Below are 72,089 nucleotides of genomic sequence, written 5' to 3'. Positions count from 1 at the left end.
TCACTTTTGAAATTTCAAAAATTTAATGACTTAAGAGATCACTTTCTGGTCCAAGCACCATGGCGCATACAGCACAAGCCAGGACGCGTGGCACAATGAAAATAATTCTCACCATGCATACTTGGTTTAGCTCAAAATGCTATTCTTCCACTCGTACTTGTTAACACAACATCCCAAAGACACAAATCATCAATTAACTATCTAAATTTCTAATCCCATACTGATTACCACTTATCTTGATTAATAACTAATTAAGGGATTAATAAATTCAGGATGTTATAATTTTTTCTTTGAGACAAAACTTTATGCATTCCACATAGTTCCTTGAGGGAGCCTATAATTTAGGAAGCTCATGATGGAGGACTAGCTGGTCATTTTGATAAAGAAAAAATAGTTGATCTAGTTAAAGATAATTTCTATTAGTCAAGGCTTGAAAGAGATGTTAAATGGCGTATACAGAGATGGCAATTAGAGTATACAGAGATGGAAAATATGTCATTTGGCTAAGGCTAAGAGTCAAAAGACAAGATTTTACATGCCGATATTGGTTCTAGAAGCACCATGGAAAGATGAGGGGATAGATTTTGTCCTTAGTTTAGTATGGACTTAGGGACATAAAAATTCCATTATGGTAGTTGTGGATCGATTCTCGAAGATGGCCCACTTTATTCCATGCGAGAAGATAAATGATGCCGTTTAAGTAGCAGATTTGTACTTTAAAGAGATTGTTCATCTTCATGGCATTCCCAAGACTATCAGTTATGATCGTGATGTTAAGTTTCTCAACCACTTTTGGCACACCTTATAGAAAAAGATAAGAACTAAGCTCTAATTTAACAATGCTAGTCATCCCTAGACTGATGGTCAAACTAAAGCTATAAATAAAGTTCTTGGTAATCTTCTACAAAGTTTCGTGGGGAAGAATTTGAAGCAGTGGGACCTCATTTTTTCTCAAGTTGAATTTGCCTACCACAATTTTATCAACTAAGAACTAGAAAGTGTCCATTTAAAGTTGTTTATGGCACTCGTCCCTTAGTCCACTAAACTTAGCCCCTTCACTTAATAAGCAGTAGTATAGTTTTAATGTAAATTAAAGGGCTTAGGAAATTAATAAGTTGCATGAACAAGTTCGTGACAAAATTCCAAACTCAAGACATAGCGGGACAAGTATCAAAAGCAGCAAATCTTTAATGTGGGAAATTTAGTGTGGATACATTTGAGGAAAGAGCATTTTCCTAAAAACTAAATGCCAAGTTGTCTCCTAGAGTCGATTATCCCTTTAAAATTGTGCAAAAGATCAAAAATAATACTTATAAGGTTGAATTACTTGATGCTTAAGGAGTTTCTGCTACCTTCAATGTTGCTAACTTGTCACCCTATCTTGACAATGATGCCAACTTTAACTTGAGGGTGAGTTTTGTCTAACTCTAAGAGGATGAAATGAATAATATTGTGAAATTGAAGGGGTTATATTTATTGTAACATTTTCCTTAATGCACATTAAAACTCATTTGCAACCTGCCATTTATTTTCTCATTGTCAGTTTAAGATTCACAATAGTATAAATAGGACTCCCTTATATCCTTATAAGGCATCTCAAATTGAAGTAAAAAGCAAAATATTTCTTTCCATTTAGTTTTTATACTAATCAAAAGCTTAAGAAAGGAAGAGGAGAAATCATAAAGAAAGATATCAAGGATATAAAAGATCACCAAAGCCATAACACAAGAGTTTAGGTATTAAGGTATCAATATTGAAAGAACAAAGTTAGAAAGTTTGTGTTTATGATGCCATGGCATAGTAGCTATGGTGTCATGGCACTGATGCAGTTAAATTGGATACCTCTGTTGAACTAAGTATTTTGATGATAACAAAATCAAGAGAAAGGTGTGTGTTACTTGTGTAGATTAAATTTCAAGAATCAAGCAACAAAACAAGAAGAAGGAAGAGTGAGCATGAAGGAGACTTAAGTAAAATCATCATAGATATGCTACACTCAAAGACAAGAAAGCATGAGGAAAAAAGGAGAATTAAGAATCAAGAGTAAACAATAATATTTATAGGTTGTAATTGATTTATTCTTCTAGATAAATTTTGTGAAAAACAAATTAAGAGCATACATTTAATCTAAAGTAAGAATGTATTATGTAGAAAGTTGTAGGCTCATTGGTCCTTAAGGTCAAAAGGTTCCATTCATGCTTGGACATAGAACGTCCATGCTTGATTAACACACATATACATAAACCTATTGATAGAGTATGGGTCCCACATGTCCAACAAGCCCAATAAGGCCATGAGGCTTATAATGCAAAAGTAGTGAAACAAGGCCAAGAGGCCAATAATCAACTAGTAGCTCAAAAGATAAGAGGATCACATGGATGATGACATATCGTTGTTCTAAATTTATTAGCTTAATAATTTATATATTAGTTTAATATTTAGATATTAGTTTAATATTTTATTTAAGTTTGGTTTTCTATTTCTAGATTAGGATTTTATTTAATAATGTACTCCCATAATTTTAGGAGTTACAATCCTTATGTTATGTGGCTAAATTTTATTATTTTATTAGCACTTTCATCTAAACTAAGATTTCTGAATTAGGGTTTTTGAGTCTTGAGTAAGCCAATACATAGGCATGTACTTCTTTATTGTATGCAAAGTTTGATTTGAATAATAAGAGTATTTCTTATTTTTAAGGTTTATAACTATTATGAGCTCAGTGCTTGTGGTCGCATCCCACGGTGAATACAAATATGATTAAGAGTTTGATCAACTCTTATGATGTATTTGAAGGTTAAGATTGTTAGGGGGCAAGTGCTTTAGAGGAATTTTTCCTTCATCTCTGTCTTTCCTTTGCTACTTTGTTTCCTTCTTTTATTCTTCTTCCTCTATATTTTTTTTCCTTTCCTTTAGGTTTCTTGTATTTGATTTGTACATCAAGATTCTATTCCTAACTAGCATGACTTCACTTTCACGTCCCCTATCACTTGGTATCAAAGCCTGATTGCTAGTTTATTGGTTTCCCTTCATCTTTCTTTTTCCTTATCCATTGCTCTTCACTTTAGTTTTATCTTTTATGACCATATCTACATCTTCAATCTACTTCTTCTTATTTTATGTTTGTGACTTTTTTCCCCTTCTTGCAAAAACAAAAAAAATTAGAAATTAGCGCAAAAAAGGAAAGAAAAAAAGAGTATAGTTATGCTAAAAAATGTGTTAGTGTTCCAAGAAAGGCAAAAAAATCAAAAAATTCAAAAAAAAAATCAAGTTGCAAGATTAGTGAAAAGGTTTTTGATATGTCAAATTTGTTACACACTTTTCTTACTCATTTAGGACCACATTTTATGATAAGAAACCCTAAAATGTGCATTCTTGGTGTTAAATTAGGGTTTTGGGCCCTAGCGAGAAAGTGTGCATATTAGAGGTATTTTGATCATTTTGCACTTTGTTGGGAATTCAAGGAAAAATTTAGAATTTAGTGTGTGCATTATTTTTGGGTCCATTAGACGCTTTTCTTAGCTAATTAGGACTATTTCTATATGTTAAGAGTCTCAATATGTATTGATATCACATTCTTAGTACAATTTTGCCTAAGTGTTCAAATACATGCATTAAGGATAATTTTGTCATAAAATGCACTTTTTCACCAAATTAAGGTTAAGCTAGAGATTTTTGTCTTTTAATGAGCTAAGATGATTGGTCTAATTAGTTTTTATTGATTCATCCTAGGTTAAGAGTTATTAGAAAAATACAACATTTTAAGGTTGTCTCCCTTTAATTTTGGTTAAAGTATGTACTTGTGTATACTTGTGTCTTGTGAGGCTCATTTCCTTTAGTCATTTTAATACCTTGGATGAATTAAATATTTTATATCTTAGTCAAATTAAATAAATGTCATACTATGGTTATTTGATTATTTGATTTAATTGTGATTTAGGTGAATTAATGTGATAAATAAAGACATAACTCAAAGTGACACTTTGCATGGAAGAGGCTTTAGCTCAAGACTTGGTTTGGCACATAGGGGAGCTAAGAAGCACAAAATTTTAGACCTGAATGGGCTTTAAAATAGTGTGACTTATCAAGGCTAATGAGACACACAAGAGGTTTACCATGCACATGCACATAAGGGATCAAGTTAATTTGTCAAAGTTCAAGATAATTGCAATGTGTTTGAGAAGCTTGAAAGCAAATTTCAGATCTGAATTTGAATAGAATTAGGAGTGAATTCTAAGGCAATTAAGGGAATATAATAGCTTATCATGTCCATGCACATATGGAATTAGAAGAGCAACATACTAAGTTGACTAGCAACCTAGACTACTATTAACTTCACTTGACCTAATGACTTGTTTTGAGGTTTTTTGGAAACTTGTTTAGCAAGTAGACCATCATAATTTTGTCCCAAAAACTTCTTAGCTAGCTTAGGATTGAAGTTTTAGATCATTAAGCTTATTTTTAGATTTCAAACTTCAAGTTCATCAAATCCTCTCACTTCTCTCTCTATACTTCCTCTGTCTCTCCTCCATATCTCTCAATCTAACCATCTAAATTTTACCAAACCACCACCATTCTCTTTTCTTCCTCTACATAACCTAATAGCTTTCTCATGGATTAAAACTTTTTATTTAAGGCAAAATTAAGGTGAAGAATGGCTAAGATTTTAGAGCTTCATCTTGTTCATCACTTAAAGATACAAGGCTAGGTTCTTGAAGGAACTACTATGAGAAGGAGAAAACCTTAAATTTGTATTATTTTTTAGTTGGATTTGAATTTCTTCTCTCTACTTTTCTCCCTCTAGAATTACAAATTTGTATGACTTTTTGATCTTGTAATTTCAAGTGATGATTCATATGATTGAGAGATCCTTGTTGCAACTTAAGTTTTGTTGGTTTGGGCTCTAGATTTTTGGCCTCTTCAAGTTGATTCATAATTTTAGTTAGCTTGATGAGTTTTACATATTTTCTTGCTTGTCATTACCTTGCCAACTTGAATGCATGTGAATATCTTCATGAATCATAATGTTGAGCATGTTAATTCCTTCATATGTGCTTGACCTAATTAACTCATGTTTGTAATACTTTAGTTAGGCTTAATGCTAGCTTTGCTTTAGCTCATTCTAAGACCATAATCATGGATTGGGGTTAGTCAAGGTATTAGCTAAGTCTTGGTTAATATAACTCAGTAACTAAAACCAAAGAAAAGAGAGAAGAATCCAAATTAGCTAGGTTGTAATCAAACAAGGGAGGTGACCAAATCCACATAGGAGTTCCTACTTTCAATAGGTTTTCACACACCCACTCCATTCCCCTTAGAATTAGGTTAATTAGCTTAATTATTTTTGAGCCTAAATCTGTCCCAAATCACCTTTAACTTGTAGCACACTTCAAACCTAAATTTTTCAACTAAGCCTCTTCGTAGAGATTGACCTAGGTTCACACTAATACTACACTAGTGTAGCTTAGCATTATTTTGCTAGTGTAGCGACAACCTTATTTAGTTTTCTAATTTGAGAGCTTCCATCATAAGTCATAAAGTTTCCTATTTTATTAAATTTGGGTGGTAAGACTTTCCTACTCCTCTTACTTTTCCTTTTCTATTTTTTATCTCCATTGATTACATTCCCATCTTTGTGATTTCCTATCTTCCTTCTAGTTTTTTTTTTGGTTTCTTTTTTGAGTATCTTTCTTAATTTGGTCGTTGACTTGCATTGCATGGTACTCTTCCCTTAACTTTTGAATAATCCCTTCACTTTCCTATTTTCATCTAGTTTCTTATTTTTGTCTTTTGATTATTTGACTCATTTGATTTTTCTTTCCTTTTTTGTTTTTCACACCCTTCTTTACTTTCTTTTAAGCTTAATTTTATTTGAAAATGTTGCTTTCTTTTAAGGAAATTCTAAAAAAAAAAATCCTCTTTACAAATTTGTGCTTGTTCTCTAGTATATTTTAATTTAGAAGATTTTCACATCATAGTTTGAGTTCTTTAATTGTTGTTTGTTTTATCATTAGATTTTAATCACAACTTAGAGAGTAGTAAAAGGCAAGAGATTTTACATTATTGAAAAAAAAGCCAAATTGTGTGAAACTCGAGTGATTAATTATCTCATTTGAGTGTAAACACGTGAGGTTTGCAGTGAGATTCCCTTTCTTATTCTCTTATTCTATGAATTCTTGTTGGCTTTTGATATAGACAAATTGATTATTAAATCATTCAATAATAATGTTGATAAGTTCCACACTCATTGCTTCATTAAAGAGAAAGTTTGTCATATGATTACTAATGGTTATGAAAGTTAAAATATTGCCAGTACCCTGATGGTTGAGAAATTAGACTTGCCCACCTTTGCCATCCTAAACCTTATAAATTATTTTGTGAAGATGGTGGTGAGTTTACAATATCTAAACAAGTTATAGTTTTTTGAAAATTGAGTATTTATGAAGATAAAGTTCTATGTGATGTTGCCCCTATATAAACCTTTCATATCTTATTAGGTTATCCATGGAAACATTCAAGAAGATTCAAGCATGATAGGCATAAAAATTGTTATTTTGTTGTATTCAATAGGAAAACTATTGTATTTAAACCTCTTAAGCCTATACAGGTTTATGAGGATCAAGTTAGAATTTTAGAAGCATATAAAGTGACAGAAAAAGATTGAGAAAACGACAATATTAAAAAAGAATAACAAAATGAGATTGAAAATATTGAGAATAAAAATGAGATGTTAAGTTGAGTGTGTAAAAAGAAAAGAGAGAAAAGAATGATCAAAAGATATTTGTGAGAAAAGTGATGTTGAGAGTGATGGTAAGGATCTTTGTTTGCTTACTAATCATCCTAATCATTCCTTGCCTTGTGTTTCTAGTAAGTTTTAGGTCTTTCGAGAATCCTACCCTAAGGGGCTATCAATTGAATTCTTGTCTTCAAGAATCATTGGGCATTTACCTTCTTCAAGTGGTGTTGAGAAATATTTTGATGGCATAGACTTTATCATTCCTCGTGATTTGTCAACTTTAAAAAGCTTAAAATTCCACACATTAACTTTTCAAATTTACGTGAATTGTCTTGTTCATAGGAATTATTTTCATATGAATGTCATGGTTAAAAAGTCTTCTTATTATTTTGACTTTATTGTTACTATTGGATTTGTTACATGTACTCAAAGGATTAAATTTGTTATTTATATTTGGGTACATGCAAGAAGGATAAGATTTTTGATTCAAAACACATTGAAAAATATTCCTAAAGTGAAGATTCAAGGACGAATCTTTTCAAAGAGGGAGGGAATGATAGAATATGGGTCTCGCATATCTAATATAATGCCCTTAATGACATTACCATACAACCCTCCAAGCAAACTACTAATGAAAATAATTAACTTGAAAAATTTGGGATCCCAATATAAAAACACTTCTAAAATTATTTAATAATATAAGTACAAGTTGTAAAATATTGCACAATGGAAGCATTACACAATATGTAATATCTAGGAAATTTTAACCTTGATTTATTAACCTCATGAGGGTAGTTATTGAGTTAATGAGGTGTGTGGCCAAAAGGGTTTAACTTGGCATAATTGATGTGATTTCAGCCCTAAAAGTGGGTCAGGATCGATGGCAGGCCACTCAGGCAAGGAAATAGGAGGAAAAAGTAAAGAATTATTTTCTGTGCCACACGCCGCGGTGCGTGGTTGGTTTGCTGCGACACACGGAGACAATTTAAACATAATAGGCTCCTCTATGCCATGCACAATAGCGAAAGGCATCATGCACCACAGCGCATGGCCAAAAAATTAGATAAATCAGTTCGTGAGCTGCATGAAAACAAAAGAGAAAAAGAGAAAGAAAATGAAGAGCTCAGTTTTGGCTCTACTGGGGACGACATTTGATCCCATTATTGATAGATTGAAGCTTCCAAACACCCAAGGTAAGATTATAGTGCCTTCTTCTTCCTTTCTCTCCCTCATTTATAATGATTTATGGTAGTGTTTGAGTTGGAAGATGGATTTTCGGTCTATAGGAGTATGGGTCTGATACCGTTGGTTAAAATAACTATAATGGGAGTTGTTTAATGTATTGAAACACTACATTGATAATTTTAAAAGTGGTTGGTCTATGGGAGCATTTATTATCCAAAAATTATCATAAATATGGTAGCTGGGAGAGGTTAATGTGCATTAATGATGGTTTGAAGTGTTGTTAATGATAATGTGCATTTATGGAATTTAATGAGCCCATTTGGTATGAATGGATAGTGATTATGAGTTGATAAAATAGAGTGTATGGAGTTTTATATTAATAAAGCTTCAAGAGTTAGATAATGATGAAATTCTTATGGAAAGGTTGTAGAGAGGTCTGTTTTGACACCATTCAAGCTTGTTGAAGTTTTGAAAAGTGGTGTAGTGAGGAGTAAACCTTTAACCTCTCAAAGGTTTGAGGTAATTGAGGGAAACTTAATTTTTATAGTTGTATGTTAATTGTGTTTGTGAAATGTGATTTGTGAGTTAAATTGATGATGCATATTGGCAAGTGCTTGATTGTGAAATGGTTTTGGGAGAGAAAACCTTAATCCTATCACCCTTGATATTTTATGAAATTACTTGTGATTTATTACTATGGGTGGAGAATTGCAATGAATTATGTGTTAAATTAAGGAGCATACGTGTTATGTGAGTTCATGTATTAAGAAATAATTGTTAAAATGCATATTATGTGTGAAATGTGCATAGCATGATCATTGGCGGGAGTTCACCTAGGGAAAGGAGTAGATTGGTTGAAAATTCATGTGGTATTGATAGTGATTGTTGGAATCAAGAACTAGCCTTAGCACCAACTATTGGAATCTGGAGGTAGCCCTTGTCCTATGGTTGATTCGAGATTGTCCCACTTGTTCTATGAGGGACTCAAACCTAACTAGTTTCTACCAGTTTATAAATGCTAGATTAAGGATAAGACACCCTATAGTTGCTAGTATTAGGGGAAATCGGATTACATAAATGAGTGAGTTCACCCTAGCTTGGTAGCTCCTCACAAGTAGAAGGCTGGGTTAGTTTGTGAAGAACATAGCCACATGATAGCCACTGGTTTTGTGTTGGAGGTAACAAGAGGATATAAGGTTGGCATCTAATTATACATATAAGTCCGGCCACATGGTTGTTAATTTTGTGGTCCGGCATGTGTTAAGGGTGCATGGTTATTATTGTTGCGGCCCTATGTTATGTTTTCACTAAATAACATGATGAAATGTTTTATGGCAAACCCTGTCACATAATTGTTAGTTTTATGAACCGTGGCTGAGTGTTATTGGATGTGTTAAATTGCTTAATTGCATCTATTTTCAATTGATATGCAACTGTATGGGTTAAGTTAAACTTGGTTACTGAGTAGTTGTACTCACCCCTCAATTCTCAATATTTTCAAGACCTAGCTCATCGGATCCGAGTCTAGGAAAACATATAGAGGCTTAGGATTGGTGGAGTAATCCTCTATATGCCTCTCTTTTGCTATTTACATGTGTATTTGTTAATGTATTTGCCAACTAAGACTGATTGACATGATTTATGCACTACTTGCATAATTTTATGTATAACTAGTGTATTTTGTGCCCTGGGTCAGTGAGTTTTTATTGTGAACTCATGAATAGGGCTAAAATACCTGCGTAAGTAGAAACATATGTAATTTGAGAAATTTAGAATGAAATGGGTGAGTTTGTGTAAGTAGCTGGACTGATTAGAGCACCATAATATAGCAAGTATGGGAGACATCATATTAGGGAGTACTGGACATGTTTAAGTACCACAAGGTTGGGCACATCGCTCGGTATTGCCCAGAGAATGCTCCTCACATAGATAAGAGGTCTGCTATTCCTAGTCGTGTGTTTGCTATGATGAGGGAAGATGTTGAAACTTCCCTGAAGCTTATCCGAGGTATGATTTTTTAAGCAATCAACAAATTTTTGCTTTGTTTGATTTTGGTGCTACTCACTCATTTGTTTTCGATGAGTGTGCAAAAAGATTGAGTTTGCATGTTGTTGAAATGCCTTTCATGATAAATGTGTCTATACTGACTGGTGCTTTAGTGAGAACCAGTCGAGCTTGTTTGAAGTGAAATAGTCACAAGTATTGATTTGATTTGTTTGCCTATGTCAGAAATTGATGTGATAATTGGCATGGATTGGTTGTTTGCTAATGGAGCGATGTTATACTGTAATAAAAAGACAGTTTCATTACTGGTGTACACGGCGGCTATAACGAATGATGAGACTACTCCATCTGTACTATTACTACTCTAGAGACTCCTAAGTTCCTATTAGCAATACAAGTAGAGAAATTATTGAAAGAGGGATGTCAAGCCTTTATGGTGTTCTGTTTAGTACACGGAGTATATGATAGAGCAATGGACAAGGTCGGAGTTATTAATAAGTTTCCTGATGTGTTTGCGGATGAAGTGTCAGGATTGCCATTGGAAAGAGAGATTGAGTTCTCAATCAACTTGGTACCTGGTACCGAGCCAATCTCTAAGGCTCCATATTGGATGGCTCTAACAGAATTGAATGAGCTTAAGAAGAAGCTAGAGGAGTTATTAGAGAAGGGGTTGATTAGACCTAGTGTTTCACCTTGGGGTTTGCCTGTTCTGTTTGTCAGGAAGAAAGATGGTAGTATGAGATTGTGTATAGATTACTGATAGCTGAATAAAGTGACAATTAAGAATAAGTATCTGTTACCCCAAATCGATGACTTGTTGGATCAGTTGGCTAGAGTAGTGGTATTCTCTAATATTGACTTGAGATCCGGCTATCACCAGTTGAGAGTGAGAATGAATGATGTGCTGAAGACTACATTCAAAATGAGATATAGGCATTATGAGTTTCTTGTTATGCCCTTTAGACTGACTAATGCACTACAATCTTTATAGATTACATGAATTGAATCTTTAAGCCCTACTCAGACAAGTTTGTAGTAGTCTTCATTGATAATATTCTAATCTACTCAGTTGATGAGGAAGAACATGCTAAGCACTTGCGGATTATGTTACAAATTTTGAAAGAGAAGAAGCTTTATGTGAAGCTGAGCAAATGTGAATTTTGATTACGTGAGGTGAAGTTTTTAGGCCATGTGGTGTTGGAAAAAGGTATTGCAGTTGATCCTCATAAGGTGGACGTGGTACTACAATGGAAAAGACCGACTTTTGTGATCGAGATCTAAAGTTTCTTAGGTCTAGTAGGATATTATAGAAGATTCATTTAGGGATTTTCCTAGATTGCATCTACTTTGACCAAGTTGACTAAGAAAGATCATCCTTTCATATAGACTAATAAGTGTGAAGAGGCATTGCAAGAGCTGAAGCAGAGATTGATGAGTGTACCTGTGTTAACTATTCTAGATCTGAAATGGCCATTTGTGGTATATGCGGACGCTTTACTTAATGGTCTCAGATGTGTCTTGATGCAAGATGACAGAGTTATGGCATATGCTTCGAGACAGTTAAGACCACATGAGGAGAACTATCCTACTTATGATCTTGAGCTTGCGGTAGTGGTGTTTGCGCTTAAAATATGGAGACATTACCTTTATAGTGCACAGTTTGAAGTATACAGTGACCACAAAAGCCTCAAATATCTAGTTGACCAGAAAGAGTTGAATATGAGGTAGCGGAAATGGATGGAGTTCTTGAAGGACTACAATTTCAAGTTAAAGTACCATCTTAGTAAGCCTAATGTAGTAGTTGATGCATTGAGTTGGAAGACACTACATGTAGCATTCTTGATGATGCATAAGAATAAGATGCTAAAGGATTTCTCTTATGAGCACAAGAATATTCCCGATTTTGTGTCATACAACTTGAATGTCATGGTGATTACAAGTAAATTTTAGAAAGAGCTAAGAAAAGCACAGTTAGAAGATAAGTACTTGTTAGAAAATAGGGAGGACATTGAGGAAAACTAAATGACAACCTTTGACTTCAGTGATTATGGTTTTGTGTTGTATCACTACTGTATGTATGTTCCTGATGATAAGGAGATTACAGAGATTATACTATCAGAAGCCTACAGGAGTAAGCTAACAATCCATCCTAGTGCCACTAAGAAGTACCAAGATATGAAGAAGCGGTGGTAGTGGCATGGAATGAAGCGAGATGTGACTAAGTTCGTTTCTAGGTGTTTGACATGTCAGAAAGTCAAGATGGAACATTAGAAACCACTTGGATTGTTACAACCTTTAGAAGTCTCAATGCGGAAATGGGACAGCGTGTTTATGGACTTCATAATGGGATTGCCCATACTCAGGCAAGTCATGATGCTATATGGGTGATTGTGGACAGACTGACTAAGTTGGCTCACTTCCTAGCTATTAGAGCAGACTATACCTTAGAGAGATTTGTTAAGGTTTATGTCCAAGAGATAGTACGATTGCATAGGGTACCAAAAGAGATTGTGTCAGATCATAATCTGAGGTTTACATCGAACTTTTAAAGAGCTTTACACCAAGCTATGGGTACTAAGTTGAAGTTTAGTACAGCTGATGAGACCTTAAGTCGCTTTAGGCCATCAATAAAAACTAGAATGTATTTGGAAGCATTCTAGGTCATCTCCCAATAGAGTAATTCACACAAATTATGGTTCAATTGCCTACAAATTAAAAGAATGGTGATATGTTTCAGCTATGTCAATGCAAGAATTAAATGTTGTAATTTTCTAATTTAAATGTGTTGATGTAAATGAATGAGATGATGAGCCCAAGTTACAATCCCTTGTAATAATCCTTGAATTCCAGAATTGCAACCACACATGTAATGACAATTAGCTTAATGAAGAACACTCTAAAACCTCTAAAGTGTTGTGAAACATTACATCCAATGATCGCTATAAATCTAAGCCAAGTAGAGTGAAATTAATAATGTAATTCAACCTTTTTCATAGCTACTAAATTCAGACCAAATCAAGTGGTAAAAAAACCTCTCAAACCAAATTCATATAAACATACATAGATCTAGCTTGAAATATAAAGAAATCTGAACAAGAACATCAAGAACATATGAACACATTCAAGAACATTCAAATGAATTCATAAATCCTAGAACTGAAACACAATATTAAATCTCAATTCAACATCCACAACTTCAATGTAAAAAGGAAATGGAATCAAAAATCACTAACATAACAGCCACTGAAATTTGAATCCATAAGAAGAGTAGAAGAAATTGTAGAATTGAAAATACAAGTGAGAAAAACAAATCTAGAAATCTCAAATTACAAGTTCATCTTTCTTGGAGCTCTAAATGATTAGCCACTTATGCTCCTCTCTATTACTTGGTTGAGTTCTTGAGCTTGAGAAGCTTTCATGGATGAATGAAGATGAAGAAGTTGTAATCTGGAAATTTGAACAAGAGATGGATGAAAATGCAAGCTGGACTGGAGAAGAAAGTGGACAAAAATTTGAATAGAGAAGGAATGATGGTCTAGATGAAGTGTTGATGATAGAAGATGAAGAAATGAAATCTCAAAAATGGATGAACAGTGCTAGATGAAAATAAATGAAGAAGAGAGAAAAAATCTGGAAAAAATCTCAAGAGAGTGAAGAATGAATATGAAATGAAAAATGAAGGATTAAGTATGTGTGAAAAATGTGAGTAGTGATAAAACCAACGTGGATGGTGATAAAAACAAGGAAGGTCTAAATCTAAAATGAGGAAAACTAGATGAAAATGAGCTAAAATGGGAATACAAATGAGGTGAAAAAATGTGGCAAGGGACATGTGAACATGTGCGGGAAATGTGACTCCTCTTTAGGCTCCCAATCAGCTACCACATGTCCTTTCATTAGATCTGATCATGTCATACCTCCTATGCCTATTCTTCACTTGATGATGTGTCCCTCAATGCTTCCCATGCTCCTTTGATTTTTTATTTAATTAATTTTCCCCAATTAAATATGAATAATGGTGCCACATCATTCCTCAAATAATTCTAGAATTTGCTCCCAACAGCCCCTAAATTCTTCATCTTTATTTATTTGCTATCTCTTGAATTTCTCCAAGCATGTTGACTAACCCTTGATCCTTAATTCCAAAATATGCCTCACAAAATCTGAAAATAAAAACACAAGACTAAATAAATTCTAAAAAAATAAAAAAAGAAGAGAAAAGAATTAATGCCCAAGATCTCAAATTAGGGTATGAAAGTGTCAAAACAATTATCAAATAGCACTGTTAGGGTTCATAAAGTCAATATAGAAATGACAACTTAAAACTGAGAATTAAACCCTATTATGCACAATTTAATGCCAAAAACTAAGTGCTTTAATATGTAAAATATGAGATAGATCAACGACCTATCACCCACAGATTGATGGTCAGATTGAGAGGATGATTCAAACTCTCGAGGATATGTTGCAAGTGTGTGCTATTGAGTTTAGTAGAAGTTGGGATAAACACTTACCACTTATGGAGTTTGCTTATAATAATAGCTTTCATGCAAGTATTCAAATGGTTCCATATGAAGTTTTGTATGGTCAGAAGTGTCAATCACCTCTTTGTTGGACTGAGTTAAGTGAGAGGAGTATTTTAGGTCTGAATTTGGTGGATCAAACCACAGAGAAGATAGAGGTAATTCAACAGAAGTTGTTGATTACCCAGAGTCAGCAGAAGAGTTATGTGGATAAGAAAAGAAGACCACTAAAGTTTATGGTTGAAGACCATGTATTTTTAAAAGTATCACCTATGATTGGTATTGGGAGGTCTATTCAAGCCAAGAAATTAACTCCCAAATACATTGGTCTATTTGAGATTCTTGAGAGAATTAGGCCTTTGGCATATTGGATTGCATTACCCCCATATTTATCTAATGTACATGATGCATTTCATGTCTCACAACTCAAGAAGTACTAACCCGATCCATCTCACATTATTGAATCGGAAGAAGTAGAGTTATAGGAGAATTTGACTTACTAGACTGAGCTAGAAAGGATAGCTGATATGAAAGATAAATAGCTCAGAAACAAGACTATTTGTTTAGTGAAAGTAATATAGAAGGGATGACTCTCGGTGATGCCACTTAGGAAATGAAGGAGCAAATGAGGCAACAGTATCCCCATCTTTTCTAGTAAGGTAAGATTTACTTGATTTACCAAATATTGGGGATAAAATTATTAAAGGGAAGGGAGAGTTGCAACATTCGAAAAATTTTAACCCTAATTCATTAACCTAATGAGGGTAGTTAGTAAGTTAATGAGGTGTGTGGCCAGAGGGGCTTAACTTGGCATAATTAATGTGATTTCAGCCCTAAAAGTGGGTCCAGATCGATAGCCCTAAAAATTTTAACCCTAATTTATTAACCCGGGCAAGGAAAGAGGAGGAAATAGTGAAGAATTATTTTCTATGCCACACATTGCGGCGTGTGGTTTGTCTACCGCAGTGCATGGGGACAATCTAAACGTAATGGGCTCTTCTATGCCATGCGTCGTGGTGGAGAGCATCATACGTCGCGGTGCACGGCAAAAAAATCAAATAAATTACTTCATGAGCTGCATGAAAATAGAAGAGAAAAAGTGGAAGAAAACTAAGAGCTCAATTTTGGCTCTGCTAAGGCATAACATTTGGTCCCATTGTTGATAGATTGAAGCTCCCAAACACCCAAGGTAAGATTATGGTGCCTTCTTCTTTCTTTCTCTCCCTCATTTGTAATGATTTAGGGTATGTCAGAAGTCCACTCCTTGTGCTATCAAATGATAGCACTAATTTGTCAAATTTTGTGCAATGTGCCACGATGCATGGCACAGAGAAGACACGCCACGGCACATGAGCCGTTAGCTACGGTGTACATGTCACTTTGTATAAAAATTTGTTTTTGAGTTTTAAAACTCACTATTTAGGTCCCAATTGATTTCCAAGCTTCCGCTTTGCTTTCAAAACTCTAATTTGAAGTTGTTAAATTATATTTAAGATTTGAATTATCGAGATTGGGATTCCTTTGGAACACATTATGTGAAATTCCTTTTATAAACCCCACAGTTTGGTAATTCTTTGAGGGTTAAGCCCTGAATTATGATAATTTAGAGTTAATTGTGGTTTAACCTCAAGGAGGTTACATAATATCACTTCAAAATCAACTAGAAAATATATGCAATTCAATCAAATAAAGTCAAAACAAGGGCCATATGCTGTGGCATGTGGCACAAAGACCCCCAGCGTCACTCTGTGTGTAGTGTGCCATGGCATGTGGTCCTTTATTGACACATGCGCTATGGCACACATATCAGAATTTGTTGTCAAATTTTAGATTCTGATATGAACTTTAGAACTGTGCCATTTTTCACATCTGATATCCGATTGGGATGGTTCAAATGTCCACATGAAGCTTATTTCAAAATCTAACCAATAACAATAGTTTCATTTAAATCTAGTATCCTATTTGAAAATTGGACACTCAAATGCATTTTGACCATTTTAAGACAAAATTTGCCACTTGAGCATCACCAATCCAAACTATAAGTCATTGACTACTTTTAGGGCCTTGACCATGTCCAGATGGACAATATACACCTGATTGACCATTTATATATAAAATATAATACATATACACATATTTGGCCTGTAAACCGCCTATTACACATAACTTAAGCAAATTTTCCATTTTCCAATCTCATTCATACACATGGCCAATTTCATATATATATCCGATATTCACCATATCCACACATATTATCATCTATCCACTAACCCATACTATCATTTCATCATATATGCTTATATATACAGGTCTAGTAAATCAAAACACTAAACACCACAAAATTTTACTGTAAAATGCACATATTTCTTATGGAAACTTTTATACACATTTACCATTACTTATATACAAGTTCATTACACTATTTCTTACAAGGCTTTATTGAGAAATCTCTATTCTCAGCCTAATTCCTTCCCTTTCTCACCACTACCACCAGAATTTGAAAAAAATATAAATAACCATGGGTGAGAACAAAATCTCAGTAACCAATATAGCTCATTTAATGCCCTTTAACACAAATAACTATGCCAAAGTAGTGAAACCAAAGTATAGCATATTTATTTATCACAACATAGCTTTACTCACATAATGTCTTATTTAAATACTTTTCACACACTAGCACGATCATCTATCCATCGATCCTTTAAAGCTCCTCAACACAAAACCATAGGCTCTACTGGATCAATCACTCATTAACCCGAGCACACTTTTAGTGGTAAAAACACCCGGCCAAGGATAATCTATCCCACCTATGGACTATAGTTTTCCTTATTTCAAACACTTGTGATAGAAGCATCATTGACTCTTAACCATACCCTAACAAGAACTAGAGAATTGCTAGACTACCTGAATATCCCATGGTAATAGTCACAATATAGTATTGTACTAGATTATCCATGGTACCAACCTATAAAATGCTGCACTAGATGTCCCATGGTGCTAGCCCGACCATATGAATTTATTCACTCCCATCTCCACACATACCTTGGGTGAACTCCTACCCCTTATAATCATTCTTTTCGCACATAAGTTTCACAACTCTTTTCATTTTTCCACACTTGCATTCACACACACACACACACACACAAATCAATCAAAACTAATAACCATTCAAACTTCTTTTCACAAATTGGTTTTCATGCTAAAATTGTTTATGATGTCAAATCATGTATAAAACTCATAAAACTAATAAATTCACAATTTTATATTTACTTCTACACAGTTATATGAGTTAACAAACATAACAAACTATATGGTTACCTCAAAACTTCTGTTTAATAGAAAGGGTTATCCATGTTCTACAACCCTATTCGAGCTTCTTTAGCTATTCAACTCATTATACACAAGAATCTACACAATTTAGGCACCTAGAGTCAATTACTCTATTAACTAAAAGTGCCAATTACAACAATTTAGTACCTAATCGCTATCACTTTCACTATTCATACTCGTTCACGTGTAATATGATCGATTACCACTCAATACAAGCACTATCCTTAACCTAATTAGATTTCTCTCACTACACTCTCTCTAAATTAGGTTAGTTTGAGCCTATAGTTTCAAAGCTTTATCGTTCCAACTCAAACTAGTCACAAAATACTATTTTAGTCCCATAAGACTTTTCTATTACTATAGAGTAAGAAATCATCTCATTAAAACTTTTGAATTCAATTTCTCAATTGTTAAACCTAAGATAAAATAGGGTAGAGTTAGAGGTTAAGGCAGTACAAGACTTATCCGTTAAGTAACAAGTTAAACATGTCATCCTTTCTCTTGAAATTGCTTGCCCTAGCTAAGAACTCTTTCTTCTCCATGCCAGAACCCCTTCCTCCTTGTTTTCTTTCTATTTCTCATGAGCTGCCATGACCTCATTTATTAGAATTATGTACCATGCACTGTAGTGCATCCATCCTCCATCGCGACATGTGGCACAGTAAAAGAAATCCTCACTGCACTTACTTGCTCTTATTTGTAATGTCATTCCTCCACCCATATATGTTCATATAACATTCCAATAAGTCAATACAACACTTCACCATCCAAAATCCTAATCTCACATTAAATCACTAATCTAATCCCTAATTAGTGTTAATATAGAAATAAAAAATTCAGGATGTTACATCTAATAAGCCCAACAAAGCCTTGAGGCCCACAATGTAAAAGTAGTGAAACAAGGCCAAGAGGATAACAATCAACTAATGGCCCAAAAACATAAAAGGGTAATATGGATGATTGTATGGATGATGACATATCCCTTGATTGTTCCAAATTTATTAGCTTAATAATTTAGATATTAGTTTAATATTTTGTTTAAGTTTTGTTTATGATTTTATTTAATAATGTAATCCCATGATTTTAAGAGATACAATCCCTAGATTATGTGGTTGAATTTTATTATTTTATTACTATTTTCATCCAAACTAGGATTTATGAATTAGGGTTTTTGAGTCTTGAGTAAGCTTATATATAAGCATGCACTTCTTCATTGTATGCAAATTTTAATTTGAATAATAAGAGTATTTTTTATTTCTAGAGTTTATAACTCTTGTGAGCTTAGTGCTTGTGGTTACATCCCTTGGTGAATTTGATCAAGAGCTTGAGCAATTGTTATGGTGTTTTCGAAGGTTAAGATTCCTAGAGGCAGGTGCTCTAGAAGATCTTTTCCTTGGTCTCTATCTTTCCTTTGCTATTTCATTTCCTTCTTTTATTCTTCTTCCTTCATATCTTTATTCCTTTCCTTTAGGTTTCTTGTGTTTGCTTTGTGTTTTAGGCTTTTATTCTTAATTAGCACAATTTAGCTTCCATGTCCCCTATCAACTATACTTTTTATTACATCATTCACACTTGGACTGTGAGTATCATACGCGTGATTGATTATATTTTTGTGCATATAGGACTAGAGGAATTCATTCGAGCTTAGATCATAAATGGACCTTTCTTAAATTATAGAGTCAGAAGTGAAGATTAAGCATTATGTGTTGATTTATGCTTGGGCATCTTTGTGTTCATGCTTGAATGGCAAAGTAATAAGGGAAAATGTCTTGATTGAGCTTCTGTGACCTAATTCAAGCTTGAATATTTTTTTATCATGTTTGATTGATCCTAAGTGCCAGCTTGAAGTATGCTTAAGAAGCAATACATGCTTGGATTTTGAAAAGTCCACTTTTGAGTAAATGAACCACTTATAAACTCTTTAAGCTTGACTTATAACGAGCCTTAGCATTGAACAAGCTATTCAAGCTTGGTTCAAAAGTTACCCAAGCATAATTCACATTATAGAGAGGCAAAATGCCTCTGTATAATCATCCACGCTTGGTATTAAAATTACCCACACGTGGTTGGACTCATAGAGAAGCTTGATGCTTCAAAACACATCATTCACACTTGGTTCCCTATGTAGCCTACACTTAAATAAATGAAGTGATTGGTAAGCCAAAGTGAATAACAGCCACATGGATCATGCTTATTTACGCTTAAATGAGTGTTCTAATAGCATTTAATGCACTTTGTGAAAAAAGTGCTTTCTCTATTATAAATCACTTCAACATGTCTCCAATGTCTATAATTTGCCTTTAAAGGGTTGCAACGGTCTGAAAAACCTTCTTCTACATATAGGACTTCATTTAAGCGAGTAAGTAACAACATTGAAAGAGTTTGAGTTATGAAAATTGCTTTATTATCATTAAGAATCTTAGAAATTATTTTCTAAAGGTGAATTGTAACAGCTTGTGTAAGTAAATGTGTTGTTGAAATTCAAGACAATTGTGTTTTGTGGTTGTATTGTAGTGGCAAGCACTCATTAAAACTTGTGTTTTTTATGAAAAATCTTAAGTGTGATCTTAAAGACTAGAGATAGGTCGAGCGATAAGGTGAACCAAGATAAACCATCTATGTCCGCTTGCCTTCTTATTTAGTGACTCATTTCTTACTTTGAAGTTTGTGCTTCAATTATTCTATTATTTACTTCATCTTTTAGTTGGGAAAAAGTTTTTAGAAATTTTTAAGAACACCTAATGCACTCCCTCTTGGGTTCCATTCTAATTTCACAACCTCTGTATGGCCATAAAACCTTAAAAAGAGTTCCATGGCACAGATCAAAAATCTAAAAACATAGTTTCTTTTTATGTGTGAAAAAACCCTACAAGACCCAATTTCCTCAGCTGAAACACACTTTTGAACCCTTAGAGTTGGAGGCAACCTTAGGAGAGCAAGCTTATAGTTTTGAAGCTTTGGGTTAAAGAGGAAGTCAAGGAAATGCATATACAATGGTGATTAATCAATTTTTTCCTTCTTCTTCCTTGTACTTATGAATTTTGAAGCTTTTATTATTGTCATTATTTTCATATTAGCAATTGATGTACACAAAAACTAAAAGGAAACCATAAGTGTATAGGCCACAACTGTAGCTAATGGATTTCAAATCAAGGTTGATTCCACAAAGAATTAAGTAGATTGGCAAATAGGCATTAAATTCTCAATTTCATTCAAGTTAAGCAAGCAACTTATAGTGGTGAATGATTCAAATTAAAAATAAAAAATATATAAAGTAATTAACTAAGATTTTTAAGCACTCTAATGTCAAGAAATGATTAGGAAAGTACCCTAGAGTTCTAATCCCTCATTAGCTCCATTACACTCAACTTACCAATTAAATTGATTTTAATTTCAGTTTTAAAGGTTAGGACACTAGAATTAATTTTGAATATCTTTCAATTACATTTCTGTCCTAGAGGCAAATTAACTATAGTTAATCCTAAGCATTCAATTCCAATAATCTAAACGGAAATTTCTTTCTAAGTTCATTCCATTGCTCTAAATTATCACTTAATGGTGGCCAATCATTAAGCAACACAAATAAAAAAATGGAATTAAAACATAAAATATCCATTAATCATAAAGTAACTAGTAAATCAAGATACAACCAGAGCAAATGAATTCATAAGACTCTAGAGAATCAAGGTTCAACCACACATAGCTAAATATAATCTCAAAATATTAGAACAATGGGACCAAATCAGATACATAGGAGAAAGAAGGGGAAAAGTAAAGAAAAACTTAATGGAAATGTGAATGGTGATGAGTTGTCTTGCTCCCAAGCTCTAAAATCACCCTAAGATCTCCAATATTGCTTTGGGGCCTTTAGAGAATGTAAAAAATGAAGCCTCCCTTGAAAAGCCCTAGTTTTCCTCTTTTATCAAACAAAAAAACTAATGCTGTGTGTTTCTGGTATGAAACCTACTATAGCGGCTGTTATAGTGGGCTGTTTCTAGTTTAGATTTTGCCTTATAATACTGACCCACTGTGGCAGTTGCTGTAGCAAGTGATCATAAAAATTCAATTTCCTCATTAAATTCATTATATTTTTCTTCTTCACCTCTTCTAAGCTCTTGTAGAGTTTCCTAAAATCCAAAATGACTCAAATTAACAAAAGAAAATACTCTAAAACAAAATCAAAACACAATATTTACAAGACAATCTGACTAACACCAAAATAAACACTAAACACAAGACAAATAAAAAAAATAACTAGATGACTCTCTAAAAGATTGATAAAAATCTTCAAAATATATAAAAATATGGAGAGTCATCAACAATGTATAGCTATATACTTTTTATTCTAGAGGATTATGAACCTATTTGTTTGAATAACATTTGATTTACTGTTTAGTTGTTGAGAAATGAAGTTTTGATTACTTGTTATTGAGTTCTCTTGTTCTTGTTTAGTGTTTGACCACCATTAGGTGAGATTTGGGCATTTAGGTTAAACCTTAGAAGAGGAAACTCAAATTAAACCTTGAGAACTACTAGCTTAGGATTAGTTTAGCTAATTTTTCCATTAGAATAGGAATGTATTTAATGGATCTAAGTAATCCTCATGAGTTTAGGTCTCTAATGCAATTAATTAATTAAGGTGATATTTTACTTTAATTGGATTAATTAGGGTCCTTAGTAATTGGAAGATAATTTGGATTAATTAGATTCTTGGATTATCAAAACTAAGTTTCAAGACAATTAAATGGTCATAAGAGGGTTAGGAAATAAATAGAGGATTAAGACTCTAGAGCGCTCTTCTCTTGGTTGGCTATAGCTTGTTTGTGGATTGAAAGTTATTTTAATTGTGAACGCTAATATTTTCATTCAAATTGTTCTAAAACCGATCTCAAATTCTATTAGCTTAACATAATTTGGAAATTTAATAGTTAGTTGCCATTTTAATTAATTGTTTGTGGGATCAACTTTGATTTACCACTAGCTATAATTACAACCCATATACTTTCAGTGTCTGTTAGTTTTTGTGGGTATCAAAGTTACTGATGGTAAAAGAATTTCATACTAAATTGGTAGTCCCTCTAATCATATTTACCAGTCACTGTCAACATATTTCACGGAATTAAGAAAAATCTTAAACTTTATTAACTTTATCTTAAAATTTAATAAATTTCCACCTCTACCCCCTAATAAGGTCAAAAAGAATTATTTTTAATAATTTTTTTAACATTTAATAAGGGTAAAAAGGTAAAATGAATACATTAAAAAGTAAATTTCTCTATAAATATGACCAAAATTAATTTTCTCTCTACCCTATAAATAAAACTATGACAACCATTAAAAATAACGATTATGAATTATCTTCAACATTTATGAATTAATACTTTCAAAAAATTTGGCCATCAAAATATATCCATAATAATTAATTCCAAATATATTAAATATTAGTTTTTAGAATGTTAATAGCTTTTAAATTAATAAAATTATTTTATCAATGTGCAAGTATAAGGAATAAGTATTCATTTCAAGAATGTATCTAGTTGAGATCATTGTTAATATTTAAATAAACATAAATCATTAGATAATAAATATATAAACAATAAGTCAAAGTACCACAATATTTTTGTTGGACATAATGACTTGTGACATTATGTGTTGGCTTAAGTTTTGATAATGATAAAAATCGATGAGTTAACTATACTTATGCTTAATTACTTTCATATATATATATATAGTAGTTAACTATGACTATGGAACAAGTACTTTAAAGTGTTCATACTTATGTTGTTCCATATAACATGAGATTGGGAAAATTATTTGTGTGCATCAAAGCTATTTTATACTATCATATTTTTCCTTATCTCAAATTAATTCTATATCCAAGAGTGTTCATAGTATTATCTTTCACAACTTGGATATATGCATATTAATATTTGGACTAACCATATTGATGGTATATCATTTAAGGTTATCCAAAGTGAAGATAAGAGTAAGCATGAAGAGGAACAAAGTTGAAGTTATCATTTGCATGCTACACTCATGATTGAAGAACATAAAAATAAAGAGAAGGATGATCCAAGAAGAGCTTACGAAGAATGAAGACATTCATACAAGATTCGATACACCTTGAAAGCCTTGAACTTGATAGGTATAATATTATTAGGCTAAAATTCTTTATGTTAAACTCATTGATTTAGATATAAAGTATTGACTCAAGATATCTTAAATCAAAACAAGCATTTTAGTTCTTAAGAGAAAAAGTAAGATAGAGTTTTATGTAATCATGGTTTTCTTCTTTGATCACATATGTCTCACAAGGTTCTAAATGTTTTTATTACTAACTCCATAAAGTTTTTAAAGTTGTCCTATTTCTCAAAATGGAGTTAAGTTGAAAAATTCATGAACATTTGATCATAAAGTTTTTATTACTAAGCTTTGAAATGTGAATTGTGCAGAAAAATAATTTTGACCTTTGGTCATGTTTCATGTCACATCTCTCACTAAATAGATCATTTTAATGTAAAAAATATCTCATTTGAAAATAGACTCCAACATATTTTCAATGATAGTTTATTTATTCAAAATGGATTTCCATTGAGAAAGATATGAACTTTAAAAGTTGAGTATTGAAATACTGATTCTACACATCTTTTAGTCTTGACCTTTATACACACTTTTGATTATATCTCAAAATATAAGTTGAATTTGAGTGTGAAGTTTGTTTTATTGAAACTAGACTTCAAGAGCTTTCCAAAAATATATAATTTATTAAATTTAGAGTTGTATTGAGTGGGTTAGGACATTATGAAGTTTTACACAGTGCAGTTGCATTATCACGCGTGAGGGCAGCAGTCAATCACGTGTGATTTAGCACTAGTGCTCAAACTCACGTGAGCACTTCTGGATCATTTGTGAAAATTCCTCCAGAAGCCCATTTTCATTCTAAATAGCTCCTAAATGCTCAATCACATGTGATTCTACCTGTCACATATGAGAAATAACCTCCAAAAGCACTAAATAAGCTCTATAAGCCAAATCACGCATGAGACACTTCCAAAACTCGCGTGATATGTCATTTTTGCTTGAGAAACCTCCAAAACATGCATGAATTAGCACTAGACACTCACAAGAAAATGAACTAATGGCTATATTTACTATGCAACGTCTCTAAACGGTCATTTGATGTCTCTAACACTTATTTCACTCCGTGAGTTATAAATTCAACACTCCAAACTAATCTTAACATGAGATCAACCTTAGAAATTATTGAGCTATGAAATTCATGATTATATTACTCTTGTTATATGAAAATCATCATTATTAAGCCAATATCATCTATATCTTTATCTTTTGAGTGTTACGGCTTTATTGTACTCATCATTACTCTTAGAGAAGATTTTAACTGAGCAATACACATACTCAAAACCTTTGTAAAAGTGAGGGAGAGATTTTTCTTGGAATCAAGAGAGGTTGTTCTCTTGGGAAAGGAAGCTCACTAGTAAAATGAGTTGATGTAAAGGCTCACAAGTTCCTAAACTAAACTTGTAGATGTATTGAGGTGGCAAGCACCTACTCAGGCTTGTGTTTTAGTGAATAAATCTTAAGTAGTTACTTGGGGACTGGATTTAGGCTCAAGAGAAGGAGCTAAACTAGGATAAACTAGAACCAAAATTTTTTCAAACACCTAATTCACCCCCCTCTTGGGTTTTTTTGCCATATCTAACAATTTTAATGTATCACTCAAAAAATTTAAAGCAATAAACTCTGGCAAATTTAAATGTATGTAAAATATTTTCTAATGTCAAGTAATTCTTCATGCATAAATACTCGATACTAGTATAGAGCTTAGCCACTCGCCATTTGAAAATAGAGATAATAATAAATTAATTAAACTATATGGCAATCATGTCAACTTTGAAATATAATATGTGAAAATTACAAATAAAACATATATTTTCATTAATGCCTTGCATTACTACAATTAGGAATTTCACAAATAGACATCTCATGAATAACATGAAGAATCACAATTAGGTAGTATAGCTACATTAAAAAAAATATCTTAGATATTTTCTCAAAAAGCATCAAAAGAAGCAAAGATCATACACATAAAATTTTTGATAATGCAAAATGAAAATTGAAGCAAGGATCAAATAAGCAAGAAGAAAAATAATATAACATTTCATTAAATTTTCCAAATCATAACAATATGCAAAGATCTAGTAGGAGACTAAATGAAAAATATTTTTAAAAAAGAAACTTAATTTAGAAAATAAAACTATAGAAATCTTACCATATTCACAAGTCATAATATTATCATGATAACTGCTTTAAGCTCTATCTGCACCCCATTCAAGATAGTGGGTTAGTGTATCTTCCATTCAATTTATTTTCTCTTCTAATAAGCTAATTTTGTCATTTTACTACATTTTTCAAATTTCTACAATTTCTTTTAAAGTTTTGAAATTTGAGATGATGATGGCGCAAACATTTGAGTGGGGCTAATATTGGCTCCTTGGCCATAAACTCTTCCATGTCACCGTGGCCCAAAAAATTATACAAATATTTAATTTTCATTTATGTCCCTAGAAACTTGTTCTTTCTCTAATGTAATACTTCTAGTTTTTCTTTTGAAAAAGGATCAAATTCATTTAAATAAAATGAAATACATAATAAACAACCCAAATCAAATAAGGTTAATTTGGGTTTTAGGTCCTAAATATTATTGCACAAGGAAAACATAAAATGACAATAACAAAAATAAAAAACCAAATAAACAATTGAACAACACCCATATAGATGATAATTGAAAGGTCTAAATAGATCAATGTGAGTGTTGCATCTAACTTGAGCTTGCTTGTTTTGATAATTGTCTCAACTTTGAGAAAGCTCTATTGTATTAGTTACATTAACCAACATTTAAGAAGACAAAGAGAAATAGAACATCTTTGCCTATTCCCATAAAGGTGGCAAGGAGAGACACCATGAAATACACCAAAGGGTTTTTAATGCTACTGAGAAGCCAGTAGTGGGATATAGATGATGGAATTTGATACAGGTAGGCAAAGGCAGAAAAAGCACCAAAATCATAACTCAAGATACTAGAACCAAATATTGAGACAAAATCAACTAGCACCCATTGAACCCTTTCTTATAATACAGTGCAATGCCATAAAGAAAAAACCTATCAAATTGAAGTTGGAGCTTGTGATCTTGACAACCTTAAGACTGTCAAAAAAGAAAAACATAAGACTTAAAATATTAGTTAGAATAAATAGTTATGCATTTATGGTCTGAAAAGCCCTAGTCATATTAAGATTTTCAAAGAAACCAAGTTGCAGTAGTAAAAGCAACCTAGATCATTTTATCATCAAGGAGCAAACTTTTTGTAACTAAATCAAGCCAATGGTCCTGACAAGTTAAAAAAGCAAAATTGAAGTTGAGAGTTTAGGAGAGAAATTAGATGTTTACATTTGATTTTAATATGAAATGGGCAAAGGGAAAAGGTGTAGAATTAACCAAATGTCAAAGTAGCTTACTAAGATTACATTCCATCACTTTTATCCTTGTTCTTCCTTACCTTGATTGGATTCAATAGCCTTTTTCAATTGGTATGTGAAGATGTCTCAATTACCGTTAAGACTAAGTGACAGTGATTAGACTCTAGTGGCCATTTAGAATTCACACACAAATTACCCAAGATAGATACACCAATATGTGATTTAACCCTTGAAACTAGTCCTAACTCTTACCTTGATCATGTTTAATAATTTTAACTAAACAAGATTATATTATTAACTAGAGTTTAAGACCTAAACTAAAGTTAATCCCATAGCCAAATGGCAAGATATTGAAATGGAAATGTATTCATTCATCAAAACCTTGAGGCTTAAACACAAACATTTAGACTGCACAACTAGTTTTAGAATCAAATACAAATCCTCTCCTCTTTTGAACATGAATTTTGGTCAAAATGAATAATCTAAAATTGAGAATAATTCATTAATAGAATGAATTATGGAATTAAAGAAGGAGAAGTAAAGAATTCAAAACAATTGAAAGCAAGATAAAAGGTTTAGAAGAACTTAAAATGTGGCTTCATCTTTCTTAGAAGGCTTCAAGAATCTAGCCTCTCATGATGATTTGATCTTTAATCTGAGTTGATCTACCTCTAATCATGGCTTCAGTGTCCTTAATATTTGATTGAGATAAAGAGCTATGGTTAGGAAAGTATAGGAAAGTGGAGGAAAATGAGAGAAAATTTAGATGAACAAAGTTAGAAATTTTAGAAAAGTGAGAGATTAGGTGTGAATTGTAATGTGAAAATGAGTGAATCATGCGTGATTTCTGCTAGCCCCTTTTAGTGAAGTTGTGGTGGTGTAAAATGAGTAGAATAGGATTGTCTTTAGGTGATTAATGTTATGAAAATAGCTAATACTTTAAAAATATGATTAAATGGTAATGAGAGAGATGCTTGGTCAAAATCCTCAAGACTTAACTCATGCTTTGAGTCTACTCTTGTACATGTTTCACTCTAGGTTCTTCTTACTTTGTGATTTGTCTTTGTGATCAAATCTTTTGGCTATTCAATCTTCTTTTAATTCATTTTTTGCACGTGAAATTAATCACACAAAAGATATCAAAGCATGTGTATAAAGGCTTAAGTGATAAATTAAGCTCAATTGCAATATACAACTCCATTTCTAATGTCTTATATTACCAAACATGACAACCTTATATTAATTTCTTTTTCCAAGAACATGAAATTGATGTCTTTTCATATATTTTTCCAAACTATAATGAATTAGAAGCTCAAAGTTCTTTTTTTATACTTAGGAAGACAAAAGACACATACTAGGTTAAAGTTCCAAAATGTCTAAAAATTGCAAAAATAACCAAAATACCCCTAAGCTAAGAATGAACCCTAATTAATTTCTAAGGCCTAGAAATGCCCAATTATACAAGAATTGAGTTCCCAAGGATGCATTAATACAAAAAGTCATTCTTCAATACATGCAAATAATGCAATATGTTAGGATCTCTAATTGACTATTGAGGAACTTAGATACCACTAAAACTATCATATAACCCTATAGAGCTTTTTGTTTGAAGCTCCACAAACACCTAGATTGTATATGCTTCTAAATGTGTTTTAGCTAGCACTCTTCTAATGCCTTTTGTAATATGAACTAATATTGACATGGTGACATTGAAAAAGCTCATCTTGGGTCAAAAAATAAGGGAGATAGCTAATGGACCACTCAAACTCTACTAATAATGAGAGCTCACCTTAGTAATATTTGATGAGCCATTGCCATAAAATATAACCTCAGTATTTTGAATAAGTTAAAGATTGTGCTTTGCTTTCCATGTCTCTTAAGTTTTCAAAAAAGAGAAACACTGGCATAAGAAGTAGTACTCATAAGTTAAGGCTCAACACAAGAATTAAGGTTTCAAGATTCCTTCACATCATAGGACTTGTTTGGCTGATCAATAGAGGATGTAAATGAATTTTTTCTCTTTCTTTTTAAGAATGGAAATAAAAGAATTGTCCAAGTCATTCCTTTTTCTCTTTATGACCAATATTTAAAAGGGATCTTGCATGTTTTTTAGCTAGAGTTTGATTCCATTTAGACTATTTTCTAATTGAAAAGAGCTTTTGCCAAAATGAATATTAACCAATTGAGAACTATGCCTCAATATGTGTATTAGGTAAGAATATGACCCTAATGTAACATCCTAAGCTGCAATCTAAGAAATTAGTTGTTAATTAAGGATGAATTAGTAATTAGTAGATTAAATATAGTTTTGGATAGTAGGTTAATGTCTGGTATTGGTTAGTTGGTGTGGTTACATGATTGGATGGTGTAACATCCGAAAACTTCAAATCTAGAAAAATTGATTAATTAAGGGATAAATTAGTTAAAAATATAGTTAATTGGGTTATTAATTAGATTTTTGGGTCATATTTGGCTCTAAATTGAGTTAGGATGAAAGTTGAATCAAGAAGGGAGGCATTGGGAGGAGCAAAATTAACTTGTTGCTTGCTGCGTCATGAGCTGCAGCTTGTGTGGCATGTACTATGGTGCACAGCATAGCAGGCAACTTAAAATTTCAAAAATGATTAGAAAAAGTTAGTTTTTGCGGTGGGAAACCTAGAGCATGAAAGGGGTAATTTTGGGCATTGCTAGGGCATCATTTTGGGAGGATTTTAAAGATAAATTGAACCTTCAAACTCTTGAGTAAGTTTCTTACCTTTCTCCTCTACCTTTTCATCTCATTTTCTATGGGATTTGGAAGAGTGAGAATTTGATTTGATTGGATTAAGCCATGAGTCTATATTTTGAAGGTTTCTATTGACTCTTAAGGTTTGATTTAGGTTTATTAATCTTGAATATGTGATAATACAAAGCTACTTTATTGTTTGGTGAAAGTTAGATCAAGCCCCAACTTGATCATGGGGTTTTGAAGTGTGATAAGTTGAGAAATTAAGTGTTATATTGTGAGAGAGTTAGAGGGAGGCTTAAGGGATTGTGCAAACAAATTATAATCTTAACAAGCCTCTTTGTTGAGAATATGAGTGAGAAGTGGGAGAATTGGGAGGTTATTGGTAGCTAATAGTGCTTGTGTTAATTGAAAATTAACATATAATACTTGTTGATGTAGATTGTGGTGTGGGAAGACTTACCTTGACACAAGAAGAGATTTAGTACCACGGGTAACCCTTTTAGTAACAAAAGAGTTGAGGTAACTAGATAATTTGCATTATTTATTACCTTACATACATTATTCTCAATTTGCTTTTCTATGATTTGTTGTGTATATATGTATAAATTTCGTAAAGGTTAACTATTTTAGAAAATGAGTAGTGTATTGGTTTGTGAAATTTCATATTTTTGAAGTAAATGGTAAGATTTGTTATATTTATTTAGAAAAGTGGTTTATGCATGGTCAAGTAGAGATATGTAGTGAAATATGGCATATTAAAGGGTGGGAGGTCACCTTAGTAGAGTTAGTGAAGATTAAATCTATATGGCACTACTGGCACCTCAAGATGTCAGGTGCAGTATTTACTCTCCTTAGTACCCAAAATAGGTGCGGTGTTGGAGACTTACTCTCCTTAGTACCCAAAAGGGTGTGGAGTTAGAGAATATGCTTCTTAGCATCCGTAGGATGTGGTATTGGAGTAACGACACCCCAATTACTTGTAATAGGGGGAACCAGTAGTCCAGAAGTAGTTTAGGACACCTTGGCTGGGTAGTCCTATGATGGATGGTGAGCTTAAGGACTATACATGTGGTTTGGTCCTGTAAAATAGCCTACCAGTTCAGTCAGGAGTATTGGAGGACCGAATGGTTAGGGATCATGCATGTAACTTGTGGTGATCTTATATGGTGTGTTTATTTTACTTGATTTGAGGCTTGATTATAACTTGGCATGTTAATCAATAATATAGATTATCTTAGTTACTAAGATTTGTATCCCACCCCATGGTTATCATTTTACAGGTTCCACTATTGAGACTAAGCTAAGGAAGGAATCAGGCAAGAGCTAGCATACTAGATACAATCTCATTGTAAAGCCTGATTTTATTTTGAGTCATGTACATAAACTTATATGGATGATATTATATGTTGCCAACTAGGAATGCATATCATATTGATTGGTTGCACTTGTTTTATACTATGTTATTTTGTATTTTAGCCCAATATTGTATATGATGTGAAAATGTGGCAATTTTTGTGATGATGGGCTAAAATACTATTACAAGTGCAAGGAATGTTTTATCTATGTGGTGACAATATATATGTAGTGAATTATGTGGCAATAGAGGCCAAATAGTGCATGTAATGTTGATTATGTATTTTGGCCATATTAGGTAAAAGGGCTATTGAGTGGCCAAATTTTGTGTTTGATATGTTTTTATGTGTTTGAATGCTCAATCAAGTGTATTTTGGTCCATTGAACTTGGTTCGAGCCTCACAATGGGTTAATGATACAAGCTATGAGTTTTGGGTACTTGGATGCTTGAAAATCGCTTTAAAAACTAACTTTTGCATTTGAGCATCTAAAATCCTCATACAGTGTCAGATCGTAATGAAACTTATATCATTAGTTAGCTTATTGAATAAGCTTCACGTGGGTGCTTGAATCACTCCAATCGGACATCGGATGCAAAAATGGTGCGCATTTAAAGTTTGTCTAGAAAAGCTGTCAGGACAGCATTGCTGTCGTGGACACGTGCGTCGAGTTATAAATCATTAAGTTTAAGCTCAAACTGTAAATTTGAAGGGTTTTTATGACATCCCAAATATTCCATAATTATTTTTAAAAGATTATTAGTTTTAACCCATATGTAGATAATGTGAGCTTAGGAGCAATCTTTGCTCCTAATTATGATTGTTTGTTGTGATTGTGTCGTGAATTTTGGTAATGTCAAGGTGGACATTATAGATGGTAGAACTTTGATCCAGGAAAAAATATGTGAGTATCAATGGGGAATGTCTTACTATTCCATATGCTACGGCATGTATTACATGCGCTGTGGCACATAACACATAATTTAGATAAGTCAAATCATGATTCAGCTTGTGGCTTAGATGAAAGAAAAGGGGAAAACATATAAGGGAGGGTATAAGGAGGTTTGCTCTATTAGGGCATTAATTTTCTCAAGTTTGGGAGTTTGCTTCGACTAATGACTTACCGAACAAGTTTCATACTGCCTTATACTAAGTTTCTACCTAATTTCTCTAAGTTTGATTGATAGAGCAATTAAATTAGGGAGTTTTAAAGGTGTTAAAATTAAAAGGAAAGGTTGTAAGGGGACTCTTAGTTAGAAAACTAAAGTTTTGCAATTGGTCTAAGGTTTAATGGTTAAACCTTAAGGATATAGGCTCGAATTGGCTCAAATGATTAGGTTAAAAAGGGTAAAATGGTTGATTAAATGAGAAAGAGGAATGTTTTGGTCATTTGGATGACCTAAGGGGCAAACGACTATAGAAAATAGATTATGTTTACTTTAAAGATGTTATTGAAAATGCTTTATGTGTTAAGGAATTTGGCTCAGCTAAATTAATGCCCTATGTTGAGTATTAGAAAATAATTAAGGGATGTTTCATTGTATATATTGAGCATTTGAGGATTGCTCATGAAAATTGACACAAATTGAGAAGTTCAATGTGTAACATCCTGAATTTCTTAATCCTAAATTAGAGGTTAATCAAGGCTGAAGTGAAAATTAAAGAGGGATTAGAGATTTGGATGATTAATTGGCATTTTGACTTGTTTGTGTGTTGTATAAATAGATATGGGTAATAGGAGTGTGTTTCAGGTCGAAGCAAGTACGTGTGGTGAGAAGAAGTCTCACTATGCCATGCACCATGACTCGTGCTTCGTGCGCCATTGTGCATAGACCAAAATTCACTCCATAAGTTGTGAATTTTAGAAAATTTTAGAGGAGAGAAATTGAGAAAAACATGAAGCAGAGAGAGGAGAAGGGCTGAGAAGATAGGTTAAGTCATTTTGGAGTGATGAAAGGTAATTCAGTTCGGTAACTTGCCAGGTAAGCTACGTATAACTCTGACCTTCCATTCTGCACAAATTTCTCTAAAAATGAGTTATAGGAAAATTGAATCGATAGAATTTAAGGGGTTTGATTCTTGCCTAATAGTAATGAAAAGGTTCTTGGAAGTCATATTAGAGCTTTGTGACTGATTTAGAGCTGAACGGTAGAGCTTTGAACCCAAAGGCTCAATTTTAGCCTTTAGAGAGAGAAAGTTAGGGCAAAATCCAATTTGAGTAAAATAAGACCAGTAGAGGTGATGTAAAGTAGTAATTGGGTAGTTATCGACTTAGAATGGATAAATAGAAAAGAGTTTATAGATGAATATAGTCTTAAATAGTAAAAAATGAGTTTTTGTTCAAAATGGGCCAAATGACTAAAATGTGCCAAATGTGTTCAGATTGGCATATTGCACGCGTGAGTAGAGAAAGGAATCTTGAGATAAGCTTGTGTGATAGTGAAATCCATAGGTAACCTTTCTAGTGACAGAAGGGTTGAGGTAACCGAATAACTTCTTTGTTTGACTGTTTATTGTAACTGTATGTTAGTATGCTATGTAATGCATGAACTAGTTTTGAATTGAGCATGTTTTGTGGCATTAAGTGATTGTGTGTGTAAAATGACTTTTGATCGAAATGAGCATTGAAATTATGTTTTGTAATGTAAAGTGATATATATATATATATATATGTTATGTACAAGAAAAAGTAAATTGTGAAAAGGGAATCTTAAATGGTTTGAAAAAGCATGATCTGAGTAATGGGAGTTCACCCAAGTATAAGGGATGATAAAGACCATATGGTAAGGTTTTCTTAGTACCCTATTAGGGTACGGTGTTAGAAACAATTCTCCTTAGTGCCTTGAAAGGTACTATGTTAGAGAAGATCTCCTAAGTGCCTATTAAGGTACTATATTGGAGATGAAGGATTCCTTAGTATCTTTGTGATACGGGAGGGAGTCAACATACCCTATTATGTATATTGCAGGAAAACCATAGTCTGTATTGTGCGTTAGAACTTATTTGGCCAGGTGATTCTAGCATTACAGGTGAGCTCAAAACTAATGAGAGTAGACATTGGTTTGAGATAAGCCTATGATTTCATGTCGGGGTGATTTGGAGGTTTGGTTAGTAGAGATCATGCTAGTATTCTATAATATGATGAAATATCTTGAGATAGCATGGAATCCTTTGGGATTGATAAAAGTGAAATATGAAATGTGATATGATGTAAATACTACTTTATGAGGTTTTAATGGTATATTATGTTTACTTTTATATTGTTGCATGTGATAGTTAATAGGAGTGAGTATTTTGTTATTGAGATTTTAATTTCACCCCTGTGGTTACATGTTTATAGGATCGGGAAGTGATCAGGCTAAGGAAAGAAAGTCTGGACTGGCTTGAGTTAAGAAGCCGTGTACTTTGAGGTTGTATAATGAACTAAAGTAAAATATTGTATATATAAGTGTATATGAGTTGCCATAGGTTACATGCATGTATTGAATTGAGTTTTCATGAAATCAAGCTCGAATTATATGTATGTGTGTGGTTTGAGAAAAAAGGGGCTTTGATTTAAGTATATTTAGGATGCAATGGTTATGTGTTGGTGAATCTTAAGCCAAAGGACAAATTATGAGGAAATGAATAATTTGGGGACTAAGATTGTATTTTGATTTTGATGGGTGAATCTTAAGCCAAAAGCTAAAATTGATGATGAAATGAGTAATTTGGGGGCTAAGATTGTATTATGAATAGGATTGCATATGTATGAGTTGAGAAGTAGCCACGTGGGCTATGTTATGCCAAGAAATGGCATAGTTTGTGAAATTAATAAATTGTGGAAATTGGCCGTAGAAGGGTCAAATTTTGATATATGAGTGTGATTGTGATTAATTGAGGTCAATCAGGTGTATTAGATCCTTTTAGACTTGATTCAAGGCCTAGTGTGGTCTAATGAGAGAAAGGGATTGAATTAAGAGCTTGGGTGCGCAAAATTTTTAGAGAAAGTTACTTTTTGCACTTGAGTGTCCAAATTTTGATCAAACCGTTAGATCATGTCTAAACCTATCTCATTAGTTAGTATACGAGTTAAGCTTCATGTGGACACTTGAATCACTCCAATTGGATGTTGTATACGAAAATGGTGCATGCCGGAAGTTTGTCATTTTGCTATTAAAATGACAGTAAAAAAACGGACAAGCGTGCTGCGGTGTATTGATGCACATACCACGGCACAAAACACAGATAGGCCGTCGAGGCACACAGAGTAAAACTTTAGTTTTATTTTGTGTGCTAAAATACATGCATTTGAGTTAGGAATGCTGGTGGGTTATGTCCACTATGTATTTGGAAAGTGTATGATTTATTTCTACTTGTGTTTTCTCTAATTGACTTGAGATTTAATTGATTTTATAAAGTAAGTCTTCGGCCGAAGCTTTTAAAATGGAATTTGATTATTGTGATATGAGTTGAGGTAGCAGTAACACAGTAATCTTCTCTTATATTAAGTAGATATGTGAGAGGAGGTTATACAATGAGAACGATAACCCTGGTAATAAGGGTAAAAGGTAACTGAAGTAACCTTTTTGTTTATTAGTTTGTAAAATTATTTATAGGTATTTATATAAGTTATGTGCATTGTGTTTTATGAAATGATAGAATAGTAGTATTACGAAAGAGTTATGCATGCATGTGTATGGGTAATACTTGCAATGTATGTGAAGGGGCATGTGTATTTGCAACTGTGAATGTACCCTAGACTAAGGTAGGAGGTCACGACCCTACTCTATGTAAGGCTAAGAAGTCCTGAAAGGTCTTAAGCATTGATGATGATTTGCTAAGGAGGACCTAAGAGTATATGCATCCGCGAGTGTTTCCTAGACTAAGGTAGCAGTAGTGGCCTTCCTTTGTGTAAGGCTAGGAAGTCCTGATGGTAAGGACTTAGGAGACCACCCATATTTGTGATACTTAGACTAAGGCAGTGGCTTGGTGAGCCTTATTTCATGTAAGGCTAGAAGTCTTGGTTTGAGCATTAAACTTGCTCTGTTAGTGGAAACTAGGAGCGCATGAGCATAGTGGATTAATGAGTATGTCATTGTGTGTATATCTATTTATATTGCTTTTATTGAAATTGATGCTACTTTATCTCTTGTATTTGATCTTGTTTACTAATCAATAATTGGGATTTATCTAAGTTACTGGGATGTATGTCTCACTCTATTACTATTTGTATACATGTGAAGAGAGTACAAGAAGGTCTAGAAAAGAAGCGAGGAAAGAATAGTTTCACTTGGTAGTGGTATAATTACCTCCGTTTGTAATGAATGTATATTTGTATTTGAGAAATTTTGGTTACCAATTAGGATGCATATGTGTATGTATATGTGTATATGTGGTTATATGGTTTGAAAGCTTGCTTGCATAGATTGTATTACATCTCATTGAGTGTATCACAGTGGTGGATACGTGGGTAAGCCTAGATGCTATTCAAGAAAGTATATGTTTTGGTGAATGACTTGTTCCACTGATAATATATGTGAGTTTGTTGTATGATATTATGTGATTATGTGAAACTTGACTAAATGGTGAGGCTTGGTCCCACCCGTGTAAGTCAAATGGATTTGTAATTCCTGACTATATAGTGAGACTTAGCCCCATATGTGGAAGTCAGATGATTGAAAGTGAAACTAGTGTATTTGCATTTATATGGTTATGTATTATGCCTTATATAAGACCATAAGTGTGTAAGGTGATATTGAGAGGTCAAATTGCGATTGTGATGTGATATATGTATTATGATGTGTCAACTAGGTGTATTTGATTTTTTTAAACTTAGTTTAAGGCCTAAAGTGGTCTAATGAGGCAAGATGTGAGAATTGAACACTTATGGTGCTCAATTTTGAAACGAAAGTATCTTTTTCACTCGGTGTCCAATTTATGATCAGATCATTAGATCGTATCCAAAATTATCTCATTAGATAAATTGTTATAAGCTTCATATGGGTGCTTGAATTACTCTAATCAAATATCATATGTGAAAATGGTGCTTAGCGAAAATTCATATCAAAAATCTGCCATGACAATAGAATCTAATATATGCGCCATAGCACATGGTGTTAATGTTGTGGCTCATGATACAGAACCAGAGCACATTACTCTATACCATATACTGGGGTGCATGTGGTACATACTATGGCATGTTTTTGAGAGAAATAATTGTCTAATTTTTCTTGTTAAGTGAGTGTGTGTCTGCACTTCTGTGAGTCCTTTTTATTGAACATATTTTCTACGAAATTAGGATTTTGCATTTTAAAAACAAATTAAGGGCTATACTTTATTATTGTATTATTATTGCAAGTTAAGATGTCGATATGTAACTAAAGCTTGGGGTGGAAAACAAGATTTTACACCTAAATTTTGGGAAGATTGATGAACATGAGCAATTTCCATACAATTGTAACAAATTCTTCTAACCCCTTCTAAAACAAGTTTAATTTGAATCACACAACCATTAGGCAATTTTTGATAAAAAAAATTGCAATGCACATAAAGAGAACTCTAATTTCTAAACATGCTTTCTTTGTATAAAGGATCTGTCCCCAATACTTAGCTAAGAATGAGGTCATTGTCCTATTGTAGTAATTTAAGGGTAAACCATGAACTTGTATCCAAACTAGAAAGCAAGGAAAACATAAGGAAGATAGAGGCTTGTCTAGCAAGTAATGGAAAAATGAAATAAGATATGTTAGCCATGAACCATTATAAATCATAAATATCAAATCCTCTTCTTATCGATAGTAGAGAGAAAGTAATTTCCAAATTGTTGAACCTACAAGATTTATCCCTTTAACTTTCAATGATAATGAGCCAAATATTCTAGCTTAGGTGCATGCAATTTACAATTATCAATAACTCTTTTAAAAGCAAAATATTGACTATAGAAGACATTTAAATCAAACCCAACACAACTTGATAGGGTACCTGAAAGTAGAATCATACTAGTTTAGGGATAGAGCCCTGAAATACAACAAAAATACAAGAACAAAAAGAAAGGGACAAAATTTATAAAGAAAATAAAGAAAGAAATGAAAAACAAAAGAGATAATGATCAAGAAAAAGATCCTCTAGAGCACCTACCTTTAAGTACCTCAACCTTTGAAGACACCACAAGAGTTGATTAAGCTCTTGATCATGTTTGTTTCTGACACGAGATGCCACCACAAAGTACTAAGGCTTATAAGAGTTATAAACTCTAAAATGAATAATTTCATTTAACTTCTCTTCTTTTTATAAGAGGAAGCACACGTAATATATATAGGCTCATAAAGAAGATTATTTCCTAAAATTAAAACCTTAATTTCCTAACACTAAAAAGGAGAAAAAATAATATAAAATAAAGGAGAAATATTTAGTCACATAATTTAGGAAATGTGATCCTAAAATTATGGGAGTACAAAACTTAGAAATAATATAATTAATCTTAATCTTTGACTAGACTTAAAATAAGAAATTTTGACTAGTCTTGCTTCTTAAGAAAGAAAGTCAAGTCAAAAGACTAACAAATTAGGAAGTAATTGAGGAGAAAATTAACGATCATAAGGGACTCAAAATCACACCACCCTTGACCTCTTCACCAGGGTTTCATGCTTTTTTGCTTACAAGAAGCTCCACTTGTAGTCTTCCTTATATTGGGCTAGGGTTTGCATCTCTTGGGCTTGATTCTTCATGGATTTAGATCTTAAACACATTATATACACCTAAATGCTTTCCTTTAGGCTTGAGAGGCATGCCTTAATGCTCTCAAAGCTCATGGACTTCTTACATAAGACTAAAAAAGGCTTGCTTCATGGCTTTAGTTTGGACTCTTATCATTTGGCATCCAATATGTTGTAAAGGGTCATTAAGCATGTTGGATTGGAAGTATTGGGCTCCTTACCCCTTGCCGTAGGCTTGTTTCATGCCACCATGCTCATGCTTGCCATCCTTAAGCTCTCCATGATTGCTTGCCATGTCATTAATGCCACAAGGTCCATCATAACTAGATTGTATATATGTGTATTTGGCTATGGAAACTAGAAAAGAAAATCACAAAAGGGGAAAAAGGATACACATTAAGAGAGGCAATTACAATGATCAAGTGCAGTGATCATGAGGGATGACTAGAATTAGGTGAGGCATCATTTATTGGACAACAAAGGCATAAGTGAGGAAGGAGATGATGATAATAGCATGCATTCATAATGGCAAGTAAGGAGGGAGATGATGACGATCATGTGTAACAACAATGACAATCTATAACTAAGAGAAAGTAGCAACAAGAGAAAGAAGAAGAATAAAAGAGGGGGCAGTTACAGGATATCAGGGATAAAAGAGAAGGGATATGGCTAAAATGGTGTGAGGCAACAATAATAGCAATAATAGCTGTAAAGGATGGCAACGACAATAGTAGAATGGTAATCTTACGGTTAGGGTTTTAAGAAGCAAAAGAGCAAGAGAGAGAGCCTCTTTGTTTGGTCTCAAATATCTATCTAATACTTTTAGTTGTTCCTATAATGGCATAATAAGATATTAATACACAAGACTTATAAATTAATGTCCTAACATATCCTATGCACAAAAATATTTTAATTGATGTAACTACAAGTTTATCTTGTGATTCCACTTTAATAGCCTAGCTATTAGCACTAACATGTGTAATTTCCCATAAGCGAATATAGCCAACTTCTTCTCCTATCTTCTCCTTCTATAGTTGAATAAATAACAACATATTAAATGAATTAAATTTTAACAAAATATATGACTAAACTTTTTATCTCTTCTTTAGCATATCATTGGGCATTCTTTGATCTATTTAGTTCTTTTATTTTGTTAGCTACTCAATTAATTTTATTTTTCTCATTTATGTGCCAAAAATGAAACACGAGACAAATATTTAGTTGTCTCCCATTACAAGATTAAAATAAACCAATACTAATAGCCTTTACCTTCCAAGTAAGAGAATTCCACAAGCTTACAAGATATATCAAATCTTCCTTAGTAACATTAAGTGGTATTCTAACAAGAGCTTCCTCAAGGTTTTTAAAATAGTCATAACACTTCTTTTTTAAAGCATGATAATTGTTCTCGTATAATCTATTCATTTGTGCCCACACAAGTTGTTGATAATCTTTATCTTTGAAATGAACATTGATATTCATAAATCACTAGATTAAGTCAAAATAAGGTATAAATATTTTAAAATAATTTAAAAATTTTACAGTGTTAAAGTAACAAACAAAACTTGATCAAACATTTTGTTCTTCTTCTCCATAAGAATTGCATCACATTCACTAACATCTAATGATGCATTTTCCACATCCTTAACCAATGACATAAATGGTGATTTAAATAACCTTGCATTTGCATTAATAGGACAATTGTTTTTCCATTTCATGTCAAGTCTTTGACAATAGGGTAATCTAAGGAGTTCGAGATTGTGTGTGGATCCACAATCTTTTCTTTTATATATACTTACATTAACCACATTTTTTCCACATATTTAACCATTAATTAAGCACTGCCATGATAGTTAAAACCAAACTAATTATGTAAAGAAAATATACCATGGTAGAAAGGTTAGCCATAGTTAAAGAAGTCAAAGGAGGTGGCTAAGTATAAAATATTCATAAAACTAGGATCCTAAACCATTTAAATTCAAAATGAAGTTTAGAAGGTCAATTAATCCTTTTAAATTAGAGTATAAAACATTTGAGAAGCATTAAAATCAAATGGGCATGAAAATAAGTCAAAATAGCTTAAAATAAGAAGTCAAAGTCAAACTTGTGAACATTCGTCATAGCTAATGTTATGTATGCTGTAGCATGTGACACAAAGAGGGTGCATCATGGCTAACCATTGTTGTGTCATGCATTACAACTAGGGTAAAATATGCTACAATGCATGCTGTTTGATACTAATGTTGTTATGACAACACTCCAGTCCCAACTTTCAACATGCACAACTTTTCACTCGAGATCCCCGATTGAGGTTATTCAAGTGCTTACATGTAGATAATTAAATAAACTAACTAATGACTTTGATTTCACACAAATTTGATATCATATATGTGCTAAGCCAAATAGAACAAGGATCTTGTGCTCATTATACCAATGCCTTCCCTATAACTCTACCCAATAGCTCACCTGAAAATGGTAAGAGATAGTATATGAGATCTAACATCTTAGTAACAATTGGATATTTTAACATACACCAATTAGAAGAATGTGGTCCATTTTTGAGTTGACCGGTAACTAATCGTTTGAAAAAGTTAAGCATTTGCATATTAAGTTTGGAAACCTTTTGCAAAGCACTTTGGAACATGTAGATGGAAGAAAAAGTCCTTTTTTTTTAGCTACCATAGTGGAAGTTTTGTATGTTATGCATTTTCTTGATATGATGAACATCAAGAAAAATGTGTGTGACAATGTTGTCATCATGTTACTTCATATTCCTAGTAAAACTAAAGATGGCATCAATGCAAGGTTAGATATGATTTCAATAGGGATAAGGGAAGACTTAGCACAAGAAGAAAAGGGAAGTTGTATCTTTCTTCGTCTAGCAACTCACACACTGTCTAGAAATAAAAAAATTTCTTTCTATGAGTTTCTTGTTGCAGTTAAAGTCTAAAAGGTTATTCATCTAATGTTAGAAACCTTGTGCTAATAAAAGACCTAAAGCTCAAAGGTTTAAAATCTCATTGCTACCATATTTTGATGGAAAATTTTATTCTAGTGACAATATTCTCTATTTTACTCAATAGGGTATGAGATACCATCACAAAACTATGTTTCACTAGTACAAAATTAAATTTTAACCACACATATTTCACCACAGTTTGTTAGAAAACTATGGTAAAATTTGATGCCGTGGCACTTTTGAAAATAACTTGAAAAATGCATCATTTATGGCCACAGTCCTCAAAAAACCTGTCGCCATAAATGAAACTATATGAGAAATTAAATAAAATTAAAAAACTAATTAAGTTAAATTAAATTATTAATTATAGTCTTCATTGTTTCCAATTAATTGAGTAACATTTAAGACATATTAATTGTGTCTAAAATAATGCATATTAAATGAAATTTATTAACAACATATACTAATTATTAAAATTTAATTATTAATTGATAAATTTCATTTTAATAGATCTAAAAAAACATAAATTTATTAAAGATATTTTAATAATGTTAATTCATTATGTTAGAATCTAGACATACTAAATATGTCTCCACTCAAACACAATAATAACATGAAGGATAACTTAAAATATATCTTAATAAAAAAAATTCAAAATTCTTGAAATTTTTTTAAAAAATTGAAATAATTATGTTGATGATTTAAATTTAAACAAAATTAATTTGTCTAAATTTAGACACTTACGGCGATAGGCGCTTGGGCACCTGTCGCCATAGGTTGTCTGAATTTAGACAAATGAGCCCATCGCTGTATGTGTGTCTAAATTTAGACAACTTATGGCAATAGGCCCAAGGGCACCTATCATCACAGGTATTTTTTTAACTGAATATTTAATTTAAAAAATTATTTATTAATTAGATATTAAAATGTTCAATAATTATGTTACAATAAAGACACATTAAATATATCTCAACTCAAAGCCAATAATAATATGAAGGATAAATTAAAATATATCAAAATAAAAAAAATCAAAATTCTTGAAATTTTTTTGAAAATAATTCTACATAATTTATTTTAATAATTTAAATTATGTCCGAATTCAGACAATTAATTTTGTCTGAATTCAGACAACATACAGCAACAAGCTCCATTGAGCCTATCACAAAAAGTATGCCTGAACTCAGACAAACTTAATTTATCTAAATTCGAACAACCTATGGCGACAGGCCTAAAGGCACTGTCGCTGTAGATATGTTTGTGATAGAATAATTAATTTTAAAAAAATATTTTTTAATTAGATATTAAAATTTTTAATAATTATATTAGAATCAAGACATATTAAATATGTCTCGACTCAGACCCAATAATAACATGAAGGATAAATAAAAATATATAAAAATAAATTTTTTTTTGAAATTCTTGAATTTTTTTTAAAAATTATAAATAATTTATTTTAATGATTTAAATTATGTTTGAATTCAAAAAAAAAATTAATTTTTTTTTTTGAATTTAAACAAAAGTAATTTGTCTAAATTCAGACACTTGGCGCCTATCGCTATATGTGTGTCTGAATTCAGACAACATATGGTGATAGGTGCCCTTAGGCCTATCACCGTATGTTTATTTATGGCAATAGATTTCAATAAGTTTGCCACCATTAACACCCTTAAATTACCATCAGCTATCTCCTTCATTACATATTACTTTTTCACCACTGCCCTTAGCTTTCCTCTATTTCATTTTTCCTTAGCTCGCACATCTTACTGTACTTGGCTCGCCATTAGCTTGGTCACCTTGTCGCTCGTAGCTCGTTCTCCCCTAGCTCATTTTTGCTCACCCTTAGCTCATTCTTAGCTCGCAACTTGTTCTGTTCGTGCCCCAAGCTCTCCAACACTTGTAGCCCCATCTAGTGTCGCCTCCCAATCTCGCCATCCTCATCTAGTTTTTTTTTTTGGCAATTTTTTGGCTACCTTTTTCTTTTTCTTTCTTTTGTTTTTTTTGTAAAATATGCTTTTATTTTTTTAATTAGCTTTTTAGCTTCCAAATTTTTTTTTGCTTCAAAAAATTGGCTTTTATTTTCTTAATTAGCCTTTTGGCTTTTATTTTATTTTTTGTTAATTTATGTTCTTTTCTTACTATTTTATGTTGCTTCTTTATTTTGTTTGTTGAGATGATTTTTGAACCTTTATTATCACAAATTATATTATTGTTTGATGGTTATATGTATTAGCCTAAGATGATAGTTTGAATTGATTGGTAATTAGAGTTGATAATTATTGACAATTCAATTAAAATATCTTAAATTGATCAAATTGAGGGTTTAGTGCTCGAGAATTCTTAATTTATAAGTTGTTATGCTGCTAATTTTTTAAAATTTTCATGATATTGACTTCTTTAAAATTATTATAATTTATTTGTTGGAGTTGAATAATTGAGATTTGTTGGAATTTGTTGAAATTGGTGTTTTAGTGATTAAGATTAAATAGAACAATATATCTTAATTAATTTTCTTTATTTTCTTTGCAATTTTTTGGCTTCCTTTTTTCTTTTTTTTTTTTTTTTTTTGTAAAATTGGCTTGTGTTTTCTTAATTAGCCTTTTAGCTTCCAATTTTTTTTTCTCCAAAAAATTGGCTTTTATTTTCTTAATTAGCCTTTTGGATTTTATTTTATTTTTTGCTAATTTATGTCCTTTTCTTACTATTTTTTTTTTGCTAATTTATTTTGTTTGTTGAGATGATTTTTGAATACTTATTATCATAAATTATATTATTCTTTGATGGTTACATGTATTAGCCTAAGATTATAGTTGAATCATCGAGATTTGTTGGAATTTGTTGAAATTGGTGTTTTATTGATTAAGATTAAATAGAACAATATATCTTAATTATCCTTGTAGCTCCACAAAATCAATTTTTGTACTAATTTTTTTTACTAAATCATTGAGAATTAGCTGTTGATTAGGATTGATAATTACTGATAATTGAATTGAGATGTACTTAAATTGATAAAATTAAGGGATTTAGGGCCAAAATTTCAAATCATAAATTTTTATTAATATTGAAATAGGTAATGATGAATTGTAGTTAAATAGATGCTTTGCGAATAAGTGATAAATATAAGAGGGGCATAGATCAATTTTTGAAATTTGCAAAGAACAATATTCCTAATAATAAAGGGTTATTCTATTATCTTTATGTTAAGTACTTGAATGGGCTGCGATGAAGTCCTGTGGACATTAAGGATCACTTAATTTGTTTTGGGTTCTATATAGCATACAAACAATGAATGTTGCATGGTGAATCTAGAAAACTAAGTGTGCCACAAGATGAGGAAGATGATATGGATTTCAGTGATTATATAGAGGATATGTTATGTAATATTGGCATTGAAGCCGTTGAGAAGGTGCACAAGTATGATAGCTTGTGCAATGATTTAGAAACACCTTTGTATCCAGGATATACAAAATATATACGACTAACAACAGTGTTAAAGTTGTTCAACTTGAAAGCAAGATATAGGTGGAGTAATAAGAGTTTCACAAAGTTGCTCAGACTATTGAAAGAAATGCTTTTGAAGGGAAATACACTTTCAAGTAGTTATGATGAGGCGAAAGAAATAATGTCTAATGGGTTTAAGATACCAAAAGATACATGCTTGCCCCAACGACTGTATATTATATAGAAATGATTATTAAGTGTTGGATACATGTCTGGTCTATAAGGCATCACATTACAAAGTAAAAGACGTAGACGGTGGTGATGATTCCATTCCCGAGAGGCCTTCTGTAACACTTGCCTCGAGTGTTATCCAAAAATCATACAATTCAAACAAACTAAGTGTGGTTAAGAAGTTGATCATAAAACCAACTTAAGAAACAAATTATTTAAAACACCAAACAATCTACACAATAGTATAACACACATTTGAATTATTTTTTTTAAGAAAAGTCTAAAGAAATATAGTATAGCGCGTGGAAGCAAACTAGGCAAACAGAGGCATTTAATTGCTATCATGACAGCATTAATCTGCTATCATCACAACCCTCCCTGGTAGGGTTATGGGAAGCACCAATTCACCGTTTAGCCTCCAATTAAAGTGATTTTAAAGCTCAAAAATTACTTCTAATATGTATTAATAGTTTTCTAAATTTTAAAAATATCCAATGGTCGGATTAAAATTTAGACACATTACAAATTTGGACATTTTTACTGTCATGACAGCTTTATTGCTGTCATGGCAACAACTCTGGACCAACTTCTGAAGTGCACCATTTTATCATTTGACCTCTGATCAAAGTGATTCTAGAGTCCACTTGTCACTTTCAAAGATTATTAGTGGTGTACTAAATTTTGAAAAGATCTAATTGACGGATTAAAATTTATGTGTGTCCTAACATCAACACTGTTGCTGTTAATGCTGTTATGATAGAACCTTCGAACTAAATTCTGGAGTGCACCATTTTTCCATCCGATATCTTATTGATGTGATTTTAAAGTCTACTTGAAGTTTATAAAAGTTTTACTTGTGACCTAAATTTTAGAGAAATCCAACGGTTGGATTGAAATTTGGATACCTGAATGCAAAAGTATAATTTTTTGGCAAAACCCATTTTCAAAATTATCCAAATCTCATCTTAAGGGTCATAATCTTGTGGGAACACTTTGGAAACACCAAATAGGACTAAGAGTACCTAATAGAACATTCAAATGATAGAAAACCCCCATACATTAAAATTTAACTACTCGGGTGCCATTTCCCAAAATAGACCCTAAACCCCCAAAATGCAAAAATCATACAAGAGTGGTCAAAAATCAATCCAAATATCATGTATTTATATAAATGCACGTGCTAAACATTTTCATTTGGCTCAGAGCTCCCCATGAGGTCCACGCACCCACTCTCTTTATCCAAGGTGTATGTTTGCCTATAGCACACCATTTGCAATGCAACTACTTTGCATTTGCTTGTAGAACCACATATATACCAAAATAAATATTTGCTTGCAGTGCAAACTTGGTCTACTAAATAAATCCATTAAAACCACACACCATAACCAAGTTTCCTAGCCACAAGTCTACATGAAAACAAAAATTGATACACAAGCCATACAATCCACACATACTGACACACATATATACATAATCATATCCTATTGGCACCCTAATCCTAAATACATTACAATAGATTTGCTCAAAAGAAAGGGGTTTCAATTCATTCAATCCACAAATAACCCCTAGCTTTGCTCTTTTTCTTGTCCACCACTGGTTCCTTCGCCTGGACCTGAAAATATTGAAAAGAAAGGGGTGAGACAATCACAGTCTTATTAACAGAGAAATCTATATTAATTATTATCAAGTAAGCCATAATCGAATAAAAAAATAGATTCAACAAAGTATATAATTTAACCATTTCAGATGCATGAATGCCTGATATAGGCTAGTATGGCCTTTCTTGACCAACAGAATGCCCCCTGGCACTCTTTAGCTCGTAGGTAAACCTTATACCTACTTGTACCTCCATAGGCACAAAACATACACACCAAGGCATGAACTGATCCACCAAACCGCTTATGCCTCTATGACGTGAACCCTAAGCAGTCAAAGCTAACCCATTCCCAGAGCTAGCCCAACTTGTTCTCCATGTAACGGCTACCTTGGCCTAGGCACTCAATCTCACGCTTCATATGCCGGATTCTCTCTCCCATTGAGAGGTGTCGAACACTCAATCTATTAGCTACTTTAGTGTACTGAGCCCACAATAACTGAGTATTGACAGTGAACCACAGAATATCACAAGACCACATCTCCCCATGGGTGAACTCCCATCGAAATCATGCCTCTTACCCTTTTTCTACCTTTCTTGAGTATTGAACATTTCAACATTCAATGTAGTATAACACTCATAATTCATCCCTTAAGCAGTTTCTTAGCCTATCTAAGGTACCAAACCTAGTTGCACTTCCCTAAGTGCAACTCCTCCTTTTTTATGATCATAATGCATGCTAATAATCTTATTTCTATAAGTAACATCATTATTAAATAGATAGTAAACATAGATGCATTATTATTAAAGTAAAACCCCGTAAACCTTTCTAAAACACATTTTATTTGCTTTCAATTGTTTAAAATATGTAATGCATGCTAGATAATATTATCTACTCAAAAATAGCTAAAAAAAGAAATAAGAAATATAAATTTCCCTATTAACTCAATCCTTTACACCAAAGGATTTCCCTTATATAGAATGAAACTTAACTTGTTCTTTATCCTCCAATTAAGTTCTACCAATAGTTACCTACAACATATAAGTGATCCATATCACTTTTCATGACAAATAGAATTAATGAAGACTATAACTCATACCACACAACTTGGGTCAATGAGCCATAATCTATCCTAATGGTTCATATATTAAACTAACTATTCACATAGTGTCACTTAACCACCAAAACTATTTATTAGCCACCACTAGGCTAATTTCTAGTTCATATAATTTTTAATCAATTAAAAACCTTCACTTAGTGTTACCAACTTTCACCATTAGCTCTTATAATGAAAACCAAACTTTAATTTAAATCTTATTGGATTCAAATAGCATAATTATAACTAAATCAATAGGCTTAAGCTATTGAGGAGGAAAACCCAACCTCTTGGGGTTTGACTTTTGCCGTAAATCTATTTTTCATCCAATTGCCTGCTCAAAATATTAGGGCATCATATAGAAACTCAAATTAACCTCCTAAGGACCCAAGGAAATTAAAGCTTACAAGAATAAAGCCTTTGGATCAAAATTTAGAAATTTCCTCTTCTAAAAATTGAAAAAAAATCAAGAGGGAAGGAAGAGGATTGAAGTAGGGAGTATACCTACCACATAGCCGAGCTCACAATAGCTACAAAGCCTTCCAAATCCGAGCCTATGTCCTTCTCTTCCTCCTCTCCTCTTCCTCTCACTCTCTCATCCATGCATTTCTTTTCCTTTTGTTTTCTTGTTTCATTTGTTTCTGCATGCTGTTTTCCCACTTAAAAATTGATTTAAACAATTTAGGAAAAATTACAAGAAAGGGCTCAAATCTTTTTGTTATAATACAAAAGCTCGGGTCAATTTTGATAATTTTTCTATAGTTAAAAATAAAATAAAACTAAACTTTTGCTGAGTAAAATTTAAACTCTAGACCTCTATCGAATTATTCTTAATTTTAATTTAATTATAGATATTTTATTTTTTAAAATAAATCTAAATCTTAAAATTTTTAGGATGTGACATTCTCCCTTCCTTTAAAAAGGATTTTGTCCCTAAAATCCAAGCTAATTCATGAATCAAAGAGAGAAACATGCCTAGGGAAATAATTGTGGATACTCCTTCCTCATTTGATCCTTAGTCTCTCAAGTTGCATCTCTCAAAGCTATCCCTTTCCGAATCACTTTTACCAACTGGATTGCCTTATTTCTAAGCTACTTATCCTTAATATCCACAATACGATTTGGTTCAATTCGATAGGTTAAATTCTCTTGAATTTCAACCTCCTTAGGTTTTATCACATGCGACGACTCTGGCTGGTACTTCTTCAGCTGTGACATATGAAACACATTGTGTAGACTCACTAACTGAGGCAGTAATGCCAATTGATAAGCCACCGGCCTAACTTTCTTCAAAACCTTAAAAGGACCCATAAATCATGGAGACAACTTCTTAGCCCAAATTGAGCGTCCAACACCCGTCAATAGGGAAACCTTGAGAAATACACAATCCCTAACCTCAAAAGATAGGTCCTTATAGCGATTATTTGTATAACTTTCTTGTCTACTCTACGCCATAAGAAGCTTTTTGTTAGATCAATTTGATTTTCTCTGTGGTCTTATCTACCACATTTAGTCCCATTAGTGTCCTCTCACTCAACTCAACAGAGAGGTGATCTGCACCGTCTTCCATACAATACTTCATAAGGAGCTATCTGAATACTGGCATGATAATTATTATTATAAGAAAACTCTTCTAGACGTAAATGCTTATCCCAGCTTCCTTGAAGCTTTAGGGAACATGACCTCAACATATCCTCTAATGTCTGGATCATTCACTTAGTCTGTCTATCCATCTGTGGATGATAGGACGTACTGAAATTCAGATCATGCCTATAGCTCTTTACATAGCCTACCACAAATTTGATGTAAACTGAGGATCACCATCTGAAACAATATCCTTCAATACCCTGTGTAATCGCACAATCTCCTTAATGTAGATCTCGGCATACTTGTCAACCATATAGGTGGTCTTGACTGGTAAGAAGTGTGTTAACTTAGTCAAACGATCTACAATTACCTCGATAAAGTCAAAACTAGCTTGGGTTCTTGGCAGACCAGATACAAAATCTATTGAAATACTGTCCCATTTCCATTTAAGAATCTCTAGAGGCTGTAACAACCCCAATGGCTTCTGGTGGTCTATCTTGACCTTTTAATAGGTTAAACACTTATTAACACACTCTATGACATCTTTTTTCAGGCCTGGCCACTACCAATGATGCTGCATGTCATGGTACATCTTAATAGCACCGGGATGAAAGGTGTAACTACGACAATGTGCCTCATCCAACAGTCGCTTCTGAATAGACTTATTATTGGGAACACACACCCTATCCTTGAAAACCTCATACCCATTATCACTAAACCAATAGTCCATTGTCTTACCATTCTCGATATCTTAACTTATTTTTAACAAAATCGGATCTTGAAGTTGAGCATCCCATATCTCTTTTCAAAATTCATTAGAAATAATCATAGTCTTAAGACCATTCAAGGAGAACTCAATCATACCCAAAGAAGTCTCAACCAAAGACTCCATCAATCTATGCTCTCGAACCATTAAATAGGCCACATGTAAGGTCTTGCAACTAAGAGCATCTGTTACCACATTTGCTTTCCCCAGATGATGCTTAAATTTAAAATTATAATCTTTAAGAAACTCCATCCAACGTCTCTTTCTCATGTTCAGCTCTTTTGGATCCACCAGGTACTTGAGACTTTTATGGTTGCTCATGACTTTGAACTTTGTTCCACAAAGAAAATGACGCCAGATCTTCAATGCAAAGACCACCTCAGCTAACTCAAGATCGTGTGTCGGATAATTCTCCTCATGTGGCCTAAGTTATCAAGATACATATGCCACTGCCCTCTCATCTTGCATTAGAACACAACCAAGACCCTTATGAGAGGCATCAATATACATATCATAAGGCTTTTGAGGATCTAGAATTACTAACACCGGAGCTATTGTTAACCTTTCTTTCAACTCAAGGAAAGCTGTCTCGCACCTATCATCCCAGATAAATGGCCTATCTTTCCTTGTGAACCTAGTCAAAGGCATAGAAATATGAGAGAAACATTTGATAAAACGTCAATAGTAACTTGCTAACCCTAAGAAACTATGGATCTCTGTAATTGATTTTGGTCTCTTCCATTGCAAGACCACTTCAACCTTATGCAGATCAACCACAATACCATTTATCAACATGATATGTCTCAAGAATCTAACCTTTCTCATCCAAAACTCACACTTACTGAGCTTGGCATATAGCTTATGATCTCGCAGAAACCTTAGGACAGTCCTCAAGTGTCTGGCATATTGCTCCTCATCTTTGGAGTAGATCAGTATATCACCAATAAAAACTACCACAAACTAATCTAAGAAAGGCTGAAAGATTCAGTTTATATAGTCCATAAAAACCGCAAGCATATTAGTCAGCCCAAATAGCATAACCAAAAACTCATAATGGCCATATCAAGCCCTGAAAGCCATCTTTGCCACATCCTTCTCACTAACCCTCAGCTAATGGTACCCTGAATGTAAATCAATCTTATAAAAAACTGTGGCACCAACTAACTAACCTAAGAGATTGTCGATGTGAAGCAGTAGATACTTGTTCTTCACCATAACCTTATTCAACTGCCTGTAATCGATACACAATCTCAAACTACCATCCTTCTTCTTCACAAATAAGATGGGGGACCCTAAGGAGAAATACTAGGTCTAATAAATCCCTTATCTAATAACTCTTCATGCTGCTTCTTTAACTCAACTAACTCTAAAGGAGCCATTCTATAGGGAGCGTTTGAAACTGGCTGTGTCCCTGGTACTAAGTCAATCAGGAATTCAACCTCATGCTCTGGAAGTAATCCTGACACATCCTCTAAAAACACCTCCGGGAACTCCCTAACAACCTCAATTTCATCCACTTTACTTGCCTTAAACCCTTGGGTAGCGAGCACTACCACGTAAGCCTCACAACCTGCTCAATCAATCTTTCAGCTTGTAAAGAAGAAAGAAAACAAGAATGACCAGGGTATTCCTCAATCAGCTCTAGTACTTCTACTAAAGTCAAGGTCTTAGCCATACAATTTAAGATAGTACCATAAACTGTCAGCCAATCCATACTGATGATTAGATTAATCCCTTGCATAGGCAATTTGATCACATTCACCTAAGTTAATTGCCTATCAAAAGTCATCTTAGTCCTACACACTGCGCTAGATCGATCGAGCAAACCAAAAGTAGAGGAAACTTCTATATCATAGGGCAACTAGTCAACAGGCATACCCATTCTATCTAAACACTCGACAAAATTAAAAGAATGCGTCGCACCACAATCAAATAAAGCTTTTAAATCAAGGCCACAGATAGAAACCATATTAGTGATCAGATTCGATAACTTCTTAGCCTCCTCCTGAGATACTGCATACACTCTACTAAGAATCATGTTCCTCAGGTCCGAGCTCTCATGTACATCAAGGCAGTCATGGATCAAATGGCCTAACTTTCCATACTTGTAGCAAGCAAAGCAGTGACTAAAATGAACCCTACCATATCTATCGCAAGGTGACCTTGCTGTGCTCAAAATTGGGGCTTGACTGGCTTGTGAAGAACGTGCTAAAGCATTCCTAGAGAAATAAGAACCCCCAAATCTCATATTACTACCCTAATTACCTTGAAATTTTAAACCCCCATTTAAATTTTGATTACCAGAAGCAGGAGAAGACTCGGCTCTAAAGGAGATACTAGAAGAAGAACTAGAGCTAAAACCCATTATCTTGGATACACCACCAGTAAGAGCTAACCCAGAAGAAAATCGACCTCATGTATCCCTACTCCATCTACTCTTTGTGTCTCGGCCTCGATGAGTGACAATCCTTAGATGATTCCATATCTCATCATATATCGCCTTGCCTAACAAAGATAGCTACTAGCAGCACTCTAGCCTTATCTTTTCCAATAACCTCTTTGCTTTCTACTTACTATCATTAGAAGTCTTCAGATATGTTAAGAACTTAGACAGATGATTGAATTTTCTCATAAAAGTCTCCTCGTCTAAGTCCCCCTGTTGAAACGCATGAAACTCTGCCTTTTTCTCATCTCTAAAAGCTGGTGGAAAGTGAAAATCATAAAATCTTTCCTTAAATTTAGCCTAAGTTATAAATCTTCCATTCGTGGGCTTAACAGAATCCCACCAATGCTTGGCTTCACCAACAAGCTGCATCGTAGCCAAGATAACCCTTTACTTATATGTACACCTCACTATAGTAAATAACTGCTCCATCCGATCCACCTACTCCTTAGCTTTCCTATCAATCATACTACCATCATATGTGGTCAAATTAGAGTGAGAGAATTCCTTTTAAGGTTTGGATATGTTATCCTCTTGGTTATTAGCAACCGATCCATGAGCTCCCATAATACTAGAAGCTCCCTGCCCAATACTTAGGTCAACATGCTGATCTAGAATAGCATGACCTTTATGATTTTGCTTTATATCCACCATCACTTCAAGTAGTCTAGCCATGACTACATCTGTCTCCTATGGTGGTGGTGGTGGAGGCGGAGGCGAAAGCAGAAGTGGAGGTGAAGGTAGTAATCGTTCCCCATTCCTCGATCTACCTCTTCCCCTTCGAGCCATATTACAATTGAAAGGTGTACAGCCACAAACGTACAGGCCTTTCTCCCCTCCCAAAGGAACAAGCCAGAGAAAGAAAAACAATATTAGTTTAGGTTAGTGGTAAAAGGGAAAAAGCATAAGAGTAATGTATTTAAGGTGCCAACTAGAAAAGAGGAATCATAAACCTAAAACTGATATCAAATGTAACATTTGCCTTGAGTGTTGTTCAAAAATCATATAATTCAAACAAACTAAGTGTGGTTCCTAAAACCAACTTAGGAAACACACTATTTCAAATACCAAACAATCTACACAATAGCAAAACACACATTTGAATTAATTTTTTTTAAGAAAAGTCTAAAGAATTACAGTATAGTGCACAGAAGCAAACTAGACAAATAGAGGCATTTAATTGCTGTCATGACAGCACTAATCTGCTGTCATGACAGCCCTCCTGAGTAAAGTTTCGAGAAGCACTAATTCATTGTCTAGCCTCTAATTAAAGTGACTTTAAAGCTCACACGTCACTTCTAATATGTATTAATAGTTTTCTAAATTTTAAAAATATCCAACGGTTGAATTAAAATTTAGACACGTTACAAATTTGAACATTTTTGCTGTCAGCTGTCATGATAGCACCTCCGGACTAACTTTTAGAGTTTACTATTTCATCATCCAACCTCTGATTAGAGTGATTCCAGAGCCCACTTGTCACTTTCAAAGAGCACTAATAGTATACCAAATTTTGAAAAGATCTAACAGACGGATTTAAATTTATGCATGTCCCAACATCAATACTGTTGCTATCATGACAACAGCACCTCTAGACTAAATTCCAGAGTATGCCATTTCTCCGTCTGATGTCTAATTGATGAGATTCCAAAGCCCACATGAAGCTTATAAAAATTTTTAATTGTGACCTAAATTTTAAAGAAATCTAATAGTCGCATTAAAATTTGAACACCCGGATGCAAAAGTATAATTTCTTGGTAAAACTAATTTTGAAAATTATCCAAATCTCATCCTAAGGGTCATAAACTTGTGGGAACACTTTAGAAATACTAAATAGGACTAAGAGTACCTAATAGAACATTCAAATGATAGAAAACCCCCATACATTAAAATTTGACCATTCGGGTGCCATTTCCTAAAAAAGACCCTAAACCTCTAAAATGCACAAATCATACAAGAGTGGTTAAAAATCAATCCAAATACCATGTATTTATATAAATGTACATGCTAAACATTTTCACTTGGCTCAGAGCTCCCTATGAGGTCCACACACCCACTCTCTCTATCTAAGGTGTATGTTTGCCTATAGTACACCATTTGCAATGCAACCACTTTGCATTTGCTTATAGAACCACATGTATACCAAAATAAATATTTTCTTGTAGTGAAAACTTGATCTACAAAATAAATCCATCAAAACCACACACCATAACCAAGTTTCCTTGCCACAAGTCTACAAGCAAATAAAAATTCATACAGAAGCCATACAATCCACACATACTCACACACATATATACATAATTACATCCTACTGGCACCCTAATCCTAAATACATTATAATAGATTTGCTTAAAAAAGGGGTTGCAATTCTTTATAATCCACAAATAATCCCTAGCTCTACTCTTTTCCTCATTGACCATTGGTTCGTTTGCCTGGACCTGAAAATATTGAAAAGAAAGAGGTGAGACAACCACAATCTCAGTAATAGATAATAGATTCAAGATAGTATATAATTTACCCATTTCAGATGCATAAATACATGACATAGGCCAGTATGGCCTTTCCTGACTAACAAAATGCCCCCTGGCACTCTTTAACTCGTAGGTAAACCTTATACCTACTTGTACCTCCATAGGCACAAAACATATACACTAAGGCATGATCTGATCCACCAAACCACCTATGCCCCTTCGACGTGAATCTTGAGCAGTCAAAGCTAACCTACTCCTAAAGCTAGCCCGACTTGCTCTCCATATGAGGGCTACCTTGGCCCAGGCCCTCAACCTTACACTTTATATGCTGGATTCTCTCTCCCACTAAGAGGTGCCAAACACTCAATCCACTAACCACTTTAGTGTACTGAGCCCACAATACAAAAGGCAACACTAAGTATTGATAGTGAGCCATAAAATATCACAAGACCACATCTCCCTATTGGTGAACTCCCACCAAAATCATGCCTCCTACCTATTTTCTACCTTTCTCAAGTATTGACCATTTCAACACTCAATGTAGTATAACACTCATAATTCATCCCTTAAGCAGTTCCTTAGCCTATCTAAGGTACCAAATCTAGTTGCACTTCCCTAAGTGCAACTCCTCATTTTTTATGATCATAATGCATGCTAATAATCTTATTTCTATAAGTAATATCATTATTAAATAGATAGTAAACATAGATACATTATTATTAAAGCAATACCCTATAAACCTTTCTAAAACACATTGTATTTGCATTTAATTTTTTAAAACATGTAATGCATGCTAGATAATATTATCTACTCAAAAATAGCTAAACAAAGCAATAAAAAATATAAATTCCCCTGTTACCTCAACCTTTTACACCAAAAGGATTTTCCCTTATACAGAATGAAACTTAGTATATCATATAAGTGATCTATATCACTTTTCATGACAAATAGCATTAATGAAGACCATAACTCGTACCACACAACTTGGGTCAATGAGACATAATCCATCCTAATAGTCCATATATTAAACCAACCATTCACATAGTATTACTTAACTACCAAAACCATTTATTAGCCATCACTAGGCTAATTTTCAATTTATATAATTTTTAATCAATTAAAAACCTTCACTCAGTGTCACAAATTTTCACCATTAGCACTTATAATGAAAATCAAACCTTAATTTAAATCTTATTGGATTCAAATAGCATAATTATAAATAAATCAATAGGCTTAAATCATTGAGGAGGAAAACCCAACCTCTTGGGGTTTGACTTTTTCCCTAAAACTGTATTTTTCACCCAATTGCCAGCTTAAAACATTAGGGCATCATATAAAAACTCAAAACAACCTCCCAAGGACACAAGGAAACTAAAGCTTACAAGAATAGAGCCTTTAGGATCAAAATTTAGAAATTCTCTCTTCTAAAAATTGAAGAAAATCAAGAAGGAAGGAAGAAGATTGAAGTAGGGAGTTTACCTACCATGTAGCCGAGCTCACAATGGTCACAAAGCCTTTTAAATCTGAGCCTAAGTCCCTCTCTTCCTCCTCTCCTCTTCCTCTCACTCTCTCAGCCATGCGTTTCTTTTCCTTTTGCTTTCTTGTTTCATTTGTTTCTGCATGTTGTTTTCCCTTTTAAAAAATTACTCAAACAATTTGGGGAAAATTACAAGAAAGGGCCCAAATCTTTTTGTTATAACACGAAAGTCCTGGGTTAACTGGTAATTTTTCCCTAGTTAGAAATAAAATAAAACTAAACTTTTGCTGAGTAAAATTCAAACTCTGAACCTCTATCAAATTATTCTAAATTTTAATTTAATTATAGATATTTTATTTTTTCAAAATAAATCTGAATTTTAAAATTTTCAGGGTGTTACACCTCCAGTGAAGGTGTTGTAGTATCTTCCTATAATGGGGTTTAAGCATTTGTTCGCTAATCCATATAAGGCCAAAAACTTGAGATGGCATGCTAATGAGAGAAAAAATGATGTCATACTTCAGTATCCAACTGATTCTCCACAATGGAAAGGAATTAATCAATTGTTTCCTAAATTTGGCAATGAGCCTATAAATCTTAGGCTTAGACTATGTATAGATAGAATTAATTCTTATAGCAATCTTAGCAGTTAACATAGCTCATGGCTTGTTCTGTTAGTGCTTTATAATCTTCCTCCATGGTTGTGCAGAAATGCAAATATATCATGATATCTTTAATGATTTTAGGCCCTAAACAACCAATAAATAACATAGATGTTTACTTAGTACCATTGACTGAAGATTTGAAGATGATGTGGGAGGTAGGTATGGATGTTTTTGATTCATATCAGAATGAGTCTTTCAAGTTATGAGCTATGATTTTTTGCACAATAAATGATTTTCCTACATATGAAAACCTTTCTGGATATAGTGTGAAGGGGCATAAAAGCATGCCCTATTTGTGAACAAAACACATCCCATCAACAACTAAAACATGGGAAGAAGAAAGTATATCTTAGTTACCAAAGATTCTTGAGACAAGACCATCCTTATCGTAGGCAGAAGAAGTCATTCAATGGCTATAAAGAGTATGATGAAGATCTAAAGCCATTAACTGTAAGCTTGATATATGAATAGGTGAAAGACATTGATGTGGTATTCGGTAAGAGCTAGAAAAAAGAAGCTCAAAAGAATGAATGGAAGAAGAGGTTAATTTTCTTTGATCTCCTCTATTGGAGCACCCTTAAGGTGAGACACAATATTGTGGTGCATGTGGAAAAAAATATGTATGACGGTCTCATTAGAACATTGTTAGATATAAAGGGGAAGACCAAGGATGGGGTTAAAGTAAGATTAGATTTATTTGACATGAGAATACGAACAAACTTGGGTTTAAGAGCAGAAGAAAAGAGGACTTACATGAGCCCAGCACCTTATACTTCATCTAAAAGAAAGAAAAGAAGTTTTTATGAGTATTTACATGGTATTAAGGTGCCACAAGGATATTCTTCAAATGTCAAGAATCTTGTATCAACGAAAGATTTAAAATTAGTTGGTTTAAAGTCTCATGATTGCCATGTACTAATACAACAATTGTTACCAGTAACAATTCAAGACATATTAGAGGCAAGGGTGAGAAAATCATTGATTAGATTATGTGTCTTCTTCAATGCAATTTGTAGCAAAGTCATTAATCCTAAGAAATTAGATGAGTTGCAAAATGATGTTGTCATTACCCTGTGTTAGCTTGAAATGCATTTTGTTCCCTCTTTTTTTGACATCATGGTACATTTAATTGTATACTTATTGAGAGAGATAAAATTGTGTGGCCCTGTCTATTTGTGTTAGATGTATCCATTTGAGCGGTAAGTAAAAATTCTTAAAGGCTATGTGAAGAATCTCCATCATTCAGAAGCTTCTATTATTGAAAGATATGTTGCTGAAGAGGTTGTCGAGTTTTGTACTGAATACCTATCAAAAGTAAAATCTATTGGTGTTCCTAAATCTCGCCACAAGGGAATAAGAGTTCAAGGGCTTGGACACAAGCGATGAAAGTAAAGCACATGACTCGTCAAGAAATGCAACAAGCACATCTATACATCTTGAATAACACCAATGATATTCAAGATTATTTGGATGAGCACAAAAAGGAATTAACGGATCAATATCATAAAAAGGCTGATAATAGTTGTTAAGTAAGCACAACAAACATTTTCCACTCTAGTTTAGGGCAAGTGTGAACACTATATTTTGTCCGAACATTTTTTAAATTTAATAAAATAATAATAAATAACTAAAAAAATATAAAAATATAAAAATATAATTTAATCCTTTTTAGGATTATATTTTAACAAAATAAGAAAATCTTGTTTAAATCTTTTAAAATCTCTCTCCAAATTATCCCAATCATTTAAAAAAAATTGGGAGTCAACTTTTGAGAGTTAATTTTCTCTCCTTAAAAAATATACATATATGTGTGTGCGTGTTAACCTAAAAAGAAAAAGAAAAGAAATTAGAAACAAAAAAATGTAAAGCTTGGTGACAGCCAAAACAAAAAACTCACACACCTTCAGCACAGAGAAAAAAGTAGAATAGATAGCAACAGCAACACACACACGAAAGCAGAAGCACACAAATACTAGACACGACAGAAGGAAAAAGAAAGCTAAAAATGTAGAAAAGAGAACTAGAAACACACACACAGCAGAAGGCGAGACCCTGAAAGCAAGCTGTGATCGCAGAGAAAAACACAGAAATGCAGAAAGAGATTAGACGCATGCATGCACAACAAAATAGAGCAAAAGGAGCAGCAAGCAACCAACATTCGTACATACACTTTCGGCTAGCAGAAAAAGAAACAGAACGAGAAAACGTAGCATGCACGCAAGTGAAAGCATAAAAAGAGAGCAGAAAACTGAGGAAAAAGAGGAGGAAGACTAGAGGAGGGAGAGACGGAGAACACGCGAAGAACTGGGGAGAGAGACCGAGTGCATAAAAACTGGATGAGAAAACAAAGACGAAAGAAAAAGAGAAGAAAAGGATGGAGAATGAGAAGGAGATAGAGAGTGAGAGATGAGCGAAAAATGGAGAAAAATAGAGGACGAAGGAAATACTGAAGAGAGAGAAGAGACGGAGATCAGAAGTAAAAAATAGAGATTGAGGGAGTGAGGAGACGGAGATTAGTGGGAGAGTTTTTTTTTAGAGAAACAGAGACAGAGAAAACTGGAAGAGAAGATTGAAACCAAACGAAGAAAAAATAGAGCATGAACGAGAGAGAAAGAATAACAGAAACTGAGAGTAGAGATCAGAGCAGAAAACACGAAGAGATCGAGAAGAGTAGAAAACAAACAAGGAGATCACAAAATGGCTTCTTCGTCAATGGCATTAACATTGTCTCCTTCGGTAACCTGTGGAGACATAAGTGCTTGAGGTTCTTGCACTTCCTTCACATTCCTTACTGGTTCTTCTAGACACAAGCTTATTGTTAGGGTAGGGAAAGCTGCTCTTTGTATGACCAAGAGGAAAAGATCATGAAAATAACTAGCACGGACTCATGGTTTTCACAGATGGATGAGGACCACAAGTGCTTAAGTTTATTCTATTTTATTAACTGCACTAATGGTTGTCCACATTATTCCTGATCTGTTGAGTGTGAAAACTCGTGAGCTGATTCTCAAGAACAAGGTTGAGGAGCTCGACAGGAAGATGGGACTTATCCTTACACAAAAAGAATCTGGAAGGCATGTTAGAATGTTGACCCATGAAATTAGGAGCACTCTTGACCAGTATACCATTTTGAAAACTACACTTGTTGAATTAGGAATGACTCTGAGCTTGGAAGGATATGTGCTGTGGATGCCATCAAAAAGTGGTATTATAAGATATCCAACATGTCTAAGGTACATTTAGTTTTCCATGGTTGATTCTCAAATTACCTTTCAAACTTTTTAATTACTATAATTTAGAATAATGCAATGTGAGGTGACATGGTTGAGGTGACATGCTGTACATTAATCTTTGTTCATTTGTAGTAGTTTATTCATGCATACCAATAATCATGGCCAATAACATACATATACATCATGGTGCTTTATATTCCCATATGCTGTCATGATTTTCTTATAAAAAAAAAGATAGATATATATATATATATATATACGTATATATCTATACTTATGGTTTATTTATAGTGTGAGATTTCAAGAGTCTCCGCAAGCATTTAAATTTGAAATGATCTCATACCGTGTAAATCAATAAGATTTCGTAGGTATGAGAATCAATCTTATAATAAATATTTAAGTCTCATGTGAGATTTCAAAAATTTTTGTAAAGACTTAAATTAATCACATTATTGTGTAGGATAATAAATCCTCGCAGATATAGTGATTCACAATTTATATGGTAAATAAATAAATGAATTTTGTAAATAAAATAATAAATTTTTTTATGATTTTAATTAATTAAATTAATAAATTTAAATTATAATCATGTTGTCTAATAAGATCTTTTGGTTATATGAGATTTTTTTTCTGAATATCTATAGACCTTTAGGATAATCGTACTACCGTGAGAGTCAATAAGGCTTCACAGGTATAATGATTATGATTTCTATATTTAAATATGAATTATACAATTATGTATTAAAATATATTTAAAATATATAATATTTAATCCTTTATGGTGTGAGGATTTTGAATTTCCGCAGATATTTAGGATAATCATATTATCGTAAAAGTCAATAAGGCTTTACATGTATGATGATTAAAATTCTCTAAAAAACATATATATGCATGCTTGAATAAATTATTACTAACATATAAATAAATTTCATTCTTTTATTGTGAGAAATTTTGAAATCTTTGTAGATATTTAGAATGATTGCATTATCGTATAAGTCAATAAGGCTCTACTGAAACCGCGATTAAATTTCCAATCATAAAATATAAAAAAATAATTTTAAAATCCTTTTCTTTTCCAAAAATTCAAAAATTGAGAAAATAATTGAAATTAAATTATTTTTTGTAATTTAAAACACACATATAAAAAATTTCAAAAATTGTTTTATTTGTAAAATGGTAAATTATTTCTAATTAATTTCTCTTCAAACAAATATTTTCACCAACAAACTTTTAATCCTGAACTATGTGAACTTTGATCCCTATCACAGGGTACATAGGCCTTAGAGCCAGATTCTAAGTCAAGTCCTCCTGTAAATAAATAAATATTTCTTGCTTAATTATTATCATTTTTATATCAAACACATAAATATAATAGGGATAATTAAAATAATTTTAAAACCATATTAATATCGCACAACAAACTTTAGGTAACCGTTCTCACGAACAGGTGTTGTGGAGTGCCTAACACCTTTTCCACACTCAACTGACTTCCGAACCTTTTTTCTAAATTCGCAGACCATCCTTATTCACCTTTAAATGGTTTCCCGTTATTTTCCTCAAAATCTTGGTGGCGACTCCCATTTCTCCGGTCTTCCTTCCGAAGGCCGGAACCTCCACTCTCGAGCTGTCCGCATTGCATTTTTGGGTGCGACAGTTGGCGACTCCGCTGGGGATATTAGAGAGTCAAGCCTATATAAGCTTGTTGTGCTTAAAATATAATATCGTTTTTCTTTTTTATTACTATTATCCTTTTTAATTTGTTTGTGCTTTTCCCCTCTCTTTTCCTCTTTCCTATCTCTTTTTGCTTTTCATAACATGTCTTAGGATAAATAACATGCGGAATAAATCCTAGGATAGAAGACTTTTATCTGTACATATAATTGTCTCTTTGTTTGATCTGATTAATAGTTGAGGGTTGGGTAGCATATAGCAATAAGATAACATGCTTGCATGCTCTTATCACACAATGTACATTTACACAATTCAACACACACATTTTGGGCCCTATACCTGGGTCTGTGAATATCATAAGTTACTTGAGGTTATTAATGGTTTCCCTGAAGAGTTTTTGAACTCTCGAAGGTTACTATGAATGTCTCACCTAAGCTGTTACTTACTCAATAAATTTGGTCCCCGAAAAGCTTGTGTTCTCGGAGGCTCAAAATTACTAAGTAAGGTCTTCGCCGTGTGGTGAGGGCATCTTGGGAACCTTTTATCTATCAGGACTATAAATCTACCTTGGAGCTACACGTTTTAGATGAAAACTAGTAGCCAACCATTTTAGCTCATACCTGATGATTATAAAGATAAACAAACTTAAGCTTTCATAATAGGACACAAAGTGAGAGTATGTTTTATTACATCATTATCATCATCATGACATATCATTTGTGCATGCTACCTTATGCTAGAGCAGGTATTGAATGTCATTACACTAATTAATGTTAATGTGTCACAAGGATGGTGCTAGCATTAAATAACTAAGCTTTGCCCATGAGTCTTTGACCCCAGTGACTATAAATTCATTTCATAACATTAAAGAGTTGATGCATTTTTCCAGCTAACTCTCGTGAAATAACTTTTCTTGTTGTAGGGTAAAATAACACATTTCATTTTAAAAGTGAAACATTAGCCATGTATTAGTTTTGACTGTTCATAGGCTAATTATTAATTCTTTCCCTCTATAGTGCAATAAGCACCTGGAGGAGATTGAAAATTTTTCATTTACCCAAATGACAAATTAAGCTTTGTTTAACAAAAATTAGTTGACTCTTATGCATAAATGACTGAAAACCAACTATCCTTAATTTTTTTTCTTTCCTTAAAAAAAAATAACAAGTTATAAGGCTATTACTCTCATGACTTTAATCATGTAGAGATTTTGGTCTCTTGTAGGTTAATAGTTATTTTCATTTTCTTATAATGCAATAAGCATATAGAGGAAAGGAAATTTTATTTGGCATAAATGAGGTAGCCTTGTAATTACTTAAGAGAATGCATAAAATTATGACATTTTTAATACCTAAACCCTTTTATAGGCATTGCCGAATCATCTTGTGCTTTTCTTAGCATCAAGGTTTAAGGCTTAAACAAGCATCCATTGTGACACTTGCTTAAGACAACAAGCAAAAATTATATTAAAAAAATTCTCCCAATTCAATCACAAACCTTACATCTCTGAGTGAGATTCAAAATTATTTCAAATTGGTCCCTTACACCCATAAAAAGTTGTAAATAAATAAATTTTTTTTATATACATCTTCCCATCCCTACCCCCCACTTGATTCCACAATAATCATTCATTTGAGCAAGGTCATATATAAGAAACAAATGCATTTGCATCTATTCATTTTCATATCACATGTCATGATTAAAGACTTTGAAATTTTTAACATATTGGATTTTGTTTTTTGATCCTTTACATGGAAAGGTCAAGGTCCCCCACCTTACTTGCCACAATGCCAGTTATTTTCTTGCCCCTTGCCTACTGTCATTATCTCATCCATTCTAAGCACACCAATATTTCACAATCTACTTTCATACCCTTACCTTGACCACAAAAAATGATATGATAGATGTGGATGCTAACATTCACTTAGGGTTTATAGTTTTTCTAATCAAGTTGTGAGGATTACAAAATAAAGAGAGGGGATAGAGGAATCAAGCCCAAATGTCACATTCATCAATAAGACCATTCACTATTGAAGAGAGAATTCAAAGATATTGTTTCTAACATATCTTATCTTCATGTCTGTATGGTCAAACTCTATTACTGGTAACGATCTTGTTTAATTTTGTCAATGTTGTAATCATACTTTTTCATTTAACACCCTTGTTTGCTTGTTCTACCCCTTGACCATAAAACTTCTCTTATCCTATGCATTATTCCCTTAATGTTTGGTATTCCTAATGAAAAAAAAACCACAATGGATAGGGAAAAGATCAACTTGAAGAAAAATGCCCTTAATTCATGAAAATATGAAGCAAAGTGAATGAATTAAAAAAAACAGAGAGAAAAAGAAATAAAGATAAAAAGAGACTAATTAGAGAGATAAGATAGCATGCTCATTAGCAAGTTAAGTTAAAGATATGAGGCATTTTTTTTATTTTCCTAAATCTTGAAGAAATTTCCTTAGTCACCCATATTGAGCCAGGAGTAATATTTCTTGCATCCACCTGTTTACAAATACCACCAGGGTTAGGTACTCAAACATATGTTTATATTGAATTTTCAAATTTCAAGAGAGGATCAAGACCTTCTTTCATCCAATTAAAACTTTTTCGTTTAACCCTCCAGATTTATCCATTCAAATAATTTCTTTATATTTCCAAGCTCATGAAAGCAAAGCTTAAGAGCTAAGAATAAATAAAAAAAGCAAAAAAAAGGAAAAAAGCATTCCTATTGCTAGAAAAAAAAAGATTATCCCTCCATTAGCATTCACTCATTGAATGGGACATAAAGAGGAAAATTAAAAAGGGAAGGAAGGAAAACAAAAGAAGAAGAAAAAAGAAATAGAAAATGAATTTTTTTTCCTTTCCCAATGATAACTCCATAGAAATGCCAAGTCTTGCAAGATCACATGTCGAAAAAAATTTCATTGTGATTTTGCACCTATGTTTAGACCAACACATCCTTTTCATCCTCAACCCGCAATTTTATCCTATTCTACTATATAAAAATCCCTAAATATCCTCTCTTGTTAGGTGAATTTTAGCATAATTTTATATTAGAGTAGAAGAAGAAAAGGTTGAAGGAAGAATTTACATAAGGGCACAGAATTTTTGAGCCAAATATCCTTTTATTTTATAAGCCTATTTACTCAAGCCACATTACAAACCCCATAAGTCCTCATTGAGATTTGACTTGTTTGAATATAATCAGGGTAGTTTTCTTATTGGAGATCATTTCAAGATGCAGATTATTGAAATTGGGGCAAGCTTATAGCTCAACATAAGATCTTTTACTCAAAAATTGTGTCATTTTCAAAGGGACATACAAAACAAAGAGGGGACCCCCCTTTTAATTTCCATACTCATTCCCTTCCATCTCTATACTATCCAAAGATATATCATATAAAATTTAGGAAGTTCTTAATATTACCATTCCCTCATTTGCCATTTCATACTTTGGCTTATCCACGTGATACTTATTCTTCATACGTTTCCTACACCTAAATGGGGACGCCTTTAAAAATTCCCAACATTCCATTGATTGGCCACTCTATTTCATTTTTAGACATAACCATTTGTTTACAATAATTGTTTACATTGACATTGTTAAATAAAAATTAGTGCCAATTTCACTTATTGGCTATACAAGCATTGATGATAAAGATAGACAAGATGAAACATCCATGTCTAACAAGAATTTCATATGGGCAAACAAATTGTCTTGAAAATTCTTAATCTAAGAGGAATAAACAGTTTTAAATATTTGAAAGTGTGACCCCTTCATGTCCAATTCTTGTGGCAAAAGTTGTTAAGTCATTGACTTGCAATTTCATTGGGGAGACTAACAACTTTCTTGTTGTAAATGACTAAGAGAACCCTAGCATTTTGTTAATTTCAAGTTTTGTTTCCCTCTCATATCAAAATCCTACAAATAAAAAGAAATACATTTTACAATTTTAAATGTATTAAGCATTCCATATCTTCACATTGAATTGAAAACAAAAAATTACATCTTTCACATAAAAATTGCCACAATTTGAATTGGGGGCAAAAAAAAAAGAATTGAACTTTTGATATAAAAAAAAATCATGCGTTGTGCATTATCCATCCATTATATGCTCAACACAAAAATTTGTCTCCATTTAGATTGGGGCAAATAAAAAAAATTATTATGCATTATGCATTATCCTCCCATTGCATACTTCACATAAAAATTGTCACAATTTAGATTGGGGCAAATTAAAAGTAAATCATTCACTCTTCCATATCACTTATGGCATGCACTGCATCAAATTTGTCACAATTTAAATTGAGAGCAGAAAAAAAATTGAAATTTTGATAAAAAAAACCATGCATTATGCATTATTCATCCATTACATGCTCAACACAAAAATTTGCCTCTCTTTATGTTGGGGAAAATAAAAAAACAAAAAAAAACTCACGCATTGCACATTACCCTATTACATACGTTGCCATAGAAAGTGTGGCCTTTGGATTGGGGCAAAACAAAAAATTTCCAGAACCCAAGGAAGTAAGAAAAGACATACTAAGCCTCACTTGTGAGTTTCTCATATTTTCCATGTGAGATGAAACCTATTCTCATGCCTTTAGAGCCTAACACCGACTGGCACAATTCTTCAAAGCCTTGTAAAGACAGGCACTCACCAAAAGCCCTATATGGTTAGGTACTTCCTTACCATTCAAAGCCCTATAAAGATAGGCACTCACCAAAAGCCCTACATTGCTAGACACTTCCTTACCATTCAAAGCCCTGTAAAGACAGGCACGCACCAAAAGCCCTATATAGGTAGGCACTTTCTTACCGATCAAAGCCCTGTAAAGACAGGCACTCACTAAAAGCCCTACATGATTAGGCACCTCCTTACCATTCAAAGCCCTATAAAGACAGGCACGCACCAAAAGCTCTACATGGGTAGGCACTTTCTTACCGCTCAAAGCCCTGTAAAGATAGGCACCCACCAAAAGCCCTACATGGCTAGGCACTTCCTTACTATTCAAAGCCTTGTAAAAACAGGCACTCACCAAAAGCCCTACATGGCTAGGCACTTCCTTACTATTCAAAGCCTTGTAAAGACAGGCACTCACCAAAAGCCCTACATGGCTAGGCACTTCCTTACTGTTCAAAGCCTTGTAAAGATAGGCATGCACCAAAAGCCTTGCATGAGTAGGCACTTCCTTACTGTTCAAAGCCCTATAAAGACAGGTACTCACCAAAATCCCTACATGGCTAGGCACTTCCTTATCGTTCAAAGCCCTGTAAAGACAGGCACTCACCAAAAGCCCTACATGGCTAGGCACTTCCTTACCGTTTAAAGCCCTGTAAAGACAGGTACTCACCAAAAGCCCTATATGGGTAGGCACTTCCTATCTACTTGCAGCCTTACAAAGACAGGTGCCTATCAATCAAATGATCTAGGTTTTCATAAAAGTCTTACCCCTCCCAACAAAATACATGTTTCTCTCTTCATTCATTTCTAAGAGAAGAATATCATCTCATGAAATTCTCACTTAGAAATTAAATGAAGAGGGGGTATCTATTCAACATATATTTTGTTTGGATTATTGTCATCTATTCATTTTCATTCGTATCACATTGCTAAAAAAAATCAAAAAAATCATTTTATTGTGTTTGTTATCTAATAGTCTTGCATTGTGTTTGGATCATTGTCAATTGTTTGCAGCATCTTTCTATATTTTACTTGATCATTTTTATTTGCATCACATCACCTCATCACATTGCTAAAAAAAAATCAAATCATGTCATTCTGTTTTTTATACAATAGTCTTGCATTTAATCATATCTTGTAAGGGGCAACTAGGTCTTTTCATAGGTATTGCATGGCCAATCAAAATACATGTTCCATATTTACTTGTCACTTATGTAAGAATTCAAAAATACATTTTTTCATATACTTATATAAGAAACAAGTAAAGAGGGGCAACTCTGAACACTGTATTTTGCCCGGGCATTTTTTAAATTTAATCAAATAATAATAAATAACCAAAAAAATATAAAAATATAAAAATAAAATTTTATCCTTTTTAGGATTATATTTAACAAAATAAAAAAATCTTGTTTAAATCTTTTAAAATCTCTATCCAAATTATCCCAATCATTCAAAAAAATTGGGAGTCAACTTTTGAGAGTTAAATTTCTCTCTTTAAAAAATATACATATATGTGTGCGCGTGTTAATCTAAAAAGAAAAAGAAAAGAAATTAAAAAAAATGTAAAGCTTGGTGACAGCCAAAACAAAAAACTCACACACCTTCGGCACAGAGAAAAAAGTAGAACAGATAGCAACAGCAACACACATACGAAAGTAAAACCACACGAATACTAGACACGACAGAAGGAAAAAGAAAGCCAAAAAACACAAAAAAGAGAACTAGAAACACACGCACAGCAGAAGGCAAGACCCTAAAAGCAAGCTATGATCACAGAGAAAAAACACAGAAATGCAAAAAGAGATTAGACGCATGCATGCACAGCAAACAAAGCTGAAGGAGCAGCAAGCAACCAGCATTTATACATACACTTTCGGCAAGCAAAAAAAGAAACAGAATGAGAAAATGCAGCATGCACGTAAGTGGAAGCATAAAAAGAGAGCAAAAAACCAAGGAAAAAGAGGAGGAAGACTGGAGGAGGGAGAGACGGAGAACACACGAAGAACTGGGGAGAGAGACTGAGTGTATAAAAACCGGATGAGAAAACAGAGACAAAAGAAAAAGAGAAGAAAAGGATGGAGAATGAGAAGGAGATGGAGAGTGAGAGATGAGTGAAAAACGGAGAAAATAGAGGACGAAGGAAATGCTGAAGAGAGAGAAGAGATGGAGATCAGAAGTAAAAAATAGAGATTGAGGGAGAAAGGAGACGGAGATTAGAGGGGGAGTTTTTTTCTGGAGAAACAGAGACAGAGAAAACTGGAAGAGAAGACAGAAACCAGACGAAGAAAAAATGGAAGAAAAAACAGAGCATGAATGAGAGAGAAAGAATAATAGAAACTAAGAGTAGAGATCAAAGCAGAAAAGAAGAAGAGAAGAGAACAAATGAGGAGATCACGAAATGGCTTCTTCGTCAATGGCATTAATGTTGTCTCCTTCGGTAACCCGTGGAGACATGAGTGCTTGAGGTTCTTGAACTTCCTTCACATTCCTTACTGGTTCTTCCAAACACAGGCTTGTTGTTAGGGCAAACAAAGCTGCTCTTTATATGACCAAGAGGAACAGATCATGAAAATCACTAACACAGACTCATAGTTTTCATAGACGGATGAGGACTACAAGTGCTTAAGTTGATTCTATTTTATTAGCTGTGCTAATGGTTGTCCATATTATTCCTGATCTGTTGAGTGCAAAAACTCGTGAGCTGATTCTCAAGAACATGGTTGAGGAGCTTGATAGGGAGATGGGACTTACCCTTACATAAAAAGAATCTAGAATGCATGTTAGAATGTTGACCCATGAGATTAAGAGCACTCTTGACCAGTTTACCATTTTGAAAACTATACTTATTGAATTAGGAAGGACTCTGAGCTTGGAAGGATGTGTGCTGTGGATGCCATCAAAAAGTAGTATTATAAGATATCCAACATGTCTAAGGTACATTTAGTTTTGCATGGTCGATTCTCAAATTACCTTTCAAACTTTTCAATTGCCATGATTTAGAATAATGTAACATGAGGTGACATGGTTGAGGTGAAATGCTGTATATTAATCTTTCTTCATTTGTAGTAGTTTATTCATGCATACCGATAATCATGGCTAATAACATACATATACATCATGGTGCTTTATATTCCCATATGCTGTCATGATTTTCTTATAAAAAGGAAAAAATATAGATATGTGTGTGTGTGTGTGTGTGTGTGTACTTATGGTTTATTTGTAGTGTGAGATTTCAAGAGTCTCTACAAGCATTTAAATTTGAAATGATCTCATACCGTGTAAATCAATAATATTTTACAGGTATGAGAATCAATCTTATAATAAATATTTAAGTCTCATGTGAGATTTCAAGAATCCTCATAGAGACTTAAATTAATCACATTATTGTGTAGGATAATAAATCCTCATAGATATCATGATTCATAATTTATATGGTAAATAAATAAATGAATTTTGTAAATAAAATAATAAATGTTTTTATGATTTTAATTAATTAAATTAATAAATTTAAATTATAATCATGTTGTCTAATTAGATCTTTTGGTCATATGAGATTTTTTTTTGAATATCTGTAGACCTTTAGGATAATCGTACTACCGCGAGAGTCAATAAGACTTCGCAGGTATAACGATTATGATTTCTATATTAAATATGAATTATACAATTACGTATTAAAATATATTTAAAATATATAATATTTAATCCTTTATGGTGTGAGGATTTTGAATCTCCTCAAATATTCAGGATAATCATATTACCGTAAAAGTCAATAAGGCTTTACAGGTATGATGATTAAAATTCTCTAAAAACATATATATGCATGCTTAAATAAATTATTACTAACATATAAATAAATTTAATTCTTTTATTGTGAGAGATTTTGAAATCTTCGTAGCTATTTAGAATGATTGCATTATCATGAGCCAATAAGACTCTACTAGAATTGCGATTAAATTTCCAATCATAAAATATAAAAAAATAATTTTAAATCCTTTTTTTTCCAAAAATTCAAAAATTGAAAAAATAATTGAAATTAAATTACTTTTTGCAATTTAAAACACACATATCAAAAATTTAAAAATTGTTTTATTTGTAAAATGGTGAATTATTTATAACTAATTTCTTTTCAAAAAAAATATTTTCACAAACAAACTTTTAATCCTGAACTACGTGGACTTTGATTTCTATCACAGGGTACATAGGCCTTAGAGCCAGATTTTGAGTCAAGTGCTCCCGTAAATAAATAAATATTTCTCGCTTAATTGTTATCATTTTTGTATCAAACACATGAATATAATAGGGATAATTAAAATAATTTTAAAACCATATTAATATTGCACAACAAAACTTTAGGTAACCGTTCTCACGAATGGATGTTGTGGGGTACCTAACACCTTTCTCACACTCAACTGACTCCCAAACCTTTTTTTTGAATTCACAGACCATCTTATCCACCTTTAAACGGTTTCTCGAGATTTTCCTCAAAATCTTGGTGGCGACTCCCATTTCTCCGGTCTTCCTTCCGAAGGCCATAACCTCCGCTTTTGTGCCGTCTGCATCGCATTTTTGAGTGCGACAGCAAGGATAAAGGAAGATCATAGAAAGTCTATTGTTTTGAATATAATAAGATAGCTAGCTAGTGGGCCTAACTTTGATGTTACAACTTAAAGTGCATATGACATTAATGGATATTCATTCTATACAAAAATACAAGATA

The sequence above is a fragment of the Prosopis cineraria genome, unplaced genomic scaffold, assembly GCF_029017545.1.
Source record: "Prosopis cineraria cultivar Desert tree isolate PC_DT_omini unplaced genomic scaffold, ASM2901754v1 PC5, whole genome shotgun sequence".
NCBI lineage: Eukaryota > Viridiplantae > Streptophyta > Magnoliopsida > Fabales > Fabaceae > Prosopis > Prosopis cineraria.
This window is presented reverse-complemented; position numbering follows the sequence as displayed.